Source organism: Strongylocentrotus purpuratus, unplaced genomic scaffold (assembly GCF_000002235.5).
Source record: "Strongylocentrotus purpuratus isolate Spur 01 unplaced genomic scaffold, Spur_5.0 spur5_scaffold_13, whole genome shotgun sequence".
NCBI lineage: Eukaryota > Metazoa > Echinodermata > Echinoidea > Camarodonta > Strongylocentrotidae > Strongylocentrotus > Strongylocentrotus purpuratus.
Window position 1 is genome coordinate 34,784,849 of NW_022145598.1, and position 52,129 is coordinate 34,836,977.

The following is a 52,129-nucleotide window of genomic DNA, read 5'->3' on the forward strand; positions in this document are numbered from 1 at the left end:
TTGTTTCTAGGCGCGGAACATATTATTACAACCCCTGTATGAAACAAATCTATTCCATCATCAATAACTAAGAAAATGAAAGTATATGACATTTTCTGTACAGAGCAAATCGGAGAGGACATCACAAGATACATTACAGTGTTGCTAATTTGTGTTTCACTGATGAAACCTTCAAAATGTCATAATAATCCTGTTTTAATTGCTATGTGCAAATAAAGATATAAAACTCTATCACAAATAAGAGCACAACTTTACACATGGATGTAACATTTATCATCTGTTAGAGTTGACTTCATATTGTCAAGGACATCTTTGTAATTATTAATATCAATCAAATCATTAACATTTTACAATTTCTCCCTCTCCAAATTAATCCTCATGAAAGTTCCCTCTGTCATTATGAATAATATCATTTCAAGTTGCAGGGTTTCAAAAAATCAGTCAGAGTTCTAGTCAAAGAAATCAGCTCTGAATCGCAGGGATGTCACACGAGTCACATGACTTTCAATTGATTTACAGCTGATTTAGCTATATATCTATGACTGGAAGGCTTATAACCTGCACATTTCGTACCAATATTTCAAGACTATTCTACACCTCTGCCAGGAAGAATTAAACATCTAAATTTTCGATTCTAATTAAAATGCAAGATCTTTTATTGGAATATGTCAGCAGTAAGCTACAAGGGCATAAGCTCAGTAAATGTAAATGATCAGAGAGGTGTTTCACAAATATCCTAAGTTGAACCGGGGTAATAATATATCTGTAAAGCGCTTAGGTACATCGTTGGATCGATGTATTGAGCGCTATATAAAAACAGAATATTATTATTATTATTATTATAACAATTATGGAAAGCCATTAGCATCTGTGAAAATATTTTGTAAAAAGTTGTTTTAATAGGCATAAAATGTTGATTCAAATCATCCATATTTTCTATTATCAAGAAGATTTCATGTTCTTGATGTGGAGTTCTTGATATCAAAAGTCTAAAATACTTGAATTTCTGCTTTTGAATAACTTTCCTTTTAAGGCTACAAATGGCTCTCCATATTTTTTAAGTCCAACTTAGAGTTAAGTTCTACTTAGGATCTTTGTGAAACACTCCCCAGTTCTGACACCATTCAGGCTCTTAGCAGACGATAGGGCCTACATTAAAAAGTGATATTGCAATCTACATGTGACTTGTATAGTCATTAAGAGCAAATATAGTCTTAAATTCTCAATTGAATGCTTCTTTAGGCACTCAATGAATTTCTGGTTCCCTAGGCGGTCTCCATGGTGCATTGTGTTTGACACTGTCTACAAGCCAGGCGATACCCTCGTGAACTCCTTCTCTGTACAGGTTAAAAATAATGAAACATTTTATTGAAAGCAAGCCTCAATGTGGAAATTTTAATATATGTGGAGGTGCAATTGCTCAGTGGTAGAGCGGTGGTCTCCGTAACAGGTGATTCCGAGTTTCGAAACCTAGTGTCCTTTGTTAAAGATATAGACCGGTAGTGGTAAAATTGTGGTTCAAGGGTTTTGGGTGCAAAATATCCATTCAATATTGTTTAAATATTGCATTCAGAGGTGTAGATAGCAACACTTCAACCTAAATTCGCAAAAAACAGAAATATATGCCCAGATGCTGAAGTTAAAGTGCCTTCGCGATATCTATCTTGCCTGGATCGATATGATAATTTACCAAATATTATATCAACTAGTAGGCAGTTTCCCGGCAAAATTTGTATCATCACGTATTGGTCAAAACATATTCTTTCACATGATTGGTAATAAGAGCTTCCATTTCATTTTTTGGGAGGGGAGCGTTTTCAAAACTGGTCTATACCTTTAAGGTATCAATTCCTCATTACTAAGTCCCATGGAGAGAAATTAAAGCCTGTCTACACTAGTTTGGCCAAGAGGGATTAGACCTCCCTACATGGTCACTGACAGATGGTTATCTCATCAAATCAGCTCTCAATTAATATAAGAAAAAGGGGATCATGGGGGACCAACGGGTAATACTGCAACCTTTGTATCTGTGAATTCACCATTGGTGCAGAAATAAATAATCATTGGATAACTTTCACGAGCACCTTTCCAGTATTCTTGTACAAATTTACAAAATTAACAAATTTTGTACAAGTGAGTGAAGTGATCTCTGTCTGCTCATATTAAAGAGAAGGTTGAGTTCTGGGAAGAGGTGAAAAATAATTTGTGAGAGTTATCATTCTTATTATGCAAGTGTGGAAGAACATCAGATAAGACATGTTCCCAGAAAAGCATGGCTCTTCAAATGCCTTTATATTCTAAATATGTCATGTAACAATGTAAAACTCGGGGGTAGGATTTTTACGCCACATGTTTGTGTAGTCCCATATACATCTTTCTGTGTACAGTGTTTGTAACTTTACCAAGACTTGGCCAAATTTCTTATCATTTTGATGATTCCAGAACCTTGCAATACACACAAATTCTTATATGCTAGATGATCAACCTTTTCTGATCGATTCCACAACGTTTATTTCACAATGCAATTGCATGACCAGAACTCAAATTCATCTTTAAATCAGTTAAATCAGTACTCTATATTGACCACTTATCTTTATGTTATTTATTATGTATTATTGATTGTTATTTTATCACCAATTTACTTTTTTTTTTTAAATTGTACTTTATTTTGAAATGTATATGTAACATGAGAAATATGGAAATAAATGAAATGAAATGAAATAAAGTGTGCAGATTGTATCTAAAAACTTTCTTATCAGGGGCTTCCAATGATGAGATAACTTGACGTATCAAGTAATTGTGACTTAATTCAGAGCAATAACAATGAACGGTAGAAAATCTAGTTCTCTTCTGCATTCTGAAGCCCCAAGATAGGGCAGATAAACTCTGAACCCAAACTAGAAAGTATGTGTCTTACCCAGTCAGTGCAGATACAGGTTGTAGACGACATGCTCGATGGCCCATGAGCTTAGCCGTCTTGTTGAATTCTTTCTTCACCTCCTCAGCCGGCAGATGACCCTGAAATAGTCAGTGAAGTTCATCAGAAAGGTCAGGTTAATGTTTGTCAAATTAATATTTTGGGCGTCCAAATGTAATGTTCTATTTTTTCTTTTACTTGGGTGAGAAATTAAATAAATAATTGACATATGTTTGTAAAAAAGCTGGCAACAGTATCAAATTCTATGTTATTTTTACAATTATTTATGACAGAAAAAGAGGAGATAACATGTATACACATGGACATTACAGATTACAGGACAACCATCTCCCCGACTATGAATCCGGGTATCTACAAAGTAAACCCCCTCCCCCAACAAAGTATCCAACTAGGAAAATTAAATAGAAAATTGTAGTCATGTGTTCTTTCTATACAGGAGGTTACTAAAGCAGATTTCACTGTAAGTTTCTAAGCACAGAAATAGTTTCAGTATCAGCCTAGTCACCAGATTTAGGCTTTCCCATAGGTGTGCACATTCTCCACTCTCTGTAGAGCATTCAAGCCAGGGGGGTGTTTCACAAAGATCCTAAGTTGAACTTATCTCTAAGTTGGACTTAAAAATTATGGAAAGCCATTAGCATCCTTGAAAACATTTTGTAAAAGTTATTTCAAAAGACATAAAATGTTGATTCAAATCATTCATATTTTCTATTATCATGGGAGATTCTATGTTCTTGATGTGGAATTTATAAAAAGTCTAAAATACTTGAATTTCTGCTTTTGAATATATTTCATTTTAAGGCTCCAATGGCTGTCCATAATTTGTTTGATTAAAAATGAGGAAGTTATGACTTTTGAAGTTGCAATCAATCAAACACACATTGGCAACTCCATGATGTATCTTGTGAGGTCCCCTGCCATTTTCCCTGTACTAAAAATATGATTCTATACCCCTGTATGGAACTAAATATATTTCGTCATCAATAACTAAGAAAATGGAAGTCATGAAGTTTAAACAAACTATCACAGGGTTGACTCAGCATTAAAGTGACTTGGTAACATTGTTGAAGATTGATAACAAAATTGCTTAATTTTTGTATAAAATGTTACTTACTATATTTCTTCTACTGTGCTAACCCTCTGACATGCAGAAAATTCTAACAAAATTCTCAAACCATGAAGATATCTATGGTTTTCTTTGAAGGCGTCGATGTATGACACCCTTTAACAGTGATTAACAGTAAATTCTCCCAACCATTTTTGAATTTTCCCAATCGTTTTTCCATGAAAAAAAAGACTTAAAACAGGCTATAAAAAAGCTGTCAACACTTAAATGTCTGGAATGGAATGTAGAGCCATTTTATTGCTTTGTGACGATTTCCATTCACCTACAATGTAATTAAATTGTAATAACATAGTTGGGAGAATTAAGGAATCGATCAGATCAGTTTTTCTCAATTTGTACCATGAATAATGGTCCGTTTTCGCTCAAATTTTCAGATTATCTTTAATTGTACATCTAGCATTGAAGTCACTACCTTAGCACCATTATCTCTCATCTGAACAATGTTACCAAGTCAGTTTAAGGACATGATTCCTAAAATATTTCCTTTCTCACTCACCTCCACATCTTGTTTGTTAGATAGAACTAGCAGAGGAACCCCCATTAGGGCTTCACTCTCCAACATTTGCTCTGAGGAATGAACAGAGAGAGAAAGAGAGAGAGAACGAGAGAGGGGGAGAGAGAGAGAGAGAGAGAGAGTGAGAGAGAGAGAGGAGAGAAAGAGAGACAGAAAGACAGAAGAGAGAGAGAGTGAGAGAATATTGAGAGAGATAGGAAGGGAGGCAGGAATAGAGCGAGATAATTTTGATAGAGAGAAAGAGAGAGAGAGAGAGAGAGAGAGAGAGAGAGAATAAGAGAGGGAGGGAGGGAGAAAGCAAGTGAATATGTTTCAAAATGAATGATTGTTATAATATTTGTATATCTTAACTGCTAAAAAAGGAAATACCTGGTATGTGCGTTCATTAACTTTATGTAAACATTCTGGATGACCTACAACTCTGAGGGGTCTCCAAGACTCTTCTTAATCGGTTACCAAATGGTATGGGCCCATCAACTTGCTTTCCTAACACCCTTGTCACATGACCATGAACCAGTCATGAACCATCACTAAGCTACCATATATCCTAATGAAGATGAAACCTCTCAATCATTTTGACTTCCATATCAAAAGTAATTGATTGATTGATTGATTAAATAATTAATTTAATGATTGATTAATTGATTGGTTGAGTGACTGATTAATTAATTTGAATCCATTTGCTTTTATTTAATGACTGATGTAATACCAGTAATTGTATATTTCAATCCTCTCCCTTTAATTCCCAGAAATATAGCTGCAATAACAATCATATGACCATTGTTACTACTTTGAGATTATCATAATCATTCACAAATCTGATCTTTTAAAGAATATCCTGACCTTTCTAATGATATCACTAAATATAAAACTAACGTTGATCATATTTTCTAATGCACATTTTGGAAAGCTGGTCTTGGTAGGCCCTAGATGACCTTGTAGCACCCATATGGAGCTCCAGAACTTCAATTCAAAATGGATCCTAGCTATCCTGGGGGTGTTTCACTAAGATCCGAAGTCGAACTTAAACTCTAAGTTGGACTTAAACATCATGGAGAGCCATTTGTAGCCTTAAAATTAAATATAACCAAAATTATTTTAGACTTTTCATAAATTCCACATCATGAACATGAAATCTCCCATGATAATAGAAAATATGAATGCTTTGAATCATCATTTTATGCCTTTTAAAATATTTTTAACAATTTTTTTTCAAAGATGCTAACAGCTTTCCATAATTGTTAAGTCCATCTTAGAGATAAGTTCAACTTACAATCTTTGTGAAACACTCCAGGCAATCGGTGCAAACCTGGAAATCAAGTCCCCATTTTTTAGTCGGGGAAAAATCAGGGAATTTATTATCAAGAAATGCTTGGAAGACTGTTTAAACCAAAAGGAAGGGAGGGGTATAACTTACCAAATGCTATTCTTGATTCTTCTAATCTGCTAGGGTCCGATGAGTCTACTACATAGATCAGACCATGTGACTCGGCATAGTACTGGTCAGAAGAAAAACAGTGAACAGTTATTAACACTACAATACAGTCAAATTTGCCGTTTCATACAAAGTGTCCTATACAACATATCGTCCTTGTTTTCACGAAGTGACGGTAGTGAGGAAAATCATCACGCAAAGTGAATGCAATTTCTTTTCACTACCGTCACTTCGTGAAAACAGCGACGATATATGAGTTTAATTAATTTATAGTTCTTTTAATAATAATAACAATAATATTCTGTTCTTGTATATCACATTATAACGTCCCTATACGCTTTCAAAGAGCTTTTTTTTGGGGGGGGGGGGGGATATTACCCCAGCTTTAGCTCTGGCAACCGTTATCAGCGCAGAGTGCATTTCAAGGAATAATCCTACCATGCACCCATCTACATGTACCTCACCTGGGTCGAGAGTGGCACGTGTAGATTAATGTCTTGCCAAAGGACATCAGAACTAAAACATCTCTCAAGAAAGAATACCTCTTCTCAGGACTACACACATAGTTTTCTCTGACACAAATAATTCAATCGAACCTATGAATAAAATAAAGTATAAACAACAGCATTTTGTGGAGACAAGAAGTAAAAATAAAAATCGTGGAGACAAAGAATTAGAAATGAAAATGGAAAGAGCATAAATGTTGTGATGATTACCCTACCTTGTCCCATAGAGCTTGTAATTCCTCCTGCCCTCCAAGATCCCAGAACATGAGACGAACGGAGGAAATATCAATCTTTCCAACTGAACAAAAAAACAACAGGTAGAAAGTACATCAGGTAGTGGGGCCAATAATTCAAACAGGTCTTTTGGGATTCCTGTTCACACAATATCATTATTAGCATTTGAATATGAAATACCATATGTGTAATTTTGGTTTTTACAGATGTGTATTGATCAGATGTGATTATTTACACTGGGGACCGACCTTTAAGATCACCATTTAAAAGAAGTGACTCAGTCTTGAACCGGGGTCAGCTGAGTCAGTAAGAAGGCAAAAAGAGACGGCTTACGGTACCACGGACACTGCCATAGCACGAACATCGCTATACCAACTCTCATCTCCCCACTGATTACTTCTTTTTCAAAGTAGCCTTGAGGAGTTTTCCCAAGTCTTGTATGGGGTGTACAGAATAGCCCTGTGGTGAAATCCTTTAAAAATGTGTATGTATGTTTTTTAGAGCAATTGAGTATTTTATTGTATAGAATACTTACTATTCAATCCAACTGTAGTTGTAATTTTATCCAATGCCTTGGCCTTGTATCCCTTCACAAACTGCATCTGAGCTTGTTCTAAGAATGTCTAAGGAACACATACATGTAGAAGAAGAAAAAAATGAAAATAATAACAATCAAAATAAAACTCTGAACCTTCATCTTCTAACTCACTTCTTATACTTGTGATGAATTGATGGCTGCCAATTGAACTTTTGTTGTTTTAAGTTTCAAGATATAAACCTCAATTGATAGTAAGAAAGCTGCATTTTTTTCTTCTCCAAAACATTAAAAATTGAACAAAAAACAAGGTACTTTGCTGTACTTTGACAACTATATGATTTTTTTTTATTCTTTAAACTATAAGAACACAAAATAAACTCAAAAAAAAATAAAGTTGAACTAAGTACATGTCAAAAAATATAAATCTGACAAGCAACCCAATGCATTTTGAGAAAAAGTGCAGGAATAAAGAATTACCGACTTATTAAAAGGTAGAATTTTGATAACTGACATATAACCCATGGAGCTATCGACACCAGAGGGCATGTGTCATAAAATGATGAGCAAGTACCAATGTGAACTCACCGTCTTGCCTGCATTGTCTAAGCCAAGGATGAGAATAAAGAACTCATCCCGTCTGAACATGAACTGCCATAACCCATATAGCAGAGAAAACATGATGGAAATCCTGGTATGAGAATAAACAGATTTTTTTTTTTGATTGAGCATTAGTTTACTGTGAAGTTTAGACTTTTATTCTTTTCGTTTCAGGATAAATTCATTATTTCATACGCAACGATTCATACAATTAGATCTAGATGATAGATCTCAAGTCTACATTGATTTAAGTACTTAGTTTTCAAGACAAAGTTGAACAATGATCTACACATTAAAGTTAACACACACAAAAACAGTCACTGACGACAACAACATTTACTAAAACTTAGTAATTCAGAAGCATAGTTGTCAATGGCTGAATTCGTCTTTGGAATCGGGCTCGGCCTTGGCTTTAAAAAAAATATATTGACACAAAATCTGAAAGAATTCAATGCTCAACCTAACTTTACTTGAAGAAAAGTAGATCTAGAAGGAAAAGAAATTTGGATATTAATTCATTCAAAAACAATTGTTGGAATATCTCAAATTCCTGTGGCTGTACGTGAAACAGTGGAAGATAAAGACACATGCTTAGCACTAGCAGTAGTTAGGTCAATGAATGTTCACTTCCCAACTTTTATCCATCACAATTTTCAATGTATGGGACCAAACATAAACTTGAGTCAATCACCTACACGATAAAGCGATAAAATCATGCAATTAGCAATAATAAATATTCAAAAATCAAATAAACAATGAATCTTTGGCTGATAACATATAATGTTGATGAAATTTTATAGTTTACCCTCATAAAAATTGATTTACCACAGCCTTTTCACTTCGGTGTGACGTCGTCCGTCAGTGAGTGATTTAATGATGTTGTTGTTGTTGGCGTTTAGATGGCGCTCTTCAATCTTATATATGCGCCATGCACGGCGTTCCTTAATTTTGGTGCATGTTCATCTTTTCGAACTTGATCTCATGGCTCACTTTTACTGATGGGGGTCTGTCTCTCCAGACTTCTGTTTTCCAGTCATGAGTTGGCTCACCTGTATCAGCGAAGTGCTACTGTGCAAGATTAATTATATTGAATTTCACTTCACCATTATAGTGGTGCATTTTAATCTTAAGGATATCATCCTTATGATTTTAATACTGATGATATTCAAACATTTCAATCATAATCATAATCATAAGATACTCCCAGAGGAAAACGCACTAGATCTATACGAACATTTCAAATCTGTTTGTAGCTTTAATATAATCTAAGAGGACTCTAAAATCCGATAAATTCCCTAATAATTTTACTAAATCGAACGTATTACATTTCAATCATTTTTGCATACTCTTCTTTCTCTTTCATATTTCTTGCATTGTAGTAAAAAAAAAAAAAACAAAAAAAACAAGTAAATTGATTTCTGGTTTCTCGTCAAGATTTTTCAAAAATGACGAAGAGGGGTTCCATGTTATTTGGTATTTTAAATATTTATCGTAAACCCGCCAGACAAAGGCTAACCCAACCCCCCTTCCAAAAAACATGAATAAACTAGATGGAACTTTGACTGCGCGCAGTCAAAAATGATGCCTCCGCCATAGAGCAATTTTACAAACCAAAACAGAAACAATTTTTAAATTCAAGTTTGATTGTAATCCATCTGTGGGTTTTAATGATAATGCATGCACAAGCTATTTTTGGCATACATAATGAGCCATGTGACCTTTGACCTTCGACCTGGTGACCCCAAAATCTAATCAGTTCATTGGCTCTGCAAGATACATACATGACTTGAGTTTGATAGTAATCTGTCTATTTGATCTCATGATAATGCGATCACAAGCTATTGTTGGATACATAAAGACCCCTGTGACCTTTGACCTGGTGACCCCAAAATCGAATCATTTCATTGGCTCTGCAAGATACATACATGACCTGAGTTTGGCAGGAATCCATCAATCGGTTCTTGAGATAATGCGATCACAAGCTATTTTGCATACATAATGAGCCCTGTGACCTTTGACCTTCGACCTTGTGACCCCAAAATCTAATCAGTTCATTGGCTCTGCAAGATACATCCATGACTTAAGTTTGGCAGGAATCCATCAATCAGTTCTTGAGATAACGCGATCACGAGCCATTTTCGCATACATAATGAGCCCTGTGACCTTTGACCTTGGATCTCGTGACCCCAAAATCTAATCAGTTCATTGGCTCTGTGAGATACATACATGACTCAAGTTTGGCAGGAATCCATAAATCGGTTCTTGAGATAACGCGATCACGAGCCATTTTCGCATAAATAATGAGCCCTGTGACCTTTGACCTGGATCTCGTGACCCCAAAATCTAATCAGTTCATTGGCTCTGTGAGATACATACATGACCCAAGTTTGGCGGGAATCAACCAATCGGTTCTTGAGATAACGCGATCACGAGAACGGGACGTACGGACGTACGGACGGACGTACGTACGGACGGACGTACGGACGGACGGACAACCCAAAAACATAATGCCTCCGGCTACTTTGTAGCGGAGGCATAAAAAAATAATAATATTCTTCTAAAAATGCTCGGGGAGGGGGGGGGGGGGGGGCTCCGGTTGGTAACGCAATCGATCCCCAATCCTCCGTCCTTTGGATAAAAACGCCTTTATATACCTTTCTAGATATACATGTACTTTTCCTCTTTTTCAACGTTCGTTGAACAGAGATAGTCGTAGAGATTTAGATAGATAGAAGAGAGGAGGAAAAAAAAGGGATATGTAAAGAGTATCAAAGGAATTAGAGAAATATACAAATTATATGAAAACATAGAGAGAGAGAGAGAGAGAGAGAGAGAGAGAGAGAGAGAGAGAGAGAGAGAGAGAGATGCTATTATGCGATTAGCCACTGATGTAACATTATCATGCAAGCAGCGCATGGTAGGCTATATAGTTCTGTTATTAATCTTATTTTCAGAGTAGGCGTATACGTTGAGCTAGCGAATGGCAAGCTCGGATACATGATATTCAATGTTGATGAAACTAATCAACCATTGGCATCACGTGACCTATACTATACGTAGAGTTCATGCACGCCCTGAGAAAGTGAATCATTATAATGTTGCAATCTTCGCAGGGGTTGAGCAATAGGCAATACCTCAGATAGTTGTGTGCAATAGCGCCATCTATTGAAATGCCACGTCATGTGCAATGCGTTGTGGTCGTCCGAAAAGATCGATCAACAGAGTTCTCTGCCCCTATATTGGGAATTTTCATGTTTTTTTGTTTTTTTTAAAATCTCATATGATTCTCTGTTTCGGTATCTTTTCAGTTGTATTGTTTCCTTCTCTCTTTCGCAAGCGCAAAGAAGATCATTCTCTATATACATGTAGTTAGTTATTTCTCTAGATATTTTGTTGGTCATAACGCCGTAGTTAGTAGCATCCTTCTCCTTCTTCATTTTTATCATCAGGCGGTGCGGAGCATGCCAATTATCTCACTGATAACACCGAAATCGTTTTGAATATTCAACGGTCATCGAAGCACTCACGTTGCCAAGCTCACTTTTTCACCGAAATTTCTCTCTCTCATATCTTCTTTGTTCATCGGCGGATTTCGCTCAGACTCTCAGGAATGATGTAAAATAGTCATATCGAACTATATATGAAAAATTGTATTAAGTGATGATCTATTTATCATTTTATCAAACATTTCATGTTCAGTCGTCTCCGAAAACTACCCTCAGATTATTACCAGACACATCTGGTCATATGGCTATTTATTCATGAGACTTAATATGCATATTCATGAGACCTTTACGGTGCTGGTGACGAAATTTTCGCTGTGACCATCACTTATTTTCGGAGATACAATGGAAAATGAATGGGGTATTTTTCAGAAATCGAGAAGCAGCAAACTTACGAGAAAATCGACGTCACCGCTCGATCAAAGACTCGCGCATGCGCATTGACACGCAATTACGTAAACCTACGGAGACAGCTGATCGTGAGCACACGTAGCTGCATTACTATCCTGGCTGTGTATTAAAATCTGTGCTATTGATTCTCAACATTTCAAACACCACTGTACAATACTCAACTGATTCCACTCAAAACAGATATACCAGTGACAATTGATGACACCTAAATAGTAGTAAAATATAATATTTTTTTTAACTTAATGATGTTAAAAAGAATAATTAAAAAAATTAAACCGTGAGTCTACTGTCAAACTTGCCGATCAACCGCATCGTATTTATTGTGTACGTTCGTTTGTAATTTGTGTATAGACTATTCATGTGTGCGATTGCTGCCTCCTAGCGTAGTGCTGCGCTAGAGGTCTACACGCATTAGCATTGATTGCATGCAGTGCAGTGATCGAGAGGTATTGTTTTACTTTTGATTTCAGCCGAGCCGAGTGGATCTTTGACTTTGTAAAAACCCTCTAAAGAAACAAAGGTAAGGGCGCATTTCAATTGTAATGAAGTATTTTTTTCCATAAATCGATGTTTGATATTCCTTTTCCATGAAAAATAGGTATTCATAGGTAAAAAAAAAAAAAAAAAAGCTGGCGAATCTGCTACGCATATGTGCCATTCATAATGCCTGACTGATAGTGGCTAGTGCTACTGCATTAGCTTCATTGACCGTAACTCCAGGGAGCTCCGCCGCCAAGCCGTCGGCGGCGGAGCTCATGAGTTACAGTGACCGTAATATAAATGGCAATGATTCATATTAACTGGTCTCGGCAATATTAATGAACGAATCTTGGAGCCAATGAATTGTCGACCCAATTTCAAGTGCATATAGTCCATGTGCATGCAGCTGTATTACACACGACACCTCATCCTACTTACTAAACTCTAAACTAAAGTCAAACTTTATCAATGGCAATGACTGTTGTAGAGTCTAGTATTTAACCTGTTTTACCTTCAAATCTCTACAAAAAAAAATTAATAATTTCTTCACCTTCTTTCATATAGAATATGTAGGCAGGGCCATGAAACCTTCATGTAGCCTTACCTTCAAGTAACCTCCAGCTCCCCTTCTCAACTTCATGACTTGGCAGATGTCCTAATGCATGATACACATTGGTCGAGCATTGAAGAACGGCCGACACTGCTGGCGGCCGCTGCCGAGCCTGGCCAGGCTGACGTGATGTGACCTCGTACTTAGGTAAATATGCAAGAACGTGTGTGTATTTTTCATGTGGAAATTCTTGAATACCAAATTGTTTTTTGCTATAGACTAAGTCTACCATGGTAAGACATGGCTGTCAACCCTCCCACATTTGGTTGGAGTCTCAAGCCACGGCACTGATTTTCCTGCCGTTCTGACAACGTCACGTCAAGCACTAGACTTGTAATTATGTATATTCATACATGTTAACTCTCATTATTCACTTACAATATTTTTCCTTTCTTCCATTCAGTGTTGAAGCTGTCTGGTCGTTCCCTCAGAGTGATCACAGATTCTACATCCCACCATGGCTCTGTGGAGTGTTCACCAACCCTAGTGCCCAAGCAGATTTGTCTTCATGCAACTAGGTAAGATATGTACTGTTAAGTAGAGTTGGCATTTTTTCATCAACATGAAGTCATTAAAGGCAATGTTCCTTGGTGATGTCAAATCATTCTGAGAAACAACATGTACCATTTGTTTATAAATTTCTCTAACAGTGCCTGGTGACACTAGTCTTTTTCAATCCAGTGTCTAATTATCAAGATAAATGAGAGTCTTGTTTTATTTAACATTTAAGAAGTACTCATCAGGAGCTTTAGATCTTAATATTCCTAAAGTAATTTTTTGTTCACTCTGATGAATGTGGAAACAATGATTTCCAGATCTTAATACTTTGCTTTTGCTGAACTTGACCTCATTGTACACTGAAACACCCCCAATTTTTCACGAAAAGTGTATTTTTTGGTTAAGTCCTCATTGTATTTTTCAAAATTACAATTTGCATTTAAATTCTTCTAATATCTGCCTCTTTTTCCTTTTTAGAATTAGACAAAGAAAAATCAAATTATCTACCAAAAATTCTGTGACAGAATTTTTTTTTTTTAAATTAGAAAATGTAGATTTTTTTTTCTCGCTTGCTCTTTTTTTTTGTTTAAAAAAAAAATCATGCACCATATCCAAAACTTTAGCTCCGTTATTCCCCCCTCCAATTTTTTTTGGCTCATTACGCCACTGCTGAAAAACACAATGTCTTGAAGGTTATTATCATGCATGTAGACCAAATTTGACCCAATTATCATTTATGAATATCATGCCTAACTGAGCTGTGAGATCCATTTGAGGTATTTTTTGAAGTTCTTTCCATAATCTGGCTCTTGATCATATAATACTTTGGTAATGTCTGTTACAGAGTAGTGTATGTAAGTAATGCTGTCTAATGTTAGAGTTAATATATAACCATATGAATGTGAAATATAAATCATGTTAAATTTCTCTTTTTTTTTCTTTATTTGCTGTAACATAATTGAATTTCAATTCATTAATTGTTTTTCTATTTTATTGCAGAATGGCGCTCCCTTAAATATGTCAACATTGGCTACCAGTGTTCTTCAGTTTGGATGGCGATTTCATAGTGAAGGAGTCAGGAAGCCCGAAAGTAGTGTAAAACTAGCACTCTGGTTACAATATGGTACACACGATAGGGTTAACTTGTACTTAGTACATTAATTCCTGGTGTTCCAGAGAATAGTGCTTTCAATGCTTAGACAATTTAAAGTATTTGTTTTAGAAGTTGTGAATAAGTGAAAAGTTCAGATAATTGGCAATAGACCTGTTTCCTTACATATTCAAATTTATATGCATACTTTTTTAATTACATTTGATGTTGCATAGTACAACATTACATGTATCATTGCAACATTACCTGCATATTTTGTGCCTATTTTCGACTTGGTTAGTCCATGTCCTACGTGCATCTTCATCATTATTATGCAAGTTATGAACTCCATGTAGATTTTCACATTTTACTTGTTTCCAATAATGTTCATTCATGTACACATTTGAACAATTGCGTGTTATTGGCGCATGATTGAACCAAAGATGACAGTAAACATAAAGTAATGGCTTTCAAAACAGATTGTTTTATTATTTATACAAAGCTTTATATTTATTGAAGAAGTATTAGATGTACAATGAAAAGTATGTGAGACATGGATATAAGTATTTATTTGAGTCTTTCGTTTTTGTATACATGTTAAGTTAAGTATACAAGTACATTTAACACACAAATATACAGTGTTATTGCATTGAAGAAAAAAAAGAAGCATTCCTGTTTTGTATGCAAGTTACATAATGGAAGTATCTTGCCTATTGTATCTGAAGTGAAGTGGCAATTATAATATGCAGATTGAGAATTGTTTTTAAAATGAAATTGCTGTTTTGTGTTATTCATTGGTCGAGTGGTTAATGTTTTGCAGTAAATGATGAAATGATATTCAGAGATATCTATATATAATCGGAGAGTGATTTACATGAAGGTGGTACATGGATCATTGTGAGAAAGGTAAATGCAAGTGTGCATGTGGTATGTGGATTTTTGTGCCAGAATTTAAAGTGAGTGTTTATAATGGCGTGGATGTGTCGACAAAGGCTCTGGGTTTCTTCTCAGTTGGTTCCAGAATTTATTTCACAAAACAAAGACTTGGGTTAATTCATTAAAAAAAAAAAAAAAATTAAATCACAAAGTGATGTTAGACAATCATCGCTTGAGTCAACTTAACATTAAAAAAAAAGCAAGCAATAAAGAGTTAATGCTATTGCAATAAATGGTGGCCTACAACTAGGTATCTAGCTACCTATATATTTCTTGCATGGTCATTCATTGTTGGGATATTTTTCCTTGACTTCTTCCTACCCGAAGTATTATTATAACCATTATAATGAATAATAATAATAATAATAACAATCATTAAAATATAAGCAGGGTAAAACACCTCCCTGTTATAAGTACTATTACTTTTTAATTATCATTATTACCATTATTAATCTAAGCAGCAGCATCATTATAATCATGAAGTATATCTATTATTTTGATATATTACCCAGGGGTTTGCTATTGGGGGTGGGGGGATCTTCATTTATTTTAAATTGGATGAAGAGTGGCGAATTACGCATAATCCCCCCCCCCCCCCTTCTGCCGGGAAATACCCTGCTATTCCCCTACAAATACTATTTTATTATTATTATGATTGTTATTAATATTATTATTACTATCATTATTATTACATCTACGACTGCTACTACTTATACAACTACTACTATTTTAAAGTAGTATTGGTGGAGTACACCTCCTGCTCCTACGATGGACACAGGCTATAGCTAGGCATATATGGGCTCGCGGTGCACTGCTGGTGCAGACGATATTCACGACAATGTACGGGCAATGTACATGTTTGACGCCACGTTATTCCGTCTTATTTACAGTAAAGCTAAGATAATCAGTGTAATTTAGCTTTATTTCCGTAATATACATTTGTTATTAATGTTGGAGAAATTTGGGGGTTAATTCAAACATTGCAACAATTACAATCTATGCCACGAAATCATGTTGAAAGCCGTTTTTACCGATCAACGCCAACACAAACTAGAGTGTGTGGGACTGTGCTATTGAGCATGACGTCATCACCCGCGATGTAATGTGGGGACGACTCGGTAGATCGGTGCTCGTATTGAAGGTATGAAAATGCATTATGTTGGATCATTACCAGACACATCCGGCCGAATTGGTTTATGAAATTGATATTTCACAGAAATTTTCTTTAATAGTTATTCAATAACATATTCGAATATCGTTATCGTCCAAATATTAAAAATGTGTAATTTTAGGCATTATTTCGGACTCTTTTTTTTTTTTTTTCATACAAAGTTTCTTGTCCTTTTGCCCCCATTTTTTCTTCGTTATTACAAAAAAAAATGTAATGTATAGTTTAAATGATTATTCCTCTTTTCAAAAATGTAAAGATCTTTAAGATTCATTGTCATATGCCAAAGTTATGGCAGGTTTGCTGCGACACTTTCCCAGCGGTTTCACGTAAACAACGTGTTTATTCAATAGGAAAGCAAGGTCAAACCAAAACGAAATCGTGAGTTAATTGCACCCGAGCGCACCGCCTGTCATCAGACATTCTGATCCTCTTCATCTTCCTCGCCCCACCCCCCCCCCTCTCCCCCTCCTCGGCACCATACACCAGTCTTCACCTATAATAGTGAAAACTCAATTTACCCGCCTATTTCGATTTATTTTCTAATTTAACGCTTGACTTTTCCACAATGAAGCATATTAATGTCTTATAGACCTTTATGCAAACTCCGATATTCGGCGTGTTCTTCTATTCAGCCCGTAATATTCCAGACGGTATTGAATAATAATAATACACATGTATGCGCTTAATACGGGTGTTTCTAAGCGCACCATTTTCTGACTAAAACCAAAACTTATAATAAACACACAAATTATAAATCTGCTCTTTATTCCATAAATCATGCGTATATAATAATAAAAATAAAAAGGAGATCAAAATAAGGTCAAACATAATTATTAAGATCGAATTGAATTTCCCCTGGGTCAAATTTATATCATATGCCGAAGTGATCAGGACTGTAAAATGAAAAGAAGTTATAAGTACCACAATATAAATAAATAAATAAATAAATATTTTACCTGGATTATCACCCTCCTTTCAAACCATATCCGTATCCATGCATATAGAACATTGTAAAAAGACCCCATACAATTTGTTGTAAATATGAATGTGTTGATTTACAGCTCCATACTTCAATGAAAGTGTGATATTTAATGATTATTTATTTCATTTTCAAAACTTATTGACTTTCTTTTATCGATCATATTTTATGTTTCATTTTTTTTAAAATAATTATAATTATGATTAGTTCTTGGACCAATAAAGTATATTTTTGGATGAACTAAAATTGATTTGAATTAAATTTAATTGAATCAAGGGGATAGGGGCCATGGCAAACCGTGGCACAATGTTATATATAATTATATTTAGTGAGAATCACAGGCGGGAATTATTGATGTTTGTTTCCCCCGAATAGCCCCCTCCCACCCCCCCCCACCCCCACCCCACCGAACGAATATAATTTCAAATTGTAGATCTATAACATAAATTATTCCCGAGAACTTTAACGCTCTATTTTATAAGAATAGGAGCTTTAATAATTATTATCTTGGCTGCCATCCATCGGCATAAATTTTGTGCATTATAAACCTAATTCTCCTTAATATAGATTGAAATTGAGAGGCAGGAGTCATTATGGGTGTGTTAAACTGTTAATCTCACTGTTTTTATTATACTTTTTCATTAAAATCTACAATCACAACGAACCAAAGTCGAAGGGTACGCCCTGGCAAAAATCCAATGTAAACTAAGAGAGCTTACAAAGATCCGATGTAAACTCAAAGATTATATCAAATGTAAACTAAGAGTTTAAGATCCAATATAAACTACAAGTTTACATTGGATCTTTGCCAGTTGGTTGGGGTCTATCCTTCGACTTTGGCTTGTTATGATTGTAGGTTCATTTAAAAATCTGATAAAAAGATAATTATTTTCGTTTAGGTCATAGCTCTTTGACTATGACAAGTCTAAATGTATAGGTCTATTTAAAGAATTGACAAAAATAATGACCACTCTCCCTTTTTTTACAACCTCTATATTCCAATATTACTCGAATGTTAAGTGTTATTTTTATAAAAAATTGAAAGCATCGATAACAGAGTAGGGGGGAGGAGGTTATTGTGCCTTCCTATTTAAGTTTCCTTCTTCTTTTTAGAGATTTGTCTGCAATTGCCAAAAAGGGTGGTGCAACATCAGGGGCGTAGACAACGGGGGGGGGGGGGGTGAGGGGGATGCATCCCCCCCACCTCACAAGGTGGGGGGGGGGGGGTGGCATGTACAATCATCCCCCCCAGGTTTTGGGGAATGATATTTGCTTACTTAATAAGTCATAATGATGATAATAATAGTAATAATAATAATGATAACAATTATAATATTAATAATAATAATAATTATGATGATGATAATAATAATCCTCATCATTATTGTAATTGTGTTTATTGTTATTAGCCGCATTCACACGGTGAAAGCCAATTCAGACGGTAAAAAAAAGAAAATCTTACAAGTATTTTGTGGTTATCTTGTGATTTGGAAACCACAAGATAACCACAATATTAAACAGGCGCGGATCTACGGGGGGGGGGGGGGGGTTGGGGGTTTAAACCCCCCCCCCCCCCTTGGGCGGCCCCCCCCCCCAAAAAAAAAAAGGGGGAAAAAAAGAAGAAAAAAAAGGAAAAAAGAAAGAAAAAAGAACGCACGCTGGAGAGAAACCCTTTCAAGTGCAAATATTGTGAGAAGATATTCAACTCATCTGGTAACTTAACCAAACACATGATAACTCTGGATATAACTGTGTATTTAACTGTTACTTGATTTAAAAAGACGTTATCATGCACTGCTTTTTATGGTCTCCATTGTGTTAATAGATGCCAGGAAAACATCACTTACGGGGTTCAAATATACACCCCCAAAAAAATCGGCTCGCCGCTTCGGTGGACGATGCTCCGCATCGTCATTATTTAGGTCAACCCCCCTTAGCAAAAAGCTAGATCCGCCCCTGAATCATCCCCCCCAGGTGTACGAACCTGTCTACGCCACTGTGCAACATGATTGTGTCGGCGTATTTTGGTTAGAAACCCCAATACGCCCGTGTTTAACACGAGCGCAACTATTTTCGAAGAATTATGTTCGAATTACGTAATATTATGTTATTGATAATGTTCGCATATTAACGGTGACGAAAGCCTCAGTGCAAGGTTATTGAAGTTCAGGCCTGAAGTGGATTTTTAGAAAGCAGTTGCGATCTTGTTGTTTAAGTTTGGATCTATAATGACTTGGGTCACTTACACTGCATGGTGTTAGAAACCTTGAAAAGGGATAGGCCAAAAATAGAAAATAAACTCTAACAACAACAACAACATCAACAAATAAAACCAAACCAAAGAAACTAAAAATATCATAATAATTATTATGCCCGCCACATCGACGATAGCAATAAGCGCTTTACAAAATATTACAAAAATCTGACATAATGTTTATGAAGAATGATCTATGATAGTTTAGCAATTTGGCAAAGAGCTCGGGAATGGAGATCTTATTTTTAGTAATTCAGAATGACACAAATTTTCTTATAAGCACTGATACGTGATACATTTTTTTTTTTTTTTTTTTTTTTTTTTGGGGGGGGGGGGGGGTTCTGTAAATTTGAGTCATTTGGATTAATTATCCTTTCAATAGTGAGTTTAACCATGGACCTAACACATGCTTTAACCAAGATTGTTTGCTTTCATGGCTTACGTGACCAAGAACATGTAGTTCGGCATATTATACAGTTCGTCTCTTTCTTAGCAGTTTCGGTACCATGCTAACTCGACTCGATATTTTCTATTTTGGCGTAGGCTTTGCTACAGGGGGCGTCGCTGAAATATTTTGCCGCTTGGAAGGGGGGGGGGGGTAGTCTCGGTCCACACCAGTAAGGTTGCCTGAAAGAAGATAATGACTCCATCAATTACAATAATTCAAAGGTTTCCAAATACATATTAGAGAAAGAAAGACGAACTTGAATTTTGTGCAAGTGAAATCTGGAGGGGGGGGGGGTGTCACACCCTTTATCATTCCTTCGACGGCCATGCATTCCAGATTTGAAATAGAATTGGTGAGGGCGCAAGCCATTGTGCTAACAAAAATTAACCTACTATCCCAATGGGGGGGGGGGATGTTCGCACTGCCCCTTTAAAAAACAATCTGGATACGCCACTGTTCCTCAAGGCACGGGCGTGCACAACATAGGGCAATGACTGCAGTATACCCGTCACCCCTCATCGGCTTCAGGAAGCCGTGAAGGTAATGAGGGGGTGTGTCAGGGGCTGGGCGATCACGAGCCCTAGGAGTGACACGCGTGTATATGTTTGTTTTTTCAAGATCATCTCAAAGTCAAAGGAGTAAGTCACGTGGCTCCAAGAACATGTTTATATAGCTGTAATTATGTGAGCGGTTAACCAAGAAAATGGGAAGGAGAGAGAGAGAGAGACAGACAGACAGACAGAGACAGAGAGGATGGATGCCGTGGAGTATTCAGAGGTCAATTTGTATTGTATGATAATTAGAACGATGAGAAATATAGCAACAGCTGACTGAAGAAACCGGGAAGAAACATTACAAAAGCAGCATAATATGAAATCGAAAGCATTATGATTAAATTGAAAAATTAGATACAATTCAGTTTGAAAATAAAAAACATTAGATGATTGTACAGTGAACAGTATAATCTTTGTGAGAAAATCGGCAAAACAAACATTTTAGGCCAATACAACTTGATTCCTACTTTCGAAAGTGAGGAGGGCGTTCCATTCTATTTCCTATGTCAATCTTGTTTTCATAAAGTTACCTATGGCTAATACGAGTAGGCCTACATTATTATAGACCATGTACTTTGCGATTCAAATGCTTAAAGCAAGGTAAAACTAGACTATGGTTATTGATACCCCCTGAGTTTCTGTCCTTAGATTCTTATGTTTATTTCGGCTAAGAACAAAAGTAGCGCCAATACTAGCGCTCCTAAATTTGTTCTAATTAGCCGAAATAAACAAAAAGGACAGAAACTCACTGGGTAACAATAACCATAGTATAGTTTTACCTTGCTTTAAGCCTTTGAATTGCAGTGTAGTTATTGTTTTAAAAACAATTATTACAATAAACAAAAACAAATAGGTCAACGCGAGGAGGGTGGGGGGGGGGGAGGACTCGAGAAAAAAAACGAGAAAGAGTCAAGGAAGAACATGGAGGCGAAAAAAAAAACAATAAAGTGATTTTAATTGGCCTAATAATTAACATTAACAATTGAGATTTAAACATGGGGGGGGGGGGGGGTACTCAGATTTGGTTTAGATGGGGTGTGCGGCTGAAGCATCTAAACCCGTAGCCATTTTGTAAGGGTCATTTTTTGGCAGAAAATGGTACCCATTATTAGGGACTTCCATTCAAAACGCAACCCAGGTTTCCTGCAGTTGTCAGAAATAGGTTATATAAGATGCAATCATTGCTTACACAGAAGGGGGTGGGAATACCCGTTTGTAAATTAGTCGGAAGTGGAGCTCAAATTAATGATATTGATAGCTACACTGTATGTGCGACCATCGGCAAGGACTTTGGATGAAAAAGCGAAATGATTTCAATCATTTTTTTGCGGGATTTGGCATCTGAAATGTTCACTTTTAATTAGCGAGATTCATTGGATGAAAAAAGTAACCCATGTTACCCATGATCTGAACTGTGGGGGCACTATTAGGGATTTTGCAGCACAAATTTATACCCCATGTTTAGGGACTTCTGCAAAAAAGGTAACCCATTATCAGGCGAGTATTCCCCCCCCCCCCCCCCCTCCGGATCTAGCCATCCAACAAACCGTATCCTATTTCATATAGATTGAGAAAAGTTATAAATTTCATTGTGATTGCTATATAGTATCACTGATAGCAGATTGCTTGTGAATTCGCTTCATATTCCGATGTTGAATGGGGAAATATATATTGAAAGGTCATTGGGAAATGGGTGTGTGAAAATGTCGGCGAATCTGGAGAGAGATTGAGAAAGAGAGAGAGAGAGAGAGAGAGAGAGAAATAGATTGAGAGATACTTAATGAAGGGCGTGTATCGTGAAGGTGACCGCCAGAGGAAGGAAACGGCGCTCAACGTCTGCGGAAGTTGATTATTTTCAAACTCCATTTTGGTATCCATGACCTATCGTTTATATCTCTGTTGCCATTGACACGAAGTCTGAATGACGTGGGAGCATAATTAAGGGTATTGCAGACTGCTAAATTATTCATGGAGTATATTGAAGCAAAAAATAAACTATAATACACTGTTTGTTATACTTTAGACAAACGCTAACTTACTATCAAAAGCGAAAAATTGTGAGAAGACACTTACCGCATGGTCTTCCGATGGCAGAATACTCGGCCTCTTCCCAACGAGTGGAGGCAAACAAATTAAACGATTAATTACGAGCGAAAATGACTTAAAGTGACTATTAAAGACTTTTCTCTAGCACTGAAGCTATCACTGACTCTACAGAGACCCATTTCCCCATTGTTATCAATCATGCAATTACTGTGGTGCATTCCAAATCTGCAGTACTCTGTACTCTTAGAACATTTTTGTTTCTTTTTCTTTTTTATGTAATAGTAGTAATAACTTTGGTTTTGTGAATATTTATTCTTGTGTATTTATGTGTATACGTGTGAATGATGACCCTTCGGGCATTATGAACGTGCGATCAGTAATGTTGATTTGAGTACAGTTTCCCATATTTTGTCACCTATGATTGGAGATAATGAGACGTTTGGAATAGATCAATCTTTTTATTTTCCTGATGACCTTAATTCTACCCTTTTGAAATATTCTTTGAACTCGATAAATTTTTCCATATTACATATGAATTGTCGTAGTATTCTAAGTAACTTTGATGGTATTTCTGCTTTGTTAAATAGTCTGAATTTTCAGTTTTCTGTTATGGGCGTGACTGAAACTTGGCTGAAAGACAACTCATTATTGTGCAATATTCAAGGTTTTAGCTTTTTACATAATAGTAGAGCTGAGAGGAGAGGAGGGGGTGTTGGTGTGTTCATTCGGGAAAATCTGATTCATAAACATAGAGGTGATTTAGATATTAACAATGGAGTAATAGAAAGTATATTTATTGAAATAGAGAATGTATGTAATAAGAACATAATTATAGGAGTAATTTATAGGCCACCTGATCAGTCTGTGCAAGAATTTTTAGATATAACTGGTTCAGCTCTTCATAAAATAAACACAGAGAATAAAATTGTATATCTGATGGGAGATTTCAATATTAATCTATTAAATACCACATCTTGTCATAAAGCTAATGACTTTTTAAATATGCTGGTAACTTTTTCTATGTATCCACTCATTCATCACCCTACTCGGGTGACCGATCGTTGTGTTTCTTTATTAGATAATATTATTACTAATGATGTTACTAATAAATTAAACGGTGCTATTTTAGTTGATATCTCAGATCATTTTCCTGTATTTAGTGTTTGTCATCATAAAATCAAGGAAAAGAAATATGTAATAAGCAAAAGACAGTTTAATGATAGTAATATTTTTGAATTCAGTAAACGATTGCAAAATGTCAGATGGAATTTGAAATCAAGTGATTGTAATGTGAGCTATAGTTGCTTTTTGTCAAAATTTATTCGCATTTATGAAGAATGCTTTCCTTTGCAAAAAATAAATGTTAATAGACGTAAGCATAAACCATGGATAAATAAAGTATTGATGAAAAAAATTAAAAAGAAATGGAAATTGTATGAAAAGTCTTTGAAAAATTCAACTGAATATAGGAAAAGAGTTTACAAACAATACAGAAATAAAGTTACAAATGAAATTAAGAAAGCTAAATATCAATATTTTAAGGATAAATTTAATCATGATAAGGGTGATATTAGACTAATTTGAAAGACTATTAATGGAGAACTTGGTACGAAATCTGTCAAACATTGTGTTGAAAAAATTGATGTAAATGGTTCCACAATTACAAACAAAGAAGATATCTCTAAAAGCTTTAATGAATATTTTGTTAATATTGGTTTCAATCTGACAAACAATGTGCAATATTCCAACAGTTTCTACAATGATAATGTATTTGTTAATGACAAATCAGCATATTTTACTCCTATATCATGTAAAGAAATTATCGATATCGTTCGTTGTTTGAAGAATGGTACCAGTGCTGGTTGTGATGATATTAATATTACTGTTGTCAAGAAAATTATACATTTGATTTGTGTACCTCTTTGTTCTATTTTCAATTCTTGTTTGTCAACTGGTATTTTTCCTAATCAAATGAAAATAGCCAAAGTTATTCCAGTTTTTAAAAGTGGTGATCGCACTAATGTACATAATTACCGGCCTATTTCTGTCCTCCCTATTTTCTCTAAAATTTTTGAAAAGTGTTTATATAAGCGTTTAAGTACTTTCTTAACATCGTGCAATATTTTGTCTGAAAATCAACATGGTTTCCGAACGGGACACTCCACAACGACTGCTCTTCTTAATTTCATTGATAAAGTTTCTTATGCAATTGATTCTAGACAGTTCACAAACTTTATTTCTTGATTTAAGTAAAGCCTTTGATACTTTAGATCATGTAATTTTGTTACGTAAATTAGAGGCTTATGGTATTCGTGGAATTCTTTTGCAATTATTTAAAGATTATTTATCAAATCGTCAACAATTTGTTTCTATTCAAAATCAACAATCTTCATATTTGCCCATTCGTTGTGGAGTGCCCCAGGGTTCAATACTTGGTCCTTTACTTTTTTTAATTTATATTAATGATATTGTGAGTTCATCTGATTTGTTACATTTTATATTATTTGCAGACGATACCAGTGTGTTCATGTCTCATAATAATCTCCGTACGCTAGTTGATTCATTATTAAGTGAATGGTTGATCAACAATAAACTAGTTTTGAATGTTGCTAAAACCCAATATATTGTATTCACTAAACGACGTATTAAAGATAATTTTGCAATCAATTTTTATGGTCATCAAATTAATCGTACTTCTTGTGTGAAATTTTTAGGTGTTCATATCGATGAATCTTTAACATGGCATGAACACGTTGGTGTCGTATGCAATCGTGTTGCCAAAGCTGTTGGCATTATTTACCGTTTGAGACATTTTCCAAGACATATTTTAGTTACCGTATGTTATAGTATGCATTGATTTTCTCCCATGTCAATTATTGTAATATTGCTTGGTCAAACAATCATGATTATTTTATTACTTAACTATTTGTTTTGCAGAAAAAAGCCATAAGAATAATTTCTAATTCACCATATCATGCTCATACTTTGCCAATCTTTTCCCAGTTAAATCTCCTAAATGTTTATGACATTAATAGATTGAATATTGCAATATTTATGTTTATGTGTTCTAGAGGTTTATTACCATCTCCAATTACATCAAAATTTATTTTAAATAGTAACATACATAATTATAATACACGTAATGCTGTTGAATACCATCTGCCAAAAGTTAGAACTAATATTTCAAAGTTTACTATTTTTTATAAAGGTCCTCATCTATGGAGCACGATTCCAAACCATCTAAAGAATCAACCTTCCTTAAATAGTTTTAAACGTTCCTTCCGATTGTTTTTATCAAATTTGTACTCAATAACCTGAATATCATAGTATATAATATGTTATTTTTTTCTGTATAATGTTTTCCTTTTCCGTTTTACTGTTTCTACCTGCTTTCTTTTTCTTCTTAATGTTATGTTAATTACGTATTTGTTTAGGGGTCAACGTTTAACAAGGCTAAATGCTCTTTTTTGTTGACCCCTCATTCGACATAAATTTTCTTTCTTAACTAATTTCCTTGTTAATTTTATTGTATTCATATTATTTGTAATGTTACCCTTCTACATGTATTTATATATTTCTCTCTTTTTTTTTTTAATACTCTGTATGTATTGTATATGTTTTTTATGAAGAATGAAATAAATACCATACCATACCATACCATACTTTATAACAGCTATAGAGGGTGTGTCCCCATAGGTCATTGAATTAGGATCCACCATTATGATTCTGACCCTTCCCGCGATGTCTGTATATTTTTAAAACTCATAATCCTCCTTCCCTCATTAGATGTAATATACAAATTGCTCGTTTTCATTTTGGATTTCTCTTTAAATTTTGCATTTGTTGCTCTTTTCAGCAACCCGCTTTCTCTTGCCCTCTCTTTCTCTCCTCTTCTCTCTCTCTCACTCTCACAAATTACATGTTTGTATCCGTTTAAAAAAAAAAATCTTTGTTTACATATTACTGTTCATTTGCCGTCTTCATACTCATTTCATTATTACCCTTTTTCTTCTTTCTCTCTCTTTCTCTCTCTTTCTCTCTCTCTCTCTCTCTCTTTCTCTTTCTCTTTCTCTCTCTCTCTCTCTCTTTCTCTCTCTCTCTCTCTCTCTCTCTCTCTCTTTCTCTCTCTCTCTTTCTATCTTTCCCTTGTATTCCGCTCACACAATACCGTTCGACAAACACAATTCTAATCTTTTAAGAATACATAAACGAGAACGCATGATTTATGTTTTGTAACAATACAAAGAGAATGAAGATTTATTCACCCCTTTACAACATGAAACTCATGTGAAAGAAACAAAAAGTGTTGCTGACGTCATAAAATGAACGAAACAGTGTAAAGTAACAAGATGGGTAATGTTATTTGAAAATCAGTGTATAAAAGTATGTTAACATATTATCTCAATGTGGTACATGTATATGATACTGTTTAATTACTGTACATTTACGGACACCACTTGTAACACCGACAGAGTTTTGTTGGAATAAGTTAGGGAATTTAAAGGAACGGAGAGAAATGGCTCCGAATTGTGACCGAAGGTTTCACGGGTACGTGATTAGATTTCAGTAGTACATTAGGAAAGGAAAACAAATACATAAAATGCATCTGTGCGGTACATTTGCATCAGAGAAGCACAGATCTAATTATGGAAATTGGCAATATCTCTTTTGCAAGATTTTTGGTTTAAAATACGTTTCTAATCACAAAAAAGAGACTTAGTCAGTTAGTCTCATACTTCTCTTCATGCTTTCAATTAAACTTAGATCAGAACTGCGAAGGTCTTTGGTAATAAACACACACATTTATTTAAATTACTCATAAATAATTTACCCTAAGTATACTTCAATAATGTACCGCAATACATTTGTTACAAAATATATTATAATGAACCTTTCAGTTTAATTTTTATCCCCGAGTGAGTACAATGATCTAACCAAAAATATCGCGACACAAAGTTATGTATTTTCATGCAAGTCCCGCTTACACTCCAATTTACCCGAAATTTTGCAGCAATCAAATTCTGGTTATGGCAAAAAATATTAAGTTGTTAAAAAAAAAATATATATATCGTTTTGCAATCTGTTTTCAAATACAAGGAACAAAAAGCAAAACAAGTTAAAGATTTGCAAGGTTGCAACTTCGTTTTTTGTTATAGCTCATTAAATCCCTTTTAATCATTGAAGAAATAATGCCTCCGGCTTCTTCGCAACGGAGGCATAAAAATAGTTTGGTTTCGGTGCAACTTTCTGAATTCTTGTTAGAGATTATCTCTACTGGGTTCAAATAAATTACAAAAAATAGAAGTTGTTATTGTTCAATGCTTTAGCTTTGTCAATTTTTCGAAGTAGTAGCATGCAAAACGGTTACAATGTAAATCCGAGTACGGTACAGCGGCTGCAAATAATTTGGCAAAATAAGGTTTAAGCATTCCGTTTTCATATTTGATACTTCCTTTCCGTAAATTTATGACGTGAAATATCTTGTTGTAGATTCAATAAATACTTATCTAAACGAGATTTGTTTGCTTTCATGATACCAGCACGAAATCAAATCCTTTACGACATTAAAGCACAGTTTACTTAATATTTCAAAGTCGACTTATAAAATATATAGCAGCATACATGTAAATAATAACGTTTAGTTTGCTCACCCGACTTTGCGTATTATGTGTGCTTTGTATTTGTATACACGAGCCCTAATCACAAAGTGATTGACTGAAAAGATAAGTCTGTTTCCTCGATTCTTTCCTTACAATAGGATTAGTAAATAGGCCAGTGATACCTTACTTTTGCTTCAGAACACCCGAAAGATTCTGAGGTCCTGCAACATGTACAGTGTACATTATGCATATGAGATTATTGTTTATCAAATATCAAACTATGTCTCGCTACAGTCTACTTGACATGAAGACAAATCAACAAGTATTTCAAAATACATGCATGTCTAAAGCACATTTGACTAGAATAAGACACCAACGTTTGTTCTTATATACTAAACATGCAGGAATGATATCTCCACTATGATATAAAGTTGATATACACCTCTCTCTATATATAACTATCTTTCAATCAGTCTTCTTTCGAGCTTTGAGTTCAAGGTAAGACGTGCATGTCAAACCATGCCAATCTCCCCGCGATTCAGTCACCAGCTGAAGAGCAAGATGTCTTTGACTTTGACGATTGTTGCCAGCACACAGCAGGAACGGCTGGAGGATAACCCCAGACAAGGCTCAGTTTATATGTCTCTTATTAAAACAACAAGGGTGTTCAAGAGCTGGTGATGATCATGGGCACCATTTGCTGAGGTTGTTGTCGATTCTCGGCGGCCATCGTCGAGAGTTTGCTGACCTCCAATTGCCAGTTAGGAACCTTCTTGGCTGCCATGTGACGTCGGGCATGCTTGGTTAAGTGGTCTGATCTCATGAAGCGGCGATCGCACATGGGACAGAGGAACTTCTTCTCGCCCGTGTGAGTACGCTTGTGTCTCGAGAGTTCGTCAGATCGGGCGAATCGCTTGTCGCAGCCTTCCCATGTACAGTGGAACGGTTTCTCTCCTGTAAATTGTAAAGGAAAAACAACAAAAGACCGTACATGTTAATGGAAGGTGATGTGATTATCATTACATAATTACATATAAGCAATTATCTTTTATGTGAGTTCTAAAAACGCTAACAAAAGCTCGGATATATTATAAAACACAACCATTTGATATCTTGATTTTCTAAATGATACAATGTAAAAATGAGATATAAAATAAGGACGAATGTACTCTCCAAATTTTGAGTGATAAAAAACACATACATTTTGTAGCAAAAATTTAATAGTGGAATTGAGGAATCGCTTGGTCTTTTAAATATATTCTTCTTTAAACATAATTCTAAATGAATCAAGCTCTAACTTTCTTTGTTAGAATGTATGTTTGTATTGAGAAATAATTGTACGGACCTGTATGAGTTCTGACGTGGGCCTTGAGATGAGAGCTCTTGAAGTAGGTCTTGCCACAGCTCGGGAAGCTACAGATGTGATTCCTCCTTCTTGAGAACTCTGTAGCTGCAGGGGACATGGGTGCCTTACAGTCTGACATTGGTGATGTGCTCCGAGAAGGTGCAGGGGCAAGAGGGCACAGCTTCTGTCCTTCCGACTTGTGCATTCCGTTCACAACAACCATGACATTCGCAGGGACAGCCATCACGACCGTTTTGACTTGATCCGACTGTCCATTGCTGCTTTTCATTTGAGTGTTCTGCTGAGGAATCTGGATGAAAGATACCGTTTGCACGTTTGGGGATTGTTCCGTACTCTTAGCAAGCATTGCAGAAGGTCCATTTTGACACGAAACTGGGATCTGGAAAGACCCATTGACGGCAATGTATTTTGGCTGGGGCTCGCAAGGTTGTTGGACAGAGTTTCTGGAGTCTTGCACTTGTGGCATCAACTGCACTGGCCTAGGACTCGATCCCGGCGCCGACATCGCTGGCACAGACATGAGATCTCTCCTCGTCTCGCTGATGACGGGAACCCGATTGTAACACGATGTCGATTGCGTTTGTGGGACGGGGATGGGAGAGAGCCGCGATTGGACAGACTGTGACGGAATGGTATCCATCCTGGTCCATTTACTGGGGATCTCTTTAGATGCCATGATGCTTGGGGTGATGCTGACCAGATTGCACGAGGCGATCCTCTGCGTGTTGACGATGGCGCTACTGGTTTGTGGCATAGAGAATGTGTGGCTCATGGGCATACCGGTGATGACTGTTGGTTTGCTAGGTGGGGGTGTGAGAGGCGGCGTGTCCATCCCCTGTTGGAAAACAAAACAAAGACATATTACAAAATGGTTTCATCTTCTTTGACTTACATCAACATCATGTTATAAAAGCTCATGAGTTTCAAATTGGCGTTTAAATTCTTCAACAAATTGTATCACAAAACAGTCATAATTGAACCAGATAATTATGTTTTGAATCATTGTACATCTAGAACTTGGACATTTCGAGCTAAGAGCCCGAGAACATGTTAAAAATGAATTCTTGATATTAATAAGACGCACCCTCATTCTGGCCGTTGTGAAGTCCATCATCTCTGTAGGATGGTGGTGCTGACTGTTCTCGTCGACAATAGAGACCGGTGAGAGCGGGGCGTTGAAGCTGGTTGGAACCGGCGATGACGACGACGGCACGGGAGAATCGCTCCGTTTGATGGTGACTTGAGAAGGAACGCTCCTCATAGACAAGAGAGTCTGAACGGCGTCGAAGTCAGATTTCTCGATGGGACGAGGACTCATGGTGAAGCATCCAGCAGTAGCGGTGACAGTAGGGATGTCTTTCACTGATTGGCTCGTTTCCTACAGGAAGATGAATTGGCGGAGACAAACATGGTAAGATAATGAATGACCCAACTCTTGAAGAAGAAAAAAAATGAAGTTCCACCACTTTACAAATTTGAATGATTTATGCGTACAAGAGATAAATAACAAGATTGAAACGAGTCGTGAGAAAGGAGATGAGGAGAAACAAATGATGCTTGATTGAAGTTGACAGTAAACATCCCACTGTCACTTCTCTCAGATATGACGGGCAGAAGATGACGTTTGGCTAGGAATAAGACATTTGATCATATATTTGGCGAAGCTCTTATTTTGGACTAGGAGAAAAATTATGCGACTTCAAGGCTACCAACACGCGCACAGGCTTACCCTGGGATGTTGTCCAGAAGAGATGCAGTAGTTCCCATGCCTGGGAGTGGTAATGATATCATATCAACTATGCAAGGCGTTTAAATCGGGAAGGGGACGGGAGGCGGGGGGCGGTAGTGGATACCTTCACAAGCATATATGTTTATATAATAATGTATATGAGTAGGTCGGGTAGAGATAATGATGTAACGCGTTTCAGATGAGGCATGATGATATCAAATGCATTGCGGGTTGTGATCCACATTAACCACTCACTGACTTGTTCATTTACAATAGAGCCACGCTGAAGGACATTTTCAGACACGCGATTTACTCGTGTGTATCCTATTTGTTGACTATCTTTTATTTCTTTGAAAACCATGCTCGGTTCGATGGTGTATAAACTTGCTCTTCTAGTTCTATTCGGGGTTACATCATCCCTGTATCGGTCAATGTCTACGAGAGACTTATACATGAAGGTACGGGGCGCGGCCTGGGTAAATGTCTAGGATTTTTGAGTTCATTTCGAGTTTACACATCTTTATTGAGGGTAAATTATGATAAGCACAGTGACATGAACGTGACAACAATTCTCTGCCAGCGCATGCTTCGTAGACCTGAAAATTTGAGATAAGAGTCATTTTTCCTAAACTAGACATTATATAACAGTTCCAGCACGTTACATAACACGTGTGGGGTGATTCCATACGCGTATACTGGCACAAAGCGACACACCCCTGTACCGACCTTCTCATGCATATTCATTACCATTCATATGATAATCAATCCCAGTTCGAATCGTTCGCGCGCGATACGATCGTGGTTTTACGCATGTCATTGAGGGCTTGAAAGTCAAACCATATTCCTTTCATTTTCCCCTTTTTGGTGCCCGTGAATCTGTGATAGGAGTAATTTCTCATGATATATCATCTTGAGCCTCGAGTTGCCCGGCCTAGCACTAATTAAACCATATCCGTTAAATGTAATCGTATAATCAGCCTAAAGCGTATATTTAGTATGTTGCGCCGAAGCAATTAGACTAAAGAATTATGGTGGACTTAGTTATACGTTATCAAATTATTAATTTTTGTAATGACTTGATGAACGAAATCATAATGGTATGAGTATACTAAGTATTTTTGGCCTATATTTCATGAAGTCTACTCGGCAAATGAAGACACTTTTAATTAATACGACAACGGAAATTTACATTGAGACATGTATTTGATACCAGGGTACTGATCTGAACGTCTTATTATCCCATAATTTATTGAAATGGAAATGATTTCTAACACAATTACATTTCATGTCAAAGAATTATTTCACACTGTAAATTTCTTTATTTATTTACTTTATTTAAAGATTTTTTTTTTTTAGAATTATGAGATTTGTATATTGACTCATTGCTTTCAGATTGTATGCAAATATATGCAAATAAATGAATAAATTTTATTAACTTCCTAAGTATAAATGTCACATCAAAAAATTCTTCTCTTTGTATCCAACTGTACAAAATTCCTCGATATTCACAACAACATACATTTGGCCATGTACTTTACAGTACGTAGAAAATACAAACGAGGTCGTTTCGAAAGAGTTCATCCATCGAGTCATCCCCTTATCTTTCGTAATAACATTTACAGCCGTAAGCGCGGGCATAGTGGTAAAGCATGCTGCCTGTGACCCGCCGCAGTGTGTCTTTGAAAACCGCGAGAGAATCCGACAGCTGTACGCTGAAGGTGACTTTCACAGCGTGATATCATCAGTAGGAGCGACCAATCAGATCGCACAATTGCCGCCGACACCCATTTTTATGCATAAGGAGGAATTACGCGTTCCGCCTACATGGCTGATAACACGAATACAATAGAATCGAAACAACAATGAAAATTACATTGACTGCGTGAAATACACGAAAGGATTGCTCAATTTTGGTCAAGATAATTTAATAGTCGCCTTTTTAATGACAGGTCGGGTTTTATTCCAGTAGTATACAGGCTGCAATTAACTAATTAAATGTTCTACTGACTGATCTACATTCTGCGTTGATTTCAAAGTCTCAAAACTAGAGAGTCTAAGTTAGAATCTCATCAGATTTACTACTTATTTTACTTGAATTAGCAGAATAAGATCATTATTATTAATATTAGACCTAGTGTCTAGATCTAGATCTATCTAAAACAATATTTGTATGCGGAAAATCTACAAATTCTGACTGAAATGTACATCATTTGAGAACCAATCAATTAAAATGATCACTTACAATGCCAGAATTTACAAAATAAACATAACATATTGGAATAGAAGATTCACTGAGCTGAAGGGGGTTTGAATTTGCTTTAAATTGCATCGCCGTGTCTACTTCAGACTTATATTTAATTTTGACTATATTGCTTATACAGTTCCTGATTTTGATCTTGATCTAGGTCTAGATCTATTTATAAATCTAGGTCTAGAAGATATAGATTCGAGTAGATCTAGTGGCCTTTTGGTGAGCAGTTAAAACATAACACCAAGCCAAGATTCTATTTGCCCTTGTCTTGTGTCTTTGTTCGACTTCGAGAATGTCGATAAATCTGTTGATTTAATCTCGAGATTTAATCACCTTTCTAACAAAGGTCAGTGTCCGTTTACTGTCCTTCACGTAAGACGGTCACACCATGGTCACATGTAACACTAAACAGCAGATGCTTTGTCTCTGGTCAAAGTCAAACGTCTGGACTCTAAATCAAATGCTCTAACTAAGGACAAGGTGTAATGTAGAGATATTAAATGGACGAAAAAGAACATTTAACATGAAAAGATAAGAAAATCATTGCTTCTTGAAGAATTTTTCCGTTTAGGTCTAAAGTTAGACCTAAAATCTAGATCTAACTTTAGTTTTTAAGCTTTGTGAACAGATCATAGACTAGAGACCTAGACCTAGATGATAGATCTAGATAGAAATGTTATTAGACCCTATCATTAGTTAGTCTGTGTTCAGTGCTTTTCTTTTCTTTTTAATTCGTTAGTTTTTTATCTTATTATTTAAGGAATTAAGATTTGTTGTTAATTTTTATGATTTTAGTTGGACAGTTTCTAACCTGACAACTGTAGCTGTGCAACCCCCTACCCTGTGGCCCTAATTAGGGATGTTACTGTTGTGATGGTAATGGTGGTTATTTTACCTGTGACTGTGTCATGTGTTAGTGTTAGTTAAAACTTGGGCTGTAACTTGAGTAACATTAACAACTAACAGTAACAACATCGAGCGAGAAAGAAGTAGGCCTAGATCTAGACTCTATTTGCTTAAAATATTAAATGCACAATGGCAATTATAATTCAGATCATGAATCAAGTCAAAGTTTAAACATCGATCTAGGTCGAGATCTATCACTATCATCACTGAGACGGACATTGTACTTTGTAGATCTAGAGCTACTGTTAGTGTTGGAAAAGTCAAAGTCAAATTAACTCATGAGTCATGTCACAGTGTCTGTCACTATCTCTGCTGCTCTGGCCTCTGTGTGTGTGAGTGGAAATGGACTTAGGTTCTAGGCTACTCTTTACGATTTTAGACATGGTTAAGTTTAACGACAGTCCAGAATAGATAGGTGGATTTGGGCAGATATCCAGTTAATGGAAGGACTAAATTAATAGTTAAAGGGACTGTATCGGCAGTTTCCATGTGCAGAAGGCCATAATTCGCTGACACCAGACTTGGTGGGAATACCATTAATGGGAGTACACATCTGCACACAGCAAACCCGTTGGCCAGTCAAGAATCCCCCCTAATCTCTCGGATAATACTCGAGAGTTTTCGGATAACGGGGAAAGCAAAGCATTACATAAGGTCTAATGGTCATAAAACTCAAGGCTAACCCGGGTGATTGACAACACCTGTTGTTGGGTAAACAGCCGAACGGTGTCGAATTCCCCATGAGAGCTGACTACCGAGTGTCTTTAAAGTCCCAATTGTCACATATCATCAGATTCAAGTCTCTACTACGAACACCATGGCATGCACGAAACAGCTGATCACTCAAACTTCAAAGTAACAATGCACTCGCGCAGCGCAGCTAGCTAGCTGTGCGGTGCGAGCAGATCCCTTCCTCGGCGACTCGCGGGTCCCTAACAAAAAACCTTAATATTTGTTTCGCTTATCTTGGCGATACCCCGACAATTTATGTGCTATAATCAAACACACATTTCCAATGGCATTAGACTATCAATGAACATAATCGTGAAACATGATGAAATTATTGGGTGTTGAGTTGAGCATTAGCCTACCATGGATCACTCGCGCTCCCGTTCGACTTTCTCGCGTCACGACCCGTCCACACATCATCACACAATCTTGGTTCTTAAAATCTCTAAAAATATGGGAAAATGATGGTCTACATTAACTGAAACTAAGTGAAAATGCTTACCGAAATTAGCAGTGTTGGTGGTGTTGATGGTGGCGATGGTAAAACGAATTCCATTACAAAAAACACGGTAAAACACGGTACAAAATCCTTTGGCAGATGCACGTTAGCGTTCGCAGGTTGTTTACGTTAGACTGGTTCATTGACTATATAAATTCGAGCATGAGCGGTGTGTACTGTCCTTGCATGCACTGAGTGTGTATTTCAGGCACTGCATGTCAGTGAGACTTACGAAACGATAACAAAACAAAGTAGCACGCGGTCGGGACGGAGGCGTGTCAGAGGATTGACCAATCAAAACGCGTAAAATGGGGGGCTCGCCCAAACATTCGCATGTTAACACGCGCGGCATGCATGAGAAGCTCCAAATCGTACACTTTCTCAAACGCACGTGGAGGGTGCCTGAATGAGAGCAGCTCAGAAAGGGCTTTCCCCGTACGGGATACACTTCTATCTTTTGACCGAGTACATGTTCCGCAAATAAATATAACTGAAACTTGCGTAATTTCGAGTCAAAACACGGATTTAAAAAAATCAATATTTATTATTAGCTCTCAAAAGTGATGATTAACCCTTACTGTACTGGGCTATTTTGAGCACCCTCTGACTGGGGGGGGGGGGGGGGGGGGGGGGGGGCCTGGGAGGCCCCCCCCTATTATCTCGGCCGTCGAATGTCCGATGAACACGAAAATTTGCATATTTGTAGATATTTACGTAAGGAACAAGATGGTATAATTATTTTTTTCCTAATATGCAAATTTTCTCGTTATAGCCTAATTAATTATGCAAAATGCTAATTTTATGCATTTTACAGAAAACTCTACATATTTGTCCGTAGACTTATGAAGAATCTTGAAAATATGTATTGAATGAATGTTCCCTTCATCTCAAATTCATGAGGTTTCATTATTTTTATGATATTTGAAAATGCATAGGTTAATTTGCATAAATTATGAATATGCAAATTATGCATTCATGAATATCAAATCTGGAACTATATTTAGGGAACTAGAATCATTACAAGAATTGTCAGACTCCACTTTTTGAATGTTGAAACTCATTATTCATATGAAACTTCTTTTCTAACACAAAATAGTTATTTGATCTAATTAATAATGATTATTTATGCAAATTTGATGCGATTTTCAACTATTTATTTTCTTATGTATTTTATTGTTTTTTATTTCTTATTATATCTATTGTTTTATTTCTAATGTATTCTTTTGTTCTGGAATACATCAAGTTACTCTGAGAGACATATAAAAGCAATTGGATATCAATTCATATCTTCACATTTCTGCTTGTACATGAATATATACAATTATAGCACTTTTTGATGACATGCGCATAATAATTGTTATGTAACACCTTACAGGTATATCCGATTTTGACGAAAATGGTATCAAAATGTGCGCAAGACGTGAGGGAAAAAAGGTTGCGGCGCGATCTCCAAAAATGTCGAGGGGGGGGGGGCCTCCCAGGCCCCCCCCCCCCCCCCCAGTACAGTAAGGGTTAAATGAAATTATCTAAAATGCAATGCAGAAGCTATCTTGAAGCAAATTTCTAACCTCACTTGGTTCGGAAAGCTATTTATTTTATAACAACAATAAAACTAATGGGAAACAAATTTAGCGACAATTTAATTGCCCTAATAGTTTTGTTTATTTTTTAAGTATACTGTAATTATATTTCACATAAAATGAAATTACACGTTAGTTACCGGCCTCCTCATAAATATAGATAGGCCTATTCGCCGCGGTGTAATCCAATTCGTCCCTGTTTTCACGAAGTGACGGTAGAGCGCGCAACTAAAAGAAAGTTAGTTTTGAATAAATCGCTTTCAAAGATTCAAACCATAATCTCAACCTCTTTAATGTATCAAAGGCAAATAAATTTTATATCCTGGGATAGAAAATATCTTAATGTTCAGTTCTATGTTTAAATATTTCCATAATTTCTTATATTTTTTGGGGAAATGAGCTGTAAACATTACCGTCACTTCGTGAAAACACGAAATTCAAGGACGCGCTGTGATTTTGTTTTCACGAAGTGACGGTACGTAGCCGCGCGCGTAAAACATATGGGATTTTTCTCTCGTGGATGGAATTCCCGAAATGGACACTAAATACGGCAAAACGTTTTGTTTAATTGATGTACAGATAAAATAATTCAAACTGTGAGAAAGAGTACATTTTCCTCTTTCTGTAGCTGCTTTTTCATTTCTCTGTGTGAACTGTTAACACAACCGTCATTTCGTGAAAACACAAATTGCATAGAACGCTTTGATTTTGTTTTCACGAAGTGACGGTACGTAGCCGCGCGCGTAAAACGTATGGGACTCTTTCCTTGTGGATGGAATTCTCGAAATGGACACTAAAAACGGTATTATGTTTTATTTAATTGATGTACAGATAAAATAATGCGAACTGAGAGATAGAGTACATTTTCCTCGTTTGGTAGCTATTTTTTTTTTATTGATAAGAATGAACTGAATGTCTCTGTATGACTTTTAACTTAACCGTCATTTCGTGAAAACACAATTGACGCAGAACGCTTGTATTTTGTTTTCACGAAGTGACGGCTCGTAGCCGAGCGCGTATAAAACATATGGGATTTTTATTGTGTGAAGCAATTTCATGAGATAGACACTGAAATACGGCAAAATTACTTGTTTAATATATGTATGGATAAAATAAGAGCACCTTTTCTTCTTTGTATAATTATGATGTTAGATGTATGATGTCAGTTTTTGTTCACGAAGCTACGGCTCACAATAAATTAACTATCAATAGCACAGATGGATATTGGCACTAAGTGCTTTTAAAATGATTAATAAGCTATTCTCTTTAATCTTAAGCTAAAATGGATATGTATTATTTGAGGTTTAATTACCAGGTACATTGTATGTAAAGGGACTAAAGATTGCACTAAAGTTACTATATACTTTACACTTAAGAACACGTTCAAGTAGTCTCCCCTCTCTCTCTCTCTCTCTCCCCCTCTCTCTCTCTCTTTACCCCCTCCATCTCCCCTTAATATCACACAAATTCTGCCATTTCTTGTTGAAATTCATGCGAGTGATATCAGGGCTTTTGCTACTCTATTACTATGAGGAATTTCTAAAATTTTAGAGAGGGGCCTAGCTAAATATATTTTATCAGATAGGAAATAAAGCAAATATGTTAAGAAATATTTTTGAATGAAGAAAAAAGATTCAGTATTGATAATTGACCATAATCTGTAGTTAACTACTCAACTCTGCAATATAAACACAGAAAATGAATTTTGACTGAGCAGTTTTAATTCAAACATTTGGAACCAGAACAGCAAGTGGAAAATGGAGCATAAATTCAAAAATATTACATAATTCATACCAAACATATCATCATCAATTATCATCAATACTGTATTGCATTTTAAAATGTACATTTAGGGTTTTGTGGAAAAGACTCATCAGTTATACATCCACGGAATACGAAGGTTATTTCATTCATTATACAGTACTTGTGAATATGCTAAAATGTCTTTATCTAATTCTTTATATACGACTTGGTTATCATGTTTATTCAGCAATCGTAGCGAGTAAATGCCACATGTGACATACAAAATGCTCGACAAACATGTACTACATGTATCATGAAGTTTTTCAATGGGAAAAATGACTAATATAATCATCATCGTTACTTTTTGTTCATCACTGTTTTTCATAAATATCTTGTGAGTAGAGTATCAGAACCAAGTCAGTTTACACAATCTCTTTCTAAGGTATTTCAATGAAATTTAGTACACAGTCTCAAACGCTACAAAGTTTACCAATGCTTAAAGGTTGTCTTCACCCAGGTAAACACGTAATCTCTGACTAAACTATTATCAGCATGATAAACATGGAAATATCAATTTGACTAAACAATTTCATTTCTCATCAAACAGATACAATTCAAAACAGCAACATTATATTGTATGATCATTATAGGATAGTTTGAAGTACCAAATACAATTATGATGAGAATGACTATAGAAGTTATAAATTAAAACATTAAATGTGAACTAGCAACATTGTGTTTTGAGAGAAAAACCAATTGTTGAAATGTAACTTATATTCATGTTCTAATGAAGGCATCAACCCCTGTGAATACAAACATTTAAAGAAAATGGATAAACAAATTTTTCAATACAAAGATACAATATGAGGATTCATGGAACTGGAATCGAAAATTCTAATATGCATTACTGATCGAGGTAGGTATACCTGATAAATAGCAGTTCTGAGCTATACATTTGAATATTAAAGATTTATGTTTGCAGGAGTTCATTACAATACTGTAACAGAAAACTGACACCTGTACGACCATTCAGTTAATTGTTTCAGAACTCATGGAAAATGTTACCAGTTTGCTTTAAATCAATTCATTGATTTTATAATCAATCCATTTCATTGTAATTACTAGTACACACAATTACAATTATGAGTGGAGTTTGCTTTATTTATGATATTCAAAATATTTAAAATCAAACAGTATAAAAGAGAGATTGAGGTTTTGAAACATTGAAGCATTGCCAAAACAATCAATGTAATTGATTCTAGTTTCTCAAGCATGCCCTTCAACACAAGTCCTTCAAGTTTCTTCACACATAATGTCATCCAAGCGATAGTGGTTGAAGCAGAGAAGATCCTTGATCTAGACTGCTTGAAAGTAAAAGGAAATAAGAGAAAGAAAAATCATAATAAAAAAAGTCCAAGTCAAAATCAATAAAAAAATCATTATCAGAATTTCAATTATGAAAGGGAAACTTTACAGTGCATTATGATTGGGCAAAATTATTATTTGTAGTTTTGGTACCCAATTTTAGAGAGTCTCTTAATAAATTAAATACTTTATGTGGTATCACCTTAGTATTGGAATTTTTTTATAAGGATTTAAAAAAAATTAATGCTGACCTCGATAGGACCACCCATTCCCTTAACTAAGAGACCTAAGCATTAAAAACAATTAAGAATATCTTAAATTTTAACTATTGGGAAACAATCAAGAAGGAAAAAAGATACCTTTTGACTCGCTCACAAGCATAGACAATGGGTCATCATGCAGAATCGCAATCGGAGCCGTCAGGAGACTTTAAGGGTCACCATGCCAAGTCACACATGCAGCTCTGACTGTGTTCGGTGAATTGCTTCAACAGTGTTCGGTGAATTGCTTCAACGGTTCCATACCGCTCCCACTCTTAGGTCACTATGCCGAGTCACATCTGCAGCTCTGTGTTCAGTGAATTATCAAGGACCCATCTTACCAGCATGTCGGTCCCTGTATCCAATCTAATTTTGTAGAATGAAAGAAATAATTACACGTTATTTTCTTTCATTTTTTTGCAAGCAGAGGTAAGGAAATGAATCCAATATTATCTTTTGTACATAAAATTAATTAATAGGCATAACTGACCCCAAACAGAAGTTTTCAATTGCCCCTATTACCCCAAAATAGAATTTTCCAATTGCCCCTACCAAACAACAACTACCCCTATGCACATAGGCAGTGAGTGTGCTTTAGTACTTTGCTGCTAAAGTGTGATTTTCTTGAACAGATCATGAAGCTATTCTCACCTGGATTTGTGTCTGGCCTGTGGCATTCTTGAAAAGTAGATGTACTTTCCCAGTGCTTCCTTCATATAAGTGCAAATTGTATCTACTGCATCTGAAACTAAGTGAAAGCAAAAACATCATCATAATTTCATTACCACTAAAGTGTAGGTAGTGAGACATGTACATCATCTGGTATGGTGCTTGCTTGGAAAATTCTTTAAAACACGAAGTGGAGTTGGGCAACATTTGCTGGTATCAAGAACAATTGTTTAAAATAATTTTTGTATAGGGTGAGGGACCAAGGGTACTAAAGTAAAGTGCTGCCTTTGAATATAACAGACACAGAGTACAGATAACGAGAGAAACTAAGCTAAACATGTGGACATTGTTCCCCAAAAGGTAGACTACTCATGATTACTTCAGTCTCAAAAAACAGTATTCCTTTTTCGGATGGTGCCATTTATTCATTTTCAGGGCAGGACCGTATCTAATTTTCAATTTTTAATTAAATGTTCATCCATGTCCTTCTTTGCTTGAAAGGCAAATCATTGAATTCCCTAACACTAACAGTTAACCAGGAGGGGCTACATCCCAGGTCATCTCAGCTCAGCATGATGATAATTTTCATAACTCCCTTTGTCCTTGGCCATGTTGATGTTGGCCTTGGGCTTGGAGCCCTGAAATTTCTTAAACCCCAGGCACGCGCGCCTTACAAGAAAGGTCTCAGTCTTGTCGAGATCCTGATCTACTCACCTCTAGATTCTAGATTGATGAGTAGTGGCTGACATAAACTGATAATTATAAAATGATGATCTAGAGTAACTAGAGTTCTAGACTCTAAATCAAATTTATAATTAGCTAAATAGTAAATTACTGAAAAAATAAAAGTAAAACTCTAGTCTCTAGAGTCTATAGATCTAGATCTACTCTCCAACTTTCTGTAAAACTTTGTTCAAATTTATAACTTAAGCAGATATAAAAAGAACCTTATAGCATTAATATTTGGTGTGGAGCAAAATAAGAAAGACTCTCCACTTAAGTTATTTAGTCTAGATGCATATTAGTTAAGTCTAAGTTGATCTTTTTAGTTTTGGATCACATGATACTTCACTCCTTTATTCACTTACATGAAAATAAGTATATGGGGCGAAATGTGGAACGGCGGTGTATTTTTCACACATTTCTGTGCTCATGGACATATTTATGGCTTACAAAGAATTAGAATGAATCAAAAGAGCGTACCACATTAATTTACCCTAAAAAAATGTTTAAAAACTCACCTTTTCATGGTCTGTGACTGTTCCAAACTGCGAAATTTTCACTACCGTCACTTCGTGAAAATATTAAAAGCAGGAAAAGAGCAAACGATGTTTTCACGAATTGACGGCTGTTAAGCGCGTACTTGGCCGTCACTTCGTGAAAACAGAAAATCCTTTTGCTATGCATTTTCTTGTTTACGTCATCGTCATAGTGACATAATTAGACATTATTATGATCTGAAATTTTGTGAGGTTCAAGATGTTAGTGAATGATGTCCAAAAATGCAAAAAAATCAAAAGTGAAAATGTATGCGATTTTCCTCACTACCGTCACTTCGTGAAAACAGGGACGAATTCACGCCTTTATAATACTTGCAACTTGAACTTGAACTTGAACTGTATATCTAGACATAATATGCGGATCTTCTTAGACCCCCCCCCCCCCCCCCCAATGATTTAAAAACAAATGAAAAGAAATAAGTTTCAGAGGCGTGAGAATAATAGCGACCAAAAGGCACGAGTCCGTCAAGATTTTTCTTTTGTTGACTCTTGTGTTCTTATGATTGTTTGTGTATAGGCCTATCAACACAAAAATAAATAACCTTTAAACAATTTTTGTTTTGTTTTTGTTTCAAGTTATTATGGCCCCTATTCATTTTGTTTTCCGTGATTGTCAACATTTTGAGGAATATTCCGATCGATCCCCTCCCTTTTTTTTAAAAACATAATTTTAATTCCTTAACTTTGACACTCCTGGTCAGTGTATTGCTTTCTCTGTACACCTAACATGATCTAATGTTTAAAAAAAACAGAATTGCACCAAAAATATACAGGAGATTATAGATCTGATCATTGTGTACTGCCAAAGTTCGCACGCAACCAGAGGGTGCAAATAGCACGCACTGCGATTTTGTGAGATGTGCACCCCCGGTCAAGGACGGCCGTGTGACGTCATGTAGGTTGAGGTTATGTTTTTGTCATTGACGCTGCGGTTTAGATCGACACGCGCATGGGCTTGGAGGCTCGCCGTTTGCCCTTCACAGTGCAACAAAGTCAAACAGAGTACTTAGTCTTTGTTTACAAACCTGATATCATATTTGAATGTTTAGAGGCTGTAATTTCAATAAAATAAATCTAGAACATTTAGTTTACAGCTTAATTTATAAACCCTATTATGATGATAGAGATGAAAGTATATACTCATCATGGTAAAAACAGTCCTTGTAAGAATTATTTTGCCTGCTCACTTTAATTTAACCAAAAGGGTTTAGGATACATACACTACCATTCATAATACGTTTTGAAGTAATAAACTCGTGACGAGCTGAAGTTATTATAAATTTCATCGGAGAAGATCTTGTTTTAAGGACATTGCGTCACCTACTGATATTAATATGTACGAATGGTTTAATTTTTAGCACATAATACAAAGGAAAAAATAGAGACTTAGCAGGGGCGTAGAACCTGTAGCATATAGAGCAATTTTGGGGGAAATGGGGTGCACACTTCAAAATATTTTCGGACAAGCAACAACAACAACAATTTTTTTAAAATAAAATTTTTTTTTTTTAAAGGGGGGAAGATAGGGTAATTTTGTTGTGTTTGTCTCAATCGTCAGTCGGAAATTGGCCTATAGTTTGAAATAATAATCACTTATATTTTCTATGTGTCTTTTGAGTAAGAAAACAAAGAGCGGGGTTGTGTAAGGCAACGCCACTTGTTACGGTGGTGTGGCACGGGCTTTTTGTGCCCCCCCCCCCCCACCCCGGCCCCCATCCATCGGATCCATCTGTGGCACAACCCGCCTTGCCCGCCTATTCATAAATGGCACAAAAAAGCGACATATCTGTTCTTCAAAATACCCGGGCCTTTTAAGTTTATGAACAAAACTGTCAGAAAAAAGAGACTTTTATTAAGGGGGTGGGGTCCTATCTAGCACATAGGGGAAATGGGATGCACACTTCAAAATATTTTCGGGCAAGCAACGACAACAAAAGTTTTTTTATAAATATATAGGGGGGGAATAAAAGGTAATTACGTTGTTTTTGTCTCAATCGTGAGTCCGAAATTGGCCTATAATTTGAAATAATAATCACTTATATTTTCTATATGTGTCTTTTGAGTGGGAAAACAAAGAGAGGGTTCTATAAGGTAGTGCCACTTGTAACGGGTGTTTGTGCCCCCCCCCCCCCGGCCCCCATCCATCGGATCCATCTGTGGCACAACCCGCCATCATGGTGGCACACAAAAGCGACATACTTGTTCTTCAATCTGAACAGAGGCGGCGCTCCCGGGGAGCATGGGGGCACAGTGCCCCCCCCCCCCACGTTTTCAAGTACCCCAAAAGTGCCCCCTCTTACATAGAAAAAGTGCCCCTATTAATTTTTTAAAGTGCCCCTTCCCCTTTCCAACTCTGATAACTGCCCTTTTTATTTTGATACGTACCCCTTTTCCTTTGAGAAGTTCCCATTTTTCTTTGCAATACTGATGTCCAATTTCCATTCTCATAAGTGCCTTTTTTAAACTCTACCTCTAGAAAGTTCCCCAAGAAGCACCCCTTTTCACTTTTGATAAGCGCCTCCTTCAGCTCCACTGTATCAAATCTGAGAGATGCCGCTTTTGCTCTGACAAGTTCCCCTTTTCCTTTGTAAAAAGTGCCCCTTCCCTTTTAATAACTACCCCTTTTTAATTCGGATAAACGTACCATTCATAAGTGCCCCTTTTATTTTGACACCTCCCCCTTTTCCTTTTCTAAAATTTTTTTTTCCTTCTTAAAAGTGCCCCTTCCCTTTCTCATAATCACCCCTTTTCATCTTTGATAAGTGCCCCGTTAATTTTTAAAATGTGCCTCATTCTTTTTGATAAGAGCCACTTCCCCCTTCTCATAAAAACCCCCTTTCACCTCCGATAAATGCCCCGTCTGATCGGCGCCCCTTCAAGTTCTTTCAATAAATGCACATTTCCCTTTATACAGTGCCCCCTTTTCATTTTCATAAGTGCCTCTTTTCATGTTTGGTCAGTGCCCCACTGATTCAGATGCGATAAGTGCCCCCAGTCTTCACCTCTGATAATTACCCTTTTAACAATTATGTGCCCCTTTTTCCTTTCTAATAAGGAACTCATCCCTTTTTCATAAATGCCCCTTTTCACTTCTTATAAATGCCCCTATGAAAATCCGTCGACAGATGCCAATTTCCCATTATAATAAAATCCTTTTTCATCCCTGGTGCGTGCCTCTTTTAGGTGTAAGAAGTGCCCCATTTCAAGTCTGATAATAACCCTTTTTACTTTGACGCGTGCTCCTTTCCTTTACTGATATTGTCTTAACCCTTTCGATAAGTGTCCCCTTTTTCCCCATCATTAAATGTGCCCCTAATTTCAAGCGACTGAGAGCAATTTCCCCCAAAGCTCGCTCGCTACGCTCGCTTGTAGTTATTGGGTTTGGGTTTTTCCATTTTATAAGATGTCATTTTGCGCACAGCTGCGACCTCACAAATCTTTAAAAATTTCCTCGCTCGCAAACGAATTTTCAGACCATCACACCACTAAAGTATGATGCGCAATATCATTTATAAAGACAAACAAAATATTGAAATCATCCCTGATAATGTAATCACAATAAAGGGGTATATACCAATGTCTAACAAACTGTATATTTTCGCTTTGAGATTTCCCTTTGAAGGTGCCCTTTTTTCTCTCCAGAAAGTGCCCTTTTTTGTTGGTGCATGCCCCCCCACCCTGGAAGTCGCTCCGCCGACTCTGAATCTGAATGAAAGACGACCCCGGGCCCCCACCCCTCCCCCTTTGCTTCTGACTTAATACTTCATAATTATGTTCATTAAATTATTGTTACCGTAAAAAGGACTGGAGAAAATAAATTAAGAGAAGGCACCTTGAGTCTGAGGACATTTTTTTGTGAAAAAAGGGGGCCCGGGGAATTGCAATGGAAGATCCAGTTCTATAATAGGCCTACCCTAGGAATGGTCGAATAGGTCTGTTGAGCAAAAACTCTTTTCCAATTAATGAAGAAATTACGAACAAAAAAACATTTATACAAAAAACCCACAATAATAACAAAATATATTTTATGTGCTTCCTCGACAAAACATCAAAACAGATTCAAAAGCGCGATGTGCCTTCTCTTTATTCTCCTTTTTCGTTTTTCTCATCCACTTTTTTTCCTTTTTTCATCCTGTTTCTTCTTTTTCGTGTTTACATCCTTTTGTAATTATTGTTCCTTCTTCTTAATGTAACATGAACAAATTAATAATACAAACATAGAAGTCCCAAAACATGCACGCTCACAATCCTACTGGATTATTTTCTTCTTCCTGATACGAAAAGAGAACTGAAAGATTGCCCTCTTTGGGTCAACATAGAACAATGTTGAGGCAGGGGCGGACTCTTTTCCAAAGGGACAATCATCCCAAAAACTTCGCCATGCAAGAAAAAAGTTTATAGTAGGGGGGGGGGGAAGGGGTCCTAAAATCCTAAAAAAATCAAAAACAAGCGTAAAATAATGGGGGTCCGGACCCCTCCCAAATTGTTTGGACTCTGCTTTGTTGAAGCTGGGGTGGAAGTTGAACCTATGGTGTGTTAACGGATATCAAGAGGAGGGGAAGTCCACCCTTAGGTAAAAACAAAATTTAAAGAAACAAATAAGGGAATTTCTGAGCAAAATCTGATTAGAAAAGTCAGTTTGATTTTTTGAAGTTGTCATCAGAGGAGCATCACTGTGACGTTTCTTGCGAGCATCTCTCTATTTTCCTCTGTACATACATTTTCATAAACTTTCATTTTTGTAAAGGTATTTATGGTTGTATACAGACATATTTGCATTAGTATATTCAGGGTGAAAATAAGATTATTTGTTTTAGGACAGGGCTAATGGGAGGGTGGTCCCTGGGTGCTCGCAAGATACGTCACAGAGTTGCCAATTTGCGTTGGATTGATTGCACCTTAAAAAAATCATTTTCTTTTTTTTTTTTTGCAGAGAGAGAGAGAGAGAGGGAGGGCGGGAGAGAGGGAGAGAGGGGGGGGGGGGGGGAGGAGAGGGAGAAGAGGGAGGGGAGGGAGAGAGAAAAAAACCCACGAAGGTGTGGCATATTACAGGCGCGGATCCAGGGGGGCCGAGCGGGCCTTGCCCCCCCCCCCCCCCCGAAAAAAAAAAAGAAAAAAAAAAAGGAGAGAGAGAGAGAGAGAAGGAAAGAAGGAAAAGGGAAAGAGGAGAGAAAGGGAAAAAAAGAGGAAGAAGAAAAGAAAAGAGGGAAGAAGTAGATCGGGGGGTGGGAGGGGGGGGGGCAAAAGGACTTGCCTCCCAATCAAAAAATAAAGAGAAGGAAGGAAAGGGAAAGAAAAAAGGAAAAGAGGAGATACAAGAAAGGAAAAAAGAGGAAGAAGAAAAGAAAAAAGGGATAACGACACAACAAATCGTCTTCTTTCTCTAATGATCCACCCACCCCCAATTACGTCACTGCTGGTCACCATTACGAACCAATATTTGGCTCGCATAATTTCAAATTTTGCCCCCCCCCCCCCCCTAAGAAATCCTGGATCCGCGCCTGATGTATATACAACGGCAACAGTTTCAATATAAAATGTAAGTTCTTCTTACTTAAATCATTGGTCTGGAAACAATTATTATTTGCCCATTGTTGTGTATTGTATTACATTTTCACTGACAATGAATTCACATTGTAATGCAATTTTCAAGTTTCCCAGGCTTATTCAGGAGAACAGAAGATTGATATTGTTTAGTTGTACGATAACATCACTCAGTTTTGATTTGATTTGATTGGAGATATATCTCATTAAAAACAGAGTAAAAGCTATACAGTTTCAAACAAACCTACACCATTAAACTTCAAGGTCACTCACACATGATTTATTGCGACACTTTCAAGGCTACTTATTATTTCAAGTTCACGTATATACAAAGGGCAACAGCTTCAATATTAACGTAATTAAATAAATGGTCTGGAAAATGTTAATGCCCGTTGTTGTATATTATACAACATTTTCCATAACGATGAATATACATTGTATAATGCAATTTTCAGGAAAACCATACTTGTCATTACTATATGATACTAAAGCAAATCGTTTCGCTTATCGATAAGATAAATCAATGTGAAGTACGTGTCAAATAATGAAATCATTACGTGCTATTTTTAACCGGACTAGACATTTGAAACGTATAAAAAATGTATATATACACTATTGACAGCAAGCAAGTTTTATAAACAAAGAATTCAGAAATTGAACAACATTGCACATTTTAGTCTACACGGCATGCTCTACACCCTTAGTTTGACTGTAAACAGTAATTGTCTTCTTAAGTCTTCCATATAAATATAAATTTAAAGGAGGTCAATAATCATTATGAAAACACCACTTTCGTAAGGTTGACACATCAATATATATTGTGCACACATGTAACAATGTGATAATATTTTTTCTTGGGGGGGGGGGGACGGGAGGAGGGCAATCCAAAAAGGGACTGATATGTGAACATTAATATTGATAGGTCGCTTCACAAAAGGGGCATATATTACATAGTCTTTTTTTGTTGATAGTTTTTTGAGCAAAACACAAAATAGTGGAAGGACGGGGTACACGTCTTCCTTCAATTTTCTGAGGGGGATCGTCCCCCTTGGATAATTTGAAAAAGTGCACACCAACAAAATGTATAGCAAATACTGACTAAAGACTGCAACACGCTTTAAGGCTCTGGTGGGTACAAGAGTACAGCGTTTAGACTAATAGAAATGCTAAATCTTCTCGCTCGGTCGCTACGCTCCTTCGCATAATATCCTAAAAATATACAAGTAAATATTGAAGAAAATATGTATTCTGTTGGTATCACGTATGTACAAATTACACTGTATGTTAACAAGATTAAAAGTTATAGAAATAGATCCGTGTTCCAAAAATGAATATTGAGCTTGCTCTTTTAAGAAGTCCCTTCCTGCTCAGTACTTACTAAAATTTACCTAGTAAATATTTACAACCCTTCGGACTGCACACTATAGATATCGGCAAAGTAAAAGTGAAGCGTGAAAAAAGTTTATTGCTTGTTTTTATGCTGTAGTTTTGCTAAAGAATGTATTTTGTAACACAACAAAACTTCAAAAATCTGTGAGGGGTTTACATTATAAGACTTATCATACAGCTTTACGGGGGTAGTCCCTTCCGTCACCTCCGCCTCTTTCACTGGCGTACTGATGGGGGGGGGGGCAGTAACCCACCCCCCCCCCCCCAATACAATTTAAACATGGGTTATTTTTAATTTGATACCAGTGATTTACAAGTATTGCTAAAATGGCAGTATTTTTCCATGAGCTCCCGGGGCTCTACCCCCTGGAACCGACCAAGGGCCCTAAGGCGGGCCCCTGTTTGCTCATCTGGCCGTAATTAAATGCCTAAAGTCCTTGAGCTTTCGGGGGCTCTGCCCTCTGGATTCAACCAAGGGGCCTAAGGCGGTCCCTAGATGCGTAATTTGGTGCTTAAAAGCCCTTCCGTTATGTATTTCTTATGTATTTCTTTGTCTTTCTTTCTCCATATCCTCTGCACTCTCCTTATGTATTTGTTTGTTTTCCCTTTTCTATTACCTTCTCTTCCCTGGGTATACGCACATGTACTATATATGGCTAAACAGTTTTGTAAAAAAAAATATGCGCGAACGGTCAAGGAGTAAGAAGAAGGCAAAAGAGAACAAAGACGGCATCCATGGAAGCCATGTGAGAGTGTCCACTTTTTTCGCTTTTACTTTCACCCTTGCATTCTTTCCTTTATCAGAGTTTTCTCACACCTTGTAAACTCGTGCAGGTTATGATCTTGTGTGCGTGTGTGTGTGTGTGTGTGTGTGTGTGTGTGTGCGTGTGTTTTGTGTGTGTTCGTGTAACGAAATAATAGCTTGGCAATTTTCATGGTTATGAGATACAATGTGAAAGGAAATGAGAGAATAATGGTCGCGTAGCTTAAATCAAAGTTCCCCATTGCAGTCCTCTCTTTTTGGATATTTTTGCGTTTTGTTTTTGTAAGAGGTGTAGCGCCAGAAGAAAGAAGAGGAAGAAGAAAAGAAACGGGTGAAGAAGGAGATCGGGGGGGGGGGGAAGAGCCTCAGTGGCGGATCCAGGGGGGGGGGGCCCGGGGGGCCCGGCCCCCCCCCCCTTGAGAAAAAATCATGTAAAATCACGTGATTTTTACCTTTTTTGGGGGTTGGGCCCCCCCCCCCCCTGGCGCTCAAGGGGGGGGGGGGGGCAAATTGAAATTTTTTTTGAGGATCAAAAAAAAAAAATGTGCTCACTACCCCCCCCCCCCCCTTGAGAAAAATGAGGGCCCGGGATCGGCTGGAATCGCAAGCCCGAGCTCCCCCCCCCCCCCCTCCACTTTTTTTTAAAAGGTATATAAAGAGAAATAGAAATAAGAGAGCAAGAAAGAAAGAATAGTTAACTATAGCTGGTCATCTGACCGAAATTAAACGCGTAAAAAACCCCTGAGCTTCCGGGGTTCCGTCCCTTGCACCCCGCCTAGGGCCCTAGACTCCCCTGGATGCTAATCTGACGGAAATGTAATGCTTAAAACCCCTGTTTTCTGGAGGCTTCGCCCGCTGGACCTCACGCCAATTAGTGTCCTGTCAGTGTCACAAATAAGGTATAAAAATATGTTCATCAGACCGTAATCAAATGCCTAAACCCATGAGCTTCTCGGGTCGGACAAGGTATCAAAATTTGTTTATCTGACCGCAAGGCGCGTAGCCAGGGGGGGGGGGGGATAGAAAAAAAATAGAGAGGAGAGGAAAGGAAGAGGACGTATAGGTAGAAAAAGGAGCAGACAAAAAACATCTTTGAAATTCAGACAAGAATTAAGAGTATAGAGAACGTACAACGAATCGTCTTCTATCTCTAATAATTTAATGAAACGTCAAAGCTTCCGCGCTTCGCGGAGGGGGGGGGGGTGACTGAATTAAGACAAGGATTAAGAGTATAGAGAACGGTACAACGAATCGTCTTCTATCTCTAATAATTTTAATGAAACGTCAAAGCTTCCGCGCTTCGCGGAGGGGGGGCTGAATTAAGACAAGGATTAAGAGTCGAGAACGATACAACGAATCGTTTTCTTTCTCCAATGATTTAATGAAACGTAAAAGCTTCCGAGCTTCGCGCGAGAGAGGGGGGGGGGGGGGGGGGGGGGGCTGAATTAAGACAAGGATTAAGAGTCGAGAACGGTACAACGAATCGTTTTCTTACTTTCGTCAATGATTTAATGAAACGTAAAAGTTTTCGCGCTTGGCGCAGAGGGGAAAATTGCATTCAAACGAGGATAATTTTCGAGAACGCTAT

General features: G+C 36.7%; 2 protein-coding genes and 2 long non-coding RNA genes across 5 annotated transcripts; 1 reads left to right on the plus strand and 3 right to left on the minus strand.

The window, feature by feature from the left end:
* Positions 1–1,012: 1,012 nt before the first annotated feature.
* On the minus strand, positions 1,013–7,977 carry LOC581974 (ADP-ribosylation factor-related protein 1). Its single transcript, XM_781951.5, has 7 exons — positions 7,877–7,977; positions 7,289–7,376; positions 6,735–6,817; positions 5,996–6,077; positions 4,561–4,631; positions 2,918–3,018; positions 1,013–1,337 (listed from the first exon to the last, which is right to left on the minus strand). The coding sequence occupies exons 1-7, from the start codon at positions 7,967–7,969 to the stop codon at positions 1,247–1,249; spliced, it is 609 nt and encodes a 202-aa protein (XP_787044.3). The 5' UTR covers positions 7,970–7,977; the 3' UTR covers positions 1,013–1,246.
* Positions 7,978–12,259: 4,282 nt separating this feature from the next.
* Positions 12,260–15,254, plus strand: LOC115923147. The gene is made up of 4 exons (XR_004063818.1): positions 12,260–12,322; positions 12,847–13,039; positions 13,296–13,410; positions 14,390–15,254. It is a non-coding gene; the product is annotated as an uncharacterized LOC115923147 (long non-coding RNA).
* Positions 15,255–27,090: 11,836 nt separating this feature from the next.
* On the minus strand, positions 27,091–36,156 carry LOC590249 (Krueppel-like factor 10). The gene is made up of 4 exons (XM_030983421.1): positions 35,952–36,156; positions 30,919–31,212; positions 29,814–30,669; positions 27,091–29,422 (listed from the first exon to the last, which is right to left on the minus strand). Exons 1-4 carry the CDS (start codon positions 36,003–36,005, stop codon positions 29,136–29,138), a joined length of 1,491 nt encoding a protein of 496 aa, XP_030839281.1. The 5' UTR covers positions 36,006–36,156; the 3' UTR covers positions 27,091–29,135.
* Positions 36,157–39,227: 3,071 nt separating this feature from the next.
* LOC115923149 lies at positions 39,228–43,127 on the minus strand. Of its 2 annotated transcripts, none has more exons than XR_004063819.1 (4): positions 42,807–43,127; positions 41,548–41,644; positions 40,996–41,262; positions 39,228–40,632 (listed from the first exon to the last, which is right to left on the minus strand). It is a non-coding gene; the product is annotated as an uncharacterized LOC115923149 (long non-coding RNA). The 2 variants fall into 2 exon arrangements; XR_004063820.1 differs by having other exon boundaries at positions 39,228–40,635.
* Between the last annotated feature and the right edge of the window lie 9,002 nt (positions 43,128–52,129).

What these genes read in the sequence shown, in the direction of transcription:
- LOC590249 (XM_030983421.1), bottom strand. Translation starts at nt 36,005, where the DNA reads ATGGAATTCGTTTTACCATCGCCACCATCAACACCACCAACACTGCTA. An exon ending in TCACAACGGCCAGAATGAGG is followed by an intron (nt 30,670 to 30,918) that starts GTGCGTCTTATT and finishes GTTTTCCAACAG; the next exon opens with GGGATGGACACGCCGCCTCT. An exon ending in CCACGTCAGAACTCATACAG is followed by an intron (nt 29,423 to 29,813) that starts GTCCGTACAATT and finishes TACAATTTACAG; the next exon opens with GAGAGAAACCGTTCCACTGT.
- LOC581974 (XM_781951.5), bottom strand. Translation starts at nt 7,969, where the DNA reads ATGTTTTCTCTGCTATATGGGTTATGGCAGTTCATGTTCAGACGGGAT. An exon ending in TACAAGCTCTATGGGACAAG is followed by an intron (nt 6,078 to 6,734) that starts GTAGGGTAATCA and finishes TCTTCTGACCAG; the next exon opens with TACTATGCCGAGTCACATGG. An exon ending in CCTGTATCTGCACTGACTGG is followed by an intron (nt 1,338 to 2,917) that starts GTAAGACACATA and finishes TAACCTGTACAG; the next exon opens with AGAAGGAGTTCACGAGGGTA.